Source organism: Cebidichthys violaceus, unplaced genomic scaffold (genome assembly GCF_023349555.1).
Source record: "Cebidichthys violaceus isolate CVI_PGR_0920_01 unplaced genomic scaffold, fCebVio1.0.p SCAF_14, whole genome shotgun sequence".
In the NCBI taxonomy this organism is placed as follows: Eukaryota; Metazoa; Chordata; class Actinopteri; order Perciformes; family Stichaeidae; genus Cebidichthys; species Cebidichthys violaceus.
In genome coordinates, this window is record NW_027176307.1 from 2,730,109 (window position 1) to 2,802,197 (window position 72,089).

Genomic DNA, 72,089 nt, shown 5'->3' on the forward strand with positions numbered 1-72,089 from the left:
CCTGTGTTTAACTGTGCTGCCATCTCCACCAGGGCCAAGAAGAAGGTGTCTTCTAGTTCTGGTTCTGGCTCGGCCCCCGCAGGTCAGGTGGGTCGCTTCAAGAACGGCATGCTGATCCTCAGCTCCAAGGAGATCCAGAAAATCAAAGGCAACAAGAGACGCAAATAGGTGTGTGTTTTTGTACTTCTAGCTAATAAGCTAAAAGGAATTAGGAGATATAGTGCCCCAAACTTTGGACACCTACTGGCCTTCACTCGAGAGTTGAGGGTTAATGTTTCATGGTTGAAATATGCGTGTTTGTGTTTGTGTTTGCAGGTGAGCCTCCAGGATGGAAAAACATCAGCAGGCCAGAGAAAGAAGTGGCTTCCAGACACCGTCAGTGACTCATCTTACTGCAGGACTGTTTGCAGTGTTATGAGGAAGAGCCGAATACAACGTGAGCTGTGAGGCTGATTTCCAGAGGACTTGTCTGCAGTAAAATATAAGACGGTGTTACTGGAGACAGGCTGCAGAAACAGGAATCCAATTTACCGATCCTCAAAATGGACCCTGAATGGGCACGGTGGCGGGACGTAAATGCACGACACCGGAGACCTTCGTCAAATCATATTCCATCACAGTTAATTTATTTTCTTTTTATAAATGACCCAAAAAACAAAAGAAGACATTTGCGTTTCTTGTGTTTTACACGGTAAAGGTTTTTAAATAATGCAGTTACAATGCATTTCTCATATACAAACCATGTAGTTGTACAAAACATTTACATTGGCAGGAAGGGAGGGGATCATAACAGTACAGATGGGGGTAATTATTAAAAAAAAGCAATGTACACACAAGTCAAGTCCTGGCAGATGTTTTCATGTAGAAACATACATACAAACATGAGAGAGTAGTTTTTCTCCATTTATAAACCCTTCATGTATGTAAACGACTTCTTGACAGCCTCAAGAAGCTGCGTTCGAGGTGAAAATGTTCCAGATCTTTACAGATTTAATTCATTTAATTTTAATTTAATTTTGTTGAAGAGAAAACATTAAAAGCTGATGGATTTTGAGCGACAATGGCGAAACAAGAGGTGTAATCTGGCAGTGTGAGGCTGGGTGAGGTCACAAAATCTCACACCGTTTTTTTGAAGCAGCTTTAGTGTTATTTATACATTTTAAAGAAGAAGAAACAGCACAAAGAAATATGAAGCTTATCTGCAGCACATTGTTTCAAGCTGTAAGCAAAGCTGTATTATGTTGAGATTTTATTTCTTTTTCTTTTTTTAAACCTTCAACCCGTGGCAATAAACCATAGACAATATATATAATCAGGAGCCATTCAACCTTTATAGTGAACAAATTGAAGAGGGCAATATACAAAAGAAAATAAATATGCAATTAAATATATTTACACACTTTATAGAGTAAATAAATCTGCAATTCTTTAAGTTAAACAGCTTACAGCAGTGACATGCTCTTTTCCCCAGCACCATATCTTGAAGTTAAATTAAATCTCACATTCATGGGTGGGTAAGTGTTGGGGTAAAGGAACATGCCATACAAGCACTCTTACAATACCATATCTAGACTACAATGTGACTCTTAAAATATGTGAATTTTGCCACAAAAAGTATTGTTTTGATATGAATTTAAGAAATAACTGTATGCAGAAAAGAAAAGGCGTAACCTCATTTTACCTGAAACACTGTCGGACTCCTTGAACCTCCACCTAACACCTTTTAGCTTCTATTCCCTCCAGTCATGATTTCCTCTGCACCATTTTGACATCCACACAGCCCGCAGACATGTAACCCCAAATCATCCAGACTCAGCTGAAGGAAAAGCATCCCCTCTGGTTGTGTGATAGATGTCTCACTTTGCCTGTGGGCCTATAATCTATTCCTGGTTACGGCAAAGTCAATCTCGGGGGCAGGTTGCTCGTCTGGTGTGGAAGGTGGGAGGGCGGTCGGAGCTGAGCAACCTCACGTGATGCAAATATAGACCTTAGGTGAAAAGCTGGCAGTCTGGGGCACGTCAGGATAAACTCTCCTTTGGGTGGTGTTTGCTTTCTGGGTCGGGAAAAACTGGTTCAAGTCCTGACTTTGACACTGATGGTGCATTCATGTCATGTGGGAAAGATGGTAAACGTAGGCCTGGTTTCAGCTGGTAGACAGTATACACAATGGCAATTAACATTTGAATAAAACTACTTTCATATGGCTTTTATTGTCTGGATTGATTGTTAGATAATGAAATGCTTCATTAAAACTGCAATAACTGCTTTTTTTGACCACTTGGGGGCATCAGAAACAAAGATGTGATAACACTAACATCCCCTTTTCAGTCGATGGTACACTTAGCAAACAGTTGTTTATTTACACACCCAGCAGACATTTAGCAACATTATCATTCATTTGGAGCTGTGTTTTTGGCCAAGAGACAAATGTAGTAAAAATATCTCTCTTTTAGCTCTAATTTTGGTCTCTACCAACTCCTTAGGGAAATATCTGACTCTTTAGCTGCTAAATGCTTCACCATGTTCACCAGCTAGTTGCTGACTGAGCCCATCTGTCTGTGTCCGTCTGGCCTGCTGCAGATGAAAATAATGCTATGAGTAGTTAAGTGTTAATCAAAACGGTAAAGCTAAAGAAAACTAAGAGGCTAAAACGCTCCCTAACGACGAGAACTGCAGAGTCGGGGAATAATTATCTGGGTCCATCACTACGAGTGATTCACATTACACATTTGATCAACTGTTATAAAAAATATAGATGTAAAAAAATCTTTCCCACATCATTTGAATGCCGCATCAGATGCAAACAGCTTTGATTCATATATAAATACATAATCCCATCCCCATCTCCCAAAAAGGCTCAATCATTATTCTTCAGTAGTATTTCTTACATATTCATAAACATAAAATGAACCAAAATTCAAATATATTACCTTATAATACTACTCTAATGCTCTATAGTTAAATACATTCTCCAAAAAAAAAAATACAGGCCAACAAATGTTGTCATGTTTCTGTTGTATTGAAAATAGACCTAATTAATTCCAGTAAGAAAGGCCTTCTTTAATTTATAGTATATATAGTGTTCAGTCACCTGGCATCTTTAAAGTTTGTGTTGAACTGAGAATTTAAAATAAATTGGCTGTGTTAAGCAACATGTAATTGCTGCCTGCAATCATAATAATTTGTTACATTACAAAAGTGAAAATATAAATGACTGCTGTCCCTGATTAGATGTATGAGATAGTTGGCGATACAAGTAAGATAGTAAGAGATGTAAATCTGACACCTCGTCAGACAAAATGATTGCTGACATTGTTTAAAAAGTCAGCAATTAAAGGTATGAAATCACAGTCGGGTATTATGAAACAATGAATTAATCCTGTTGTTGCCACCATCCACCAGCAGAGGGCAACCTGTCGTAGCAGTTGGCTTTAACATCACTCATTGCAAAGACACAGCACACTATTTACAATACAGCTTCAGATATTTTGTAAACTTGTTTGACGCTTAATCCATGCTTAATATCTCACATTATAGTCATAACTCACATATTTACATTTGTTTGTTGTTTTCCATTCACACATAAGCCCAATCTTTGTATGGCAGGTGTGTCACTTCTCTCTCACACATCATTATAGGGAGTAGAAATATTAAAGATTAAATAAATTAGCAAACTTTTCCATCCTCTTCTGCATTAGTCGTGAAATATACATGGGTACTGTATGTTAAAACAACATCTTATATCCGGAGTCACAGTGGTTTGGTTGGATTTTAAAGCCGCTGCCGAATCCAATCCCTGATGAGAAATGCAGCAGCAAGCGTAGCTTCACCTGATGTGACTTTTCAAGATCTTCAGCGTGACATATTAAAGGGGCCTGACAGAGATTCTACAGAGAGACTGGGAGATGAGCACAGAATCAAAATTACCATGCGACAATCACACTTTTCTCCTCTAATTTTGATATATTATAGTAGCTGTTGGTCTTGTGAAGAAAAAAAAGTGAAGTTTGGCTCAGTTCCATTTAATGTCAGCGTTTTCGGACATTTATCCCTCAAGGTGAAATCATGTCCTCATGAGTCAGAGTGAATGCAGAGCCTGGGAGAGGCTGCAGGGAAAACATCAAGGCAGGAAATGCTCCTGTCGGCAATTTATCAACCTCGTTCCCACTCTTTGATTCATTTAACAGACAAGTTGGTACAACATTTTGTAGTTAACCAAATTAACACAATCACCAAAATTGTATTAAATGCTGCAGGCATATTTTAACCTCTAACCTCACTGACATGCTCATGGTTTCGTACTTACAAGCTTATGCTGCTCAGTCAAATTTCCTTCACAGAACGTAATCTTAAATTCCAGTGGAGACCCCAAAGTTTAAAACAGAATGCCAAATATGTCAGTATCAGTGTCTGTGTCAATAGTTCAATATTTTGTTAAACACCCATTAGATGAGAAGAACGATACCACCCCCATGTCTCTAGCATACATATGAAACTACATCCAGTAGCCACTTAGCTTAACTTAGCATAAAGAGTGGAGCGCTCTGACTGAAGGAAACTAAATCTGCCAGCCAGCACCTCTAAATATAACTGTATAATATGTTCTATCTCATTTGTTTAACCCTTTTACATAATATCATGAAACAAGTGTACTTCCAAAAATAAAGAAACTATTCCTTTAATCTCTTTAGGTGGCAAAATGGTGCATGAGAGTTTGCTGCTCTCCTTGTCTGGTCTCTGGTGAGTCTCTCTGGTGAGTCTCTCTCTTTTATTCTACCACTTGAGGCAGATAGACACTGTGAGTGGTCAATAACACTCTACCAGAAACTAAAATAAATGACAAGACACTTCAAAATTACACAACCAATCCCGCATGGAGACAACACTGAAATGCAGCAAAATTAATTGACCACTTTCAGGTTGCAAAATAAAACATTTCCCCTGCAGACTGGCCACTCCCATGCTTTGCAGATCTGTCACATGACTGAAAAATGAAATGGAACCGAGTCCAATCCTTCCCAGCTTTTGATCTCAGCGCGTAAACCTCTTTGAAAACAGCACCAAACAATCTTTATGCCTTTTTGTATGCGAAAGACAAGAAGGGAAAAACAGAAAAGGCAATGCTGTTGGAGCCACAACTGAGAGAAAAAAGTGTGCAGTGAACGTGAAGCTTTTAAATATTCCATGAGGGAAACATCCCGCAGTGCCACTACAACTCCTATAAAAGACTCTCTTCATCTAGTTTTACCTCGTGAGCCGTAAAGACACCTGAGAGAGAAGCAGAGCAACAATAAGCGCTGCTGAATCGTTTCTCCCTTGCTTACTGGAAGCACCTTGTTGTCCTGGACTTTTTTTAAACTGATTGTGATGCTATTTTCTGATGGAACATCTTACATTTAATCATAAAGCTTAGAAATTCTCAAATAGAAAAATTAAATGTACAATATTGTTTCACTGGACAGTGTGGGAATCTTCACTATTGATTCTGTCAAAGTGAGAGAGTCGATTAGTTTAGTCTCAGGACTTGAGGAGAAATTTCAGGCTGTATTTTCCTTCTTGTTAACATGTTTTGCAAGGTACAATAACATAAATGAAGTAAATTATTGGGGAAAAAACTGGAATATAAAAAAAGTATGGCAATCCAGTCATCTCTGTTGGGATGTCCACAAGCGTCAATCATTGTATTAAGAGACAATAATAACCCAGATTTTATTCTTTCGTCCCAAATTATGGAGCGGGGTCTCACATTGAAGTGTATCCAAGACAAAGGGCACCTTGAGAAGAATGGGAGACGGGTAAATCCCATCTGACGTGACTGGAAAAGGTCCACATGGGAGCGAACTGCATATGACATCGTTGGTTTGTATCCAGGGCACGCTCGGAGGGAAGACCTCCTACTGTTTGGTATTCTTTGGCAACTCCAGGCCCGTCAGTAAGGTCGCCTGAAAGGAGCAACAGAGCAGATCATCTGTGATCGAGACTGTGAGGAGATCAGTCAATGAATGCTTGAATTTGAGGAACATATCTGACGACTGCTTGGAAGAATAGTAATGGGATGGATTTAGAAAATACAGTCTTGTTAACGTCTTCCATCTACGGATTCCTTCCTCCATACACTTTGACTCTGCTTGCAAAAATGATGCACAGACTGTATACTTCTTGCATTCTGTAAGTGTGTGTCTAAAACTGCTACGTCTGACTGCTTTCTACATGCAACTATTTCATGTCTGTACTGGAAGAGGGATCTGATTGTTATTCCTCTTGATTTTCTGTCTTTGCTTGTTACTTCAAACATGTAAATTTAGCAAATATAAGGATGAAGATAATTTAAGCTGCAGCTATAACAATGCTTATGTATTAATGCTGAGGTCTACCAAATATTTACTGTTGTTTTGGTAGAAATCAGCTGACAGCTGACATTTCTCGGCTCGTTAATATTTAAAGGAGCTTCAAACTTATGTAACATGAGTTTGAGAAAGATAAATAAGTGATTTGTTGACTTCAAGTGGTCCTCCTAAACTCCCACTTGTCAGAAATACAACCTGATGCTATAGTCAAGTGCTTCAGGTTCTTGATAGCAGGATAACAGACTGTAACAAGGATCACTTCTTTAGTATTTTGGAAATCAGGGGACATTGAATGCTGCAACAGCAGAACATATACCAGTCTGATGTTTGGTTATTTTTATTAGCAATTAAAATTAACTCTTAAAATCTTTAACTTCTTAAATCTATAAAAGAGCAGAGTGATGTTCTCAAATTGCTTGTTTATTCAGGGTATTCAGTTTACAATTATATAAAACAGAGAAAAAGCAGTGTTGCAAATCCAAGAGCGTGACACCAAAGTGCACGACTAAAAGTTACAAAATGTACAAGAGAAAACAACACTTGCTTCAGTGCACTTTGACGCTACTATGACCAGTTTTGGCAGCTCTGGTATCAACAAAAAGTGCTTTCCCAGTTGAATATATCCCTCATTTTGCTCATTCATGCAATCACTGTCTAAAGACGTACACACGCTGTACATATACTCAAAAGAACACATCATAACTACCATTTACGACACACACACACACACACACACACACACACACTGTGCTGTTTTCATGACTTTTGGAGATATGACATTGACCTACATTAATTTCCTGGAGACTTAATGATTTACGCTATGGGGACGTGCAATTGTCCCTATTTTGTCCTCCCAAAAAAGGAGACTGTAACTTTGTTCCCCACAAGACAGGTAAAACACACCTACACACACACACACACACACACACACACACACACTGACCTGCACGTTTCGGTTGAGGCTGACAGCTGGTACAAAGACCCCGTCCAGGTTCTCGAATGAGGTCGGTCCATGCTGCTCCTTGTTGATGTAAAAAGTCAGTGTGCGATTGGTCAAATCCAGCAGGACGCCAACAGTCGAGCCTTTGGCGATTCCTCCCTCCGCCCTACACACACACACACACACACACACACACACACACACACACAAAACATCAAATAGATAAAACAACTTAATTTGTGTGTGATAGGATGTGATAAGAACGTGTCTGGAAAACATTGAAACAGGGAGACTGACATCTGACTGTCTTTATGAACATTTTCAAGAAAACCCTCTCCCTTCTCATCTGTCTTTTTGCCATTCTTCCCCTACAGCTTGTTAAAGAGAAGACCAAACTCCACTCTATATCATAATAATATTCCAGTTCTATTCTAAATATGCCAATAAAGTGTGATGTGCTTGAAAGAAAAAGTAAAGCACTAAAAATGTAAACCTCATATTCAGCGATTTATAATTTTCATCTTTTGTGTCCACAAGGTCTTGAGCTCCATTTGTTTTAACAAGCTCATCAAAGCTCGGGAATTCAGACTACCTACTGTGATTCAACTCTAATCTGTGTGGTAAGGTGACAAAAAATGGACACTTAAAGAAAACTACAAATGTTTGTCTTTTTTCCTGAAAATGAGATAAGAGTGTGATTGAAATTGTGTTTTTGCAAAGAAGCTATAAGGTGTGAAACCACCTCTGTACATGTAAGGTAGCCATGTTTCAAACTGGGCTGAGAGAGAGCCAGCGCTCTGAGAGACACGAAGGAATCAATATGTGGTTAAGAACATGAGACACAAACATGAGATGATGAATGACATGAAAGCAGATGGCACAGTGAATAAATCCATCGCCTGGATGGACCGAGATAGAGAGAGACGAATAAAGTCAGAGGTTTCGCATTGTTGGATGCTGTGGAGAGTCAACTTATTTCTTGTGAAGAATAGACGTCTTTTGTTGTAAATAAATGTTTAATGAGGGTTTGATAGCTACATTGTGACACTGAGAGAGATGGTTCAGAGAGATGTTTTGATATCTCCTGCAGGCTGCGTTCTTCTTCTACTGCTCTCTGGTCTGTTTAGGCAGTAGTGTATGAGCCCCGGGGGTCCCTCTGTTATCCTGGGTATGTATCATTATTCTGTGTGTGTGTGTGTGTGTGTGTGTGTGTGTGTGTGTGTGTGTGTGTGTGTGTGTGTGTGTGTTTAGTGTTTTGTTGTGTGAGCTTTAATGCAGAACTCACAATGATGAATAGAAGAAGAGAGTACAAAGTTTCTGCCTCCTGCTGTTCTCATTGACATACAAGTGTTGTTTATAAATAAAGATGAATACATTTTCTAATAAGGCATACAAGTTTAAAGCTGTAACTAACTGACTAATTGGTTATTAATAATAATAATTCATAATCATATTAATTAATTAATAATAATTATAATAATAATGAATGATTTTTTAACGTCATTTAATACAACTTTTAAGTTGTCAAGTCATGGAAAAAAACCTCAGCTAGTGTTCACACTTATACTCTATATTTAAAATTTGAAGAAAAGTTACAAAAATGTTTGATTCTTTTGCATCTCGATCAATCAATGTCTTATTTATTAATGACCACACGACTGAGGTCATATTTGGTTATGGTACCGCATGATGGGTAAACTCATTACAGCAGTGTCAGAACATCAAAACAACATTTATTGACAATGCGCTGCAGTACCAAAGTGTTACGGATGAGGTGAGTTTGCTCTCAGTGATGGCCGTGAGGTGGCTTTGTTTTACTTTGAATTTGTTGAACTGTCTTTGCTGGGCTTTGCATCTGTATTGATGATCTACCATTGACATACGATATCAGCTATTGGTGGCTCCCATCGAAATAATACCAACGGCGTTAAAAACACATACTGTATAGTAGACCAATATAGCGTACACCTACCTGTTGGTGTGGGAGTTGTTGTGCATGAACCAGGAGCGGTTGTTGTCCACATACATGGCCCACGCCTTGTCATCTTTGCCCAGCATCATGTCTTTCATGGTGTTGATCCTCGCCACGCCAAACGCAGGGTCAGGGTGGTTGTCATAGCGGTCGATGCGGACCTCCCAGTAGTGGATGCCCTGAGATTCACGTGGAAGTAGAATAGATTTTATTAAATGGGATGTGAAAACAGATTTTGGTCACTCATATGAGAAAGAAATCTAATCTATGTATAAAAATCCATAAAACAGATAACACGTGTGAGTTTACTTTGGAGAAAGCAGCGGTTCCCAGCACCACGCGGTCGTCGTAGCTGCTGCAGGTGACTGTCTGGTTTTCATTGGTCAGAACTATGTCCCGATGAGCTGTGGAGGGGTCAAAGGAGAACCAGGCCACTGTAGGAGGGAAACATCAGTTGGTCATGATGAGTCAACATTTTTTTTTTAACAGAGAGGTATTAAGTTATAAGGAATTAGAAGTTTTGAAAGTCTGTGCCACCATTCAGACCCATGATGTAGTCAGTCACAAAGCCACAGTTGTACCCAGACCCTTAATGACTTCATCTTCACAAACTGGTGTCACACTTTTGTTTGCCAAAGCATACAGTAATATCCTATTAGTAGCTTTGCATGATGTTGATGGTGCTCATTAATTGTTTTCATCCTCATCAATATGGACACACTCTGCTGCCACAGTGAGAAACTAAAATCTGCTATTTTTATAACAAGAATAACTCCGTCATATTTACATTTTTTCAAATAATCACGTCAGGATAACAGATAATGTTGTATTGATAATAAAATATAATAATATGAACAACTAATTTAGCTGTATTAAAGCAATGTATGTGTATATACCAAGATACAATCATACATTAAAATAATTGAAATGATGACTTAAAAACAAATCAGTCAAAGCCTCAAGAAACAGAGATGATTTTTTGTTGCAGAAGCAGCAATCGATACACTAATATACACAATATAACTAAAGAAATTGAAAGGGAATGGCATATGCACACTTTGTCTACCAACACCTTATGTGATTCATTTTGATAAACAAGAAATAGCTCGGACTCATGAAGTTGAAAAGTGGCTTCAGACATTATGAAATGTCTGTTATTAATCAGCCCACCAGGACATTTTCAACACGTCTCTAAGCCTTCACTGTGATTAGATGACCATCAGCTGCTATATCAGGAGAGTTGTCTGTTGCCACATTAACACACGTATTATCAGTGGGTTCCATCTGGACAGAGTTACGTATGGAAATCCATGTCTGGCATTACATACATGGCATATATAACGTTCTGTCTGGCGGGGCATAAGTGCGTGGGTGAGTTTATAGCTGCAGGATAAAAGCATGCGCGCGCACACACACACACACACACACACACACACACATACACACTAAAGGCATAAAAAATCAGAACAGAAACATCAGGGATGCATTTACTATCTCTGCCTGAAATGCTTCATCAGCTGGCTACAACCTTATGCTGCGTCATTGATTTGGAAGTGGTGACACATCAAATACACACACACACACACACACACACACACACACACACATACAGAAAGAGATTTATACCACGTTACAAAAATTGTACATAAAAATCTGCAGTCTCTGTTGCCTGCTTATTTACTTGTCATGCCTCTTTTCTCTGTGTATTTGGAGGAAGCTACAGTCCTCGAGGGTAGAGAAGGAGGAGGCGATGAGGAGCAAGAGGAAGAAAAAGAGGGTGAGTTAACAAAGAAAAAAAATGCCAAAGAAAAGGAAAAAAAGAGGGCGGGAGGGATGAACGGTTATCAGTCACAAAACAGACTAATGCCCATTGTTGGTGAAATTGGCAAAGTGAGATAGAGTGTCTCAGTGTGACTCTCACCTTCATCCCACTGTGGTTGTGGAAAATGTTGTCATTGTCCCCTTTTTTCCTCCTCCTTCTTTCTCTAACTCCTTTCTTTTCTTTCCCTTCCTTTGCCCTCTTCAGCTTTGTTTTCCTTCATTTTCTTTCTTCACTCTTCATTCCTTTATTTACCATTATTTCCTACACTTATTTGTATCCTTTCCTCCCTTCCTTGTCCACTCCCTTCCTTTTCTTGCCGATATCCTATTTCTTCCTCTCTTTTTTCACTCTTCATTCCTTCTTCCCTAACATTTCCTTTTCTATTAATTTCTTATTTGTCCACTCCCCTCTTTCCTTTCCTTTTCTTACCGGTTCTCTCATTTCTTTTCCTCTTCTTTCCTCTCCTTTCTGTCTTTTACTCCTCCCCTTTCTTTCCCTATCCTCTTTTTCTCCTTATTTTTAACATTACTCCCCTCTCCTTCCCCTTTTTCTTCATTTCATTCTTTCCTTGTCCACTCCCTTCTTTCCTTTCATTTTCTTAGCTATCCCCCCCTCTTTTCCTTTCCTTGTACTATCCTTTCTTTTGCCCTCCTTCCCTTTCTATAGCTTTTCTGTTTCCTTCCAATTGCCTTCTCTCCTCTTCTTTCATTTAGACTCCCTTCCTTTCCTTGTCTAATCAATTTTACATGCTACAATTAATTTGTGTCTTCAAATCTTTTACGAAGATCATCACAAATACTATTCTGCGGGAAACAATAAAATCAAAGGAGGATTATTCCAAAGGATACAGACATTATCCTTTAGCCCACACTTAGTGTCAATTTGACAAAACTGTAGAACACCCCCACCCCCCCCCCACACACACACACACACACACACACACACACATACTGCCTACCATCAGAGGTCTTGAGCACCACAGTCTTGCTGTACGGCCCCACACCGATAGCATTGTAGGCTTTCACCCTGGCATTGTAGGAGCTGTTAAAATGAAGGCCGTCCACAGTACACACTGTCTCCTTCCCCACATACACCTCCTGAGGGCACACACACATTTTAGTAGCATCATTACAAATGCAGATTAAGCGCATGCACATTTGTTCACTGCTTAAACACACAAGATGGACTCAAGTATAGGTAAAGAGTCACACAATTAAAATACATGTTTACTGATGTCACAAATATCACACACACACACACACAAACTACACACACTCAACTAGTTGAGCAGCATATGGATAATTAATAATACAATCAAAAGGAAGACTAGCCACAGAAGAGACATAATTTACTGCATGGTGTCATATTAGTGACAACATGACATGCACATTACGAATTATAACTCAGTGTGTGTGTTTTTACGAGGCACAGACCCTGTACTGTCCTCCATTGCCGTCGTCCAGCTCCAGGATGTAGCCCTCAATGAGGCTGACAGGGGGTGCAGTTACCCTCCAGGCCAGGGTGGCGCTGTTGTTCCTGGTGCAGCACTTCTCCAGCTGCAAGAGAGGAGCCACCGGTACCGAGGGTCCAGACTCCACTGTGGGGAGAAAAAGATGGATGAGACATAAAGATTGTAATTGGGGGGGTGAAAGGGTGGGTGGATGCACAAAGAGAAAAAGAAGACATGACATGTCGTCAGCTGGCTGGTTGACTTTAAACAAACTGATGGTCAAGAAAGAGGGGCTTTACTGTAGATCTAGTGGGGGATAAAAACATTTCCAGGTTTATACACAGGGAAACCGCTGGGAATTGGTGGAGGCTTGAAGTAGGTCATGTGAAGACATATATACATTATAGAGGTAGCAGTAGTGGGGCATAGGATAAGACCAATATAAGCTTCAAAGACTAGTAGCTATTCTGTTAAAAAAAACCTCCAGCAGCAATTATTTGAACGCTATTTTGCTTATTTCTTAAGAAAAAGTCTCCCCAAATTACAAGTAGGTGTTCTTGTCAAGGTGGGACAACCTCTCAAATGATAAGTAGACTGTCTTGAGATACGAATTAGTACAAACTACAACTATACTACCTATTGAAAAGACAGACTAACACATTTAGCTAATTGCTAGATTCAGGGCAGGAATCTTGGCTTGTTAAAGAAGTCAAAAAATGAATATCCTATCAAAGGATTTTCTAATAAACAATCATATCTGTCTAACCCTTGGTAAAATTGGTGCTAACAAACAGAACATGACCGCATTCCAAAAGGAGCTGAAACAAACACACAAACAACAACATCAGGGTAAAAATAACCACTGAACACACAAGTGGAGATATCAGGGTGATGAATTCTGCTTCATTCATCATTTCTTCATTTGTTAACTGACCTTTCAAGACCAAAATAAGTAGTAGTGAAGACACAGAGGAAAGGCAGCAGTCATGACAGAGGGAACAACATAGCAGGGTTGATCTGATATACACTGTACTTATCAATTCAGTTTATCAATGTCACAGTAATCACAATATTTGTAGCCAAAGTAGTTCTTTGAATCATGCACAACCAGAAGATGACGAGTATTTGTTGTTAAATGAATGCAATTTTATCATTTGTATTCATATTTGCAACAATATATTCTCCATTTATTATTTTTAGTATTCTATACCTTAAATCCATATTTTACAATTTCATTTTAAGATTTTCTTAATTGAAAAAGATTATCTTTATTTTAATTCAATAATTGTGATTCTGACATTTGGGGATCATGTTTAATACACATTTCCTCTTATTATATTTAAAGATGGTACAAATGATTATTTCCACACAAAAAAAATCAAAGGATTGGTAACCAAAGACTAGCATGGAACACAGAGAAGTACTTCAGGCAACAAATTTCTGTGACTTATATGGAAACTTTGTGCTTCAGTGAAGGCAGCACTATTCTGCAGAGGTGCCATTCATTGGAGAGGAGCTGGAAAACAATAACCATGCAGAGACCAGATAGACGCTGTGGGACAAAAGGACCAGTGATCTTCCAACCATAAGCAGTGCTGAGGGATGAGGAAGGAGTGACGAAAAAAACTCAAGGAAGGAAAACAGAGGTTCACTGTGAAAAGTAGTCTCTGAAATACCTCCTGGGCTCTCTGTCTCCAGCTCAGCCTCACCACTGTCTGCTGCCTGCATTTGTTTCAAAAACGGATTCTCCTGCACATCTGTAAATATGACGTTGGTTTGGATGTTTTAATGCAAGAGCACATGGACAAAAGATGGCACATATAGCAGCTGGAACTGACAGTGAGACCAGTGCAGAGATTTAGATTGAATGCATTAGAAACATAACAAAAAGTAAATATTCACTGACGCAATGAAGAGCGTGTGCTGTGTCACCAAAATGACCATCAGCGGCAACACAAAAGCCTTATGGTCATTAATTTGCAAATGATATGTAAATTTCATGATGTTCACCATATAACATTGACTTGTGGGTCAGACTATTATAATTCAAAAATACTTCTTATTTCAGAAAATATCTTGCATTTAAGTTATTTTGAAAGATGTAAATATTGTAAATTTCATCAATGTAAAATGTTGTATCATCTGCATATTATGACACAATAGGAGTTTTTTTCCCCAAATATCTGATATTAGATCAGAAAACGCTGCAACAACGACGAAAGACTACAACCATGAAGGTTTGGTCACGAATAAGACAATGTGCGTGCTTAGTGCTCTTTTCAAGTAACTGGATTTCAGTAGCAGTAAAATAAGAAGTAGTAAAGAACAAGAATTAAAACAGGGATTTAGCTACAATTTAGGTCTGTAGATATTCTAGAAATTTGGGGGTTTTGGCATTCTGAAGAGGATCCTACAATAAAACCAAGGACATGGTAGACATTGTTTTGACTGCTTCCAGTATTTTGAATCACTTTAATGTTGTTAGAGGCTAACTAAATAAATAACTGCCTGGCTACAGCAATTAGACCTCTATGTTGGTAAAATAAGAGGCTGCTGCTTTATTTTATAGGTCAATAATTGTCTAATAACTTCTTTGGAAATTTCCTGACAAGAACTACGTATGTAATCTGATAATAATTAAATGGGAAAGACAAACGTCTGAAGTGTTTGCACCAGAGTTTAGTTGGTTGAGATTATAAGCAGTTGTTGATTTACAGAGGACATCAAGACTGAAAAACATGTGATCCAGAGCAACTCATTCAGTTCAGATTGTCAATTACAACTTAAAATGAAGGAGAATAATTCAGGCTACTTATGAACCAGAAACACCTCCTGCACTGCATTGTTGCTCAGGATGTCAAAGACTAAAATTCAAAGACATGAAATCAAATGCTCTATGTTTAAACTCAATCGCTTTGTTCCTGATGATCAATGGGATGTGACGGTGGGGAAACGTACAGATGGGTTTCATGTTGTCGGACTTAAAGAACAAAGGGAAGGACGACCAAATCCTCTCAACTACTTACAAGCCTACTCATCCTACTCAAATTAGAGAAAGTCTCCTTCAAGTGTAACTCAATCAGGGTCATGACTCTGTAATATTTGTAATAGATCACAATGCATTTTGAATAAATGCAAAAAAAATATTGTATATAATGTAATAATGAGCATTATTCAGTATAATAGCGATGTTGAATCAACATCTACAAAGGAAAACACCTGATCTTTACTGCCCCAGGGGATCCGTATCATAATAAAATATGCAGAGTGCTGATTACATATTTAATGTACATTAACAATACATCTGGGTAATCTCTAAAACTGCCGCTGAATTAATGTAAAGGACGTTGTGTTTACTCATGCACACCAACTGGTTGCTGGGTAGCAACAACCAATGAATAGCTAATCAGCTATGTACATTGTTGTACAGCTGGAAGAAACCTCCAAAGGGAAGAGTGACAAAAACTACATGTTGTGTAGTCTGTTTAAAGGGGCACTCCACCATACTGTAATTTTATTACAGCAGTATGGGAACAACAGGAAATCCTCTCGTTATTCTGACTTGGGAGCATTCAAGCGTCATTCCAAGATGTTTACCTCCTCTGCCAGCCTTGTAATAATATAATTTAGTTAGTTAGTTACTAGTCAAAAAACATATATAAACTGTATTTACTGCCTTTAAAATTAACTGAATTGATTGCATTGGTGTTAATTTTATTTAAATGCAACTGCCAATGATGGCATTTTGCAAACCTTGTTTTGTTGACACTTAAATCGATGTGGTTCTAATCAAGTGGAAGATTAAATAAGACGTGTCATTATGTTAAACCGGCAAAATGACAATCAGTTGCATTATGGGAAATGTAGGATCAAGTGGAGTGGAGCTTGACCCATACTATGGAATATAGGTCAAAATATCTCTGCCTCAGCTACATTGAAAGTGATGATACACTTTCAATCAGTTCTTTGTTAGACCCCCCATCTTTATGAGCTCACTACTAAATTGATGGAATACTCCATTAAATACAAGTGTTAATACAGAGAAGTTAAGAATACAATTAGTTTTAGTTGATTACAAAAATGAATAGAAATTAGGATAATGGTACAATACAGTTTAACAAAGGTATAATACAAATTGCCAATTGAATAGGTAGTGTGTGCTTTTGTGTCTTCACCTTTGCCCTGGCAGAAGTCCAGCTGAAGGATAGTTTGGAGCAGTGAGTCGGTGTTGAGGGTGAGGTCAAAGTCAGGGACTACTTTTGGCTCCAGGGCTCCTTTCACCCACTGGTCCTGTGATGATACTACCCTCTTGATCAGAGCATCTGAGATCTACACACACACACACACACACACACACACACACACACACACACACACATGTAGACAAGGTTGAAGCACTCATGTACACAGTGATGGAAGATAAGCACGTGAAAAGACATGTAAAATCAACCAAACACAAGAAATGAGAGCATCTGTATTCAATATCTAGATGCTTGCAGGGCTGTGATACTCTCCCGGCAGAACAGCTTCTCTGCTCTGGGTACAGTTCCATTAGCCTGGCTTTATTACACTGTGTCTGACAAGTGAAATGAGGCGGGCATTAGTGCAGTTCAAATATTTAAGGCTAAGAATTAGACCCTTCATCTGCTGGTAAGAGCTTTATTGCCTCAGGGGGGAAAAAGTGAATACATTATATTAAACTACTCTCAACTGCAAAGAATTTGATGGGATCTTCTTAAAAACATGAGCCTAGTATTTTGAAATTCATCCTCGAGCATTACAACGCAAATTGCTTCATTTAGCTTAATTTTCCCCACTTCAGATCACTTCAAAATGTATTATATTTACAAATGTTCCTGAACTGATATCCTCCCTTGATTTTTTTAAGAGACTCTAGTTAGGATTTAGGTTTTGGCAACCATAAAGGCCCACATAATCAATACATTATAAAATATTCAGATCAAATGGAAGCAAGGGGATGTGTGTGTGTGTGTGTGTGTGTGTGTGTGTGTGTGTGTGTGTGTGTGTGTGTGTGTGTGTGTGTGTGTGTGTGTGTGTGTGTGTGTGTGTGTGTGTTTCCTCAGGAGTTTCTTTGATCTTTATTTCATCTCTCCCTTTCACGTTACTCTATTTCTCTCTTGCCTTCTTTCCAGGAAGAGAAATAATCATAACTAGAAGCAGAGACACTAGAATTCCATTTAATACCATTCAATAGAAAGTGAAACAGCCATAAATGGAGCTAAACGGTTGGAGAAGGTTAAAAGACCACGTGTTGTTTTATTCTTTACTTTTTGGGGAAGTATTTCTTCTTCTTTATCATTTAACCCTTGTGTTTATTTGATATTGGCTGTTAGGGTGTCTCACACCCACCACAGCTGTACTGTATGTGTAAAAATTTAAATAATTGCAAAATCAGCTTTTTTCTAACCTTTCCTTCTAACCTTATCAAAAAGAATATTAGAAAACTATTGAGGTTCCAGATGCCACAAACTTGCCTTGCACATTTGATGAAGGTGACAAAATATGGAAATTACCATTTCTTATAAGCATGCAAGATATAAAAGAAAAACAAAGACGTGTGTTTGTACAGACTCACGTTACTTGTGTCTGGGTTAATTAGACCCAAGATTGGTATAAAACTCAAATAAGAGAATTCCAGATAGAGCTATCTCAGGATTTGGAGGGGGGAGCGAGTGTGTTCCTGACCCCAAACAGAACATTAAACCTAAACTCTCACATCTTTCATTTAAGCAGGTGCACATGTCACATTTGACCTTTCTCAGTTTGACCTAACAATATACGGATCAACTATTGATCGGCCACTAAGCATCTTAGCCTCCTGATGACTAAACATGTCAGGTCAATTAAAAATAGATCAGCTGCAGTATTAAGCAAATCAGATGCTCCCATGCTGGTGTGTGTGTGTGTGTGTGTGTGTGTGTGTGTGTGTGTGTGTGTGTGTGTGTGTGTGTGTGTGTGTGTGTGTGTGTGTGTGTGTGTGTTTGTGTATGGATGCAGGCAGGCGTGTGTGTTGTTATTCTCAATCTTCCTCCTCAGATTGTGCAGTGTTTTTAGATGTGCTTACTTCACAAACATCAGAGGCTCCCTACACTGCTGATTTCTCCTCTTAGGCTCAAAGGAACTAAGTTCCTTGCTTCCTTCTTCCTTTTAACTTTTATATTTATAATTTTGGTTGTAAATACTTCATTTTTTTTTCAATATAGTAAGACCTCATACTGTGTATGCCATGTGTGTGATCTCCGAAAGTTAAGTCTTAACTTGAGTAGTTTTAAAAGAGAAGGGTGCCGTTTGTTTATTTATTTATTTTTTATCAGCAATTCTCCTGAAGAATGAATCCCTTTTGTCACAGCTAAGATATTGCTATAAAGTTGTTCCTTTATTCTGTTGCTTTGAGAGACATGCAGATGCCATGATCTTACACTTGTGCAATCACAATCACACACACCCACACACACACACACACACACACACACACACAGTGGATCAGATACCTGGAGGAATCCACTGGGATCGTTCTCTTTGAGGACTTCCAGGCAGAACTCCATCATGCCAGTTGTCTGACGTAGCTTCATGGTGCAGTGGGTGATCTGGTCACGCACCACCTGAGACAAAGACACAGATCAGTGACAGTAGATGTTAATAAAAGTTATGTTACAGAGCTTCTGTAATGTTGTCAATGATTTTAAACCTTGAATAGACCGTGAACCCCTAATGTGACAATTTGTTTTATGTTGTTTAAAGTGCAGAGAGAACATTTGGTTTTACTTTGTGTTAGCTGTAAAATTCCCTGACATCAGAGAATTATGAATGTCCCGTACGTAACGGCTCAGTAACCATTAAGTCTGTACCCAAATTCCCATGTTTGATGAGGGAGGCAGTTTCCAACAGGGGATAAATAGGTGCACTAAAAAACTTGACAGTGCCAGTTTGTTTGGGTCAGCTCTACTATCTCATCACAAATAGGCTAATGAAAATATTTTTCACCCAGCTCGTCATGACTGAATCCAAGTAGAAAATATTCTCTGGTGTCTTTGCCAACGCTTAAGATATTAAATTAAAGTTTGTCACAGTATCTCTGCCACCAGCTGCTGTTTGATTATCAGCCGATAGGAGATTCAACATCACACCGACTGCCTCTTTTGTTTCTCCAATTAACCAGGATTTCTCGCCCTCGCCAAAAAGCGGCATGCCAGCATGACCAAACGGAGGAGAGCCAACACAAATAAGTAGCCTGACCAAGCCGAGGGGGCATAAGATAAAGTGCTTACTCTCCAAAGGGCAGGTAAAGGTCAAGAAACTAAAAACTAAACCCAGGCTAAAGACTTAAATGCTATGGCTTGGATTGACATTGCATACAGTATGTGGTAAAGGGCTGGCACATATACTATATACACACACACAAAAGCCTTCCCATGCCGTTCAGCAATGCCACAAAGAAAACAGGAGAATGTATAAAAGTGAGAAAATGCAATGTGTTAATGTGTGACAAATACAGGAATTTTACCAACACAAGAAAAAGGCCCGGATTGGCAGCAAGATGCTATATGTACTCCGAGCGTAATTAGGGAATGTGGAGCAGGTGTGCGGGTCGGTGTGGATCAGGTGATTGGCACTGGCTGGAAGGCTGAGTCAGTGGCTGGCAGACAAACCAGACAGCAGGACAGTATAATTCAATATTTGGAAGACATCTTGAGAAAATCCCATAGTATTCCTGGTACACTGTCCCATTATCAGCCATCTTTGAATGTGTCTCACACACACACATACACACACACACACACACACACACACACACACACGCAGACATCACATGCTATCTGCTGGCTGAAATCTGCAGGGAAATGAGATTTGGACGGGTGTCACAACCAGTCATTCGAGGCTAATTGAAACGCAGTGAACTGTCACCGCCTTATTAGCCTTTTGTTTACATTTAATATTACCTGCACCACATTTCAACTGATCAGTGATATTTAATTATCTTATCAGATATATGTATTTAATATGAACTGAGCCTGAACTTAAATATGTATGCGACAAATTCAGCAACTTTTAAAAGGTTAAGCAAGGGGAAATTAGACGGAAAACATCTTGTGATGCCTTGTGAATCCACGATAATTAATTACACCGTGAACCAATGGCCGCCTAAATGAATCAGAGAGTTAATTAGACAGAGCTTTGGAAATTAGGCCCCTCGTCTATTTGATGGTTAATGAGATCACAGTTAATTATTCAACTGTCAACTGCTGTATAAACTGAAATATGAAGAGCATGAACTGAGAGTAAACTGAAAGAGGATCAAAGCAATCTAAAATTTGAAGTTACAGAAACGGAGGGTGTGATGAAGCAAACAGCAGAAATATCAGATGGAAACTGGTCGAATACATTTTACAATAAACCCTAAATGTATTCTTGTGCCTGACTTTTTTTTTTTTGGTAATGTTCAACCTCTTATATCACTGTGTGAACAATTGCTTAAAACCCACCTGTTCGCACTTGCGTTTGCCAAGTTTGATTTATTTTTGTCTTTTTCTTATCTCCCATTTTTCTACTTATTATTCTTTCTATGTCTTGCTTTTCTCTTTTATCATGAAGCACTTTTTGATGTCTGACCTAGAAAGGTGCTATGTACAGTAAATACACTTTGCCCACTCATTATATCTTCATATCTTGTGTTTCTCTTTTATTCATCTTTTGGTTTTTAATAGCTTACAATTCCAACAAAAATTTACAAGTTTCAAATAATATTCATATCTTGTGTATTAGTGATTTTTTGGTTGTGATGTGTGAAAAGATTTGATTTAGAGCTATGTCTTGGGCTATGTTTAAGAATTTAAGATTAGGGAGGTTAAAGAATGAATCATTGTGTGATTTTGCATCATTTTTGTGGCTATATAATCACCTTAACACTTTCATTCCACACACACACACACACACACACACACACACCCTTAAATCATTTACCAGGAGAAAAACAAATTGATATTCAGGTTGGGTAAAACCCCGCACTTATCTCCTGTGTAAACAACATGAAGTGTGAAGCGTGAAGCCAGAGTAAATCTCAGATTTATTTCAATTTCCTTGTGTCCCGCTGAGATGTGCCGCCAGCTCCCTCCCACGTGCTCCTGACGGCTCTATCAATATGTTCCACATGCATCTGAAATGATTTTGAGGGTGTGAATACTAAAACATGTAAATGCAAACTCCGATTTGGGATACCAGACACACTGCTAACATGACTCATGGTCTCTTCATCACACTCTGAACCACGTTTCAGTTCAGGTTAGGGCAATATTTTGGGTCGTTATTTTCCATAGTGTAAGTGCACAGTCTTTACAATGGCATGGCGTAATAGAGAAAACCATGATGGAGCGTTGTATATACATAAAGTGATAAACAAAACCTCTCGTTTTGCATTTTCTAAAACAATTTTCAAATTTAAAGACAGTAATAAACAGCATAAAACTGTCAGGTGTGATCTTAAAAAAATGACAGAATTGGCTTCTGATTTCAATAACTGAGATTGGATGAAACCTAATCTCATTCATAGTAGAACTCAGACACACACTCATCTGTATGCGTTAGAGAGTGAATATTAATCCACCAGCCGCTGGATTATGGCTAAGACTACAGTGTGTGGGTGTGTGGGTGCGTGCGTGCGTGCGTATGTGTGTGTGTACTCTTGAACATGCATCTTTGTGAGGACAAAGTTATATACCTTTAGAGTGAGGACATTTTGGAATGTGGGTATGTTTTTGAAAAGTGAGGAATTTAGGGGGAATTAGAACATTTTACCTGGTCTGTTTGAGGGTTAAGGTATAAATTAGATTTAGGTCGGATTGGTTCCCTATTGGCTAGGCAGTTAAAAGACCTCCACTGACTTAGCATTGCACTCCCATAACATTGTCAGATTCACAATGGACAAAATATATTGAGCAGCAGGAACCAGAGATATCATTGTTTTTATCCCATTTATTCTTCCTCCTTGTCAAAACTTAGTGCCTCCATTACCCACAATGCAACTCAACCACAGACAGTTGATTTATGAGTGTTATGCTAATAGAAGCTAGCCTCTGGTCTCTGATGATGATGATTCTAGCTCCACACCCTTAGATGTTTTTCATTTTTCAAACTTTTAGTCTTCAGACCCAACCAACGCTGACTCAGGTGACATCACTTCAGGCAATTTATAAGACTTTTTGCAGCTCCAGCAAGAGCCACAAAAGGCTTTATACAACTTGTTTCCACATACGCAGTAGTACTTTCCAACAACTGTACCTAAGACCCTGATGTAAAAAGTGGGTGGAGTTCCCCTTTAAGGAATAGGAATCTGAGGGCAGCCCTGCCTAACATCCTCCTACAAACAACAGTCAAGCATCCACAGTGATGGTTGAGGCCAAACTATTATTGAAGGGGATACATTATTTCAATGAGGTTCTCACAGGTTTAGAAGTACAAATATGTGCATCTAGTACAGGTTAGTAACACTGACACACACGTTCCATGTTACATGACTGTTTGTATAAATAAACAAACAAACAAAAAAAAAACACTGCAACACTGAAACAGTGATTCTTGTAAAAATGTAAAATCAGTTGAAATATTTCATTTTTTAGATTTTAGAATTTGTTACAAACAACATATACACTCCCAACACTCAGTCTGTCTGTTCTTTGAATGAGGAAACCAAAATATTTTGCTTTTAAGGGATTAAGCCTCTGGCTATGGTGATTTTTAGAAACATCTGCCTTTCTTGGTGTGGACACAGTCTTAAGATTTTTTTTCATTTTTTATGATTTGTTGTTTTGTGTCTGGCAAAAGCTGTACTGTTTCTACAAATACAGATTAAAAGGCTTGTAAAGTGCTTTTGAAAAATAGGAGGTCAGAGTGAGTTCACAGTCTGAAAATATGAAGATCTACTGAAATAGATCATCTTTTCAAAGCCTGCTCCGTCCACCGGCACTATTAAGTGAAAAACAGTTGTGCTTTCTTGAAACTGTTACATAACTCACATTTAGTTTGAAGTCGTCCAAAAACAAACACAAGCTGCGTTCAATCTCTTAATAATGTATGGAAAAGTTGTATCGTGGCTTTCTGAGTTGTGGGTTTAGTGTGACTAACTGATGAACCAAGAACTCGAGGAATTATTCCTGGTTAATTATTTTTGCACAATATGACCATAAAAAACAGTTAAATATAATTAAATATTATTTTGAATTAAATTGTGATTAGTGTTTTTTAAACTAAAGGCTCTGGAGCTCCCTACCCGAAGATCTGAGGTTTGCAGAATTAGTGACATATTTTGTTTTTAAAGTTACTGTACTAATGACAGCCCAATATCATTTAGTATTACTTTCTTTTTTTCTTTTTTTTTTAGTTCCACCATTTTTTATGTTTTGTTATTTTTTGCAGGTATTTTTAGTACTTTCATCAGACTAATTTCATTTTATAGTGGTTGTGATATGTTTTAATTTAGTTTTTCCTTGTGAAGTACTTTGAAGCATTGTTTTAAAAGGTTCTATACAAATAAAGCTTATTTTATTATTTTATTAAATCTTGAATTTCTTGCAAATGCAAATCAATTATGGATGCCTGATAAAAATAGCTTTTATACTGTTACTTGTCTAATTTCTTACATGAATAGCAGCCTGTGATGTTATCAGTTAGAGAGAAACAATGTCCTAAATATTTATTTATGTAAAAGTATCTATCAGCCATCTACAAGCAGCTATTGTTCTCTTGTTCCAGCTTCGATGCAGCCTCCAGCTCTTTGCCCTCTGACTAAATCTCAATCCCCAGCCTGCAGATAATGACAACAGCTGTCCTTGGGGCCTCCGTCCAAACACCCCCCTTCCTCCCCCTCCACCCGCCAGACGGTCAGTCGGTCGGCGTGCACGTTGAGGCTGGGCAGGCGTCCATGTGATGCACTACGACTTGGGAAAACCCCAGCGGTGGATTAACAGAGGAAAGTAAAAAAACTACCCTTCTGATTGAAAATTTTTAGGTGATAGTGAAATCATATTTTTCAGCTTCTTACTTTACTCGATGAACTCGTTATCTTTAAATTAGAGCTGGTTATTTCACAAGAGATTTTTGGATTAGTGTTATGTCTGTCCTCTTCTTACTATTTTGACAGGCTGTTCTCAGACACTGTTCATAGCCTTACCTACAAAAAGTAATGTAAAGTAATTCCTATATATCCCACAAAAGCTATATTTCAATACTATAAAGTCAAGTAACCCCAAATATGCTGCTCGCTTTAGGCAGGAAAAGAAGGACGGAAGGTAAGTGTATTTCTTACTTGCCAGTGAAGAAATGAACTGATGAAGATGAGTGAGTGTTTGCAGCATTGAACCTTTCAGCATGTCTTTGTACATGCTGAAAGGTTCCCTGAAAGGTTGGGTGGATCTGCTGCTACACACTGACAAAAGGATCAATCAGCCCCACCTTTAGCTTGTACTCCTTCTCCTTGGCGACTTTGGTGAGCAGCTTGGCTTTCTGTCTGGTGAGCGCCTCGATCAGAGAGTCACACTGAGCCACGAGGCAGGCTTCGAACTCCACGCCGTTCTCCTAAAGCAACACACAAACACACAATCAGATGAGGCAAAAAATCACAAAGACATCTGGGCAGTTTTGTCAAAATGCAGATAGTTTAATGCGTCTCAAAGTCACCCTTCTTATGGGCTCTCAGATAGAAATAATCAAATCAACACTGTGACCAAAATAAATGTGTTGTTGGTGTACTTTTCATCATTTAGCAGCACAGAGCTGCTTTGTGTTCGTTACTGATCTGTTAATTTACCAAAGAACAACTTGTTCCAGTTTTGTTTTCATGACACAAACATTATTAATTAACACAATACAGTGTTAATTATTTCAATAGACAAAAATTACATCCTGCATCATATTTACCATCTGCCACTACATTCCCCGAAGACACACATTGATATCATACAGCATAAAAATACAACATACTTCCTGTCCTGTGTGTGTACGCACACCTGCAGGAAATGTTCTATTTATGAAGCACAGTCCACCTGGAAAAGTGTGCATGTGGATCAGCCTCATATTCCGTCTTGTGCATTAGTAGCATGTCTATGAGTTGTTAGCAGCGCCGCAAAAGAGAGATTTCCCCTCTAAACTGCTCAGATATTTGATTAATTGTTCGGGCTAAAAAAAATGATAAAAATATGTAGTTTTATGCACTCTTCCTTAAATAAGAAATTGATAGAAATACTTTTACTTGTAATGGGGTATTTTCACACTACTGTCTTGATACTTTTACGTCAGTAAAGGATCTGAAATACTTCTTCCATCACTGAGGAAACCCTGATGTTTTATCTGAAGACGATCGACAGCATCAGTCATTTTAACCCAAACCATAATGTTTCCCTAAACCTAACCAAGTCATTTTTTTTTTTTTTGCCAGAAGCTGACCAAACCTTCATCATAGAAGTGTCAGATCAGAAAACGTACTGTATGTCTCTGCGCGCAGTCCCATGCAAGAGCTGGCAGTTAATACAAGAAAGATCCACGGGGGCATTTCCATCTCTGAGCCCACATGATGAGCAGATAAGGTCGTGGATGGTAGTGATTCCCAATCACGCTTCCTCCACTTTGGGACACAGTTCAGATCTATAAGAGGATGAGTGCTGGAGATATTTATTCCTCACGTCACTCCCACATTTTTCCTCCTCTTTATCCATCCATCTCTCTCCCTCATCTCAGACAGAGCAAAGTAGTGCAAAGAGTTAGATTTTTTATATATTTAATGCAATCCTCTTCATTTTGCAACATGACTCTTAACGCCTCTAATGCATCCAACAAACGTTTGTAGAACAACAATCTCCGTCAAAACATGTCATCCAAAGTCTACTGCGTGAGTGTTTTGGGGGTTTTAAACTGTATAATGTCAAAATATTTGACTCCTGTCTGTGTATGTGTGTGTGTGTGTGTGTGTGTGTGTGTGTGTGTGTGTGTGTAAAATGTGTGCATGACTGGCAGATGCAGCTGCACAGCAATGCTGTCTACAGGGAAAACTCACATATGTATATATCCAAACACACATACACACACATAACATAACACACACACACACACTCCACACGTTTGGCTGATATTGTTTGTTTTAGTTCAGTGAGTCAGTGGATTTGCCTCCATGCTTCGGTGTGAGGAGTCCAAATGTGTCTCTGTGACTGATTTATTTGGAGCTTATTACCCATTACCAGCAACCCCAAAGCAAAATGTATTTAGTCTAGAAAAAACACCAAAGCTGATGTAAATTATGCAAAGACCTCTACATGTGGAGTATAACTGATCAGGCATGGATACTGGTACCTACAATCTTGCACAGCCAGACCTTCATGGGGATCCTGAGACCGTAGAAATCCTGAGGCTTTGAAACAACCATTTGCAGAAATAAACAACAAGTGTGTCCCAGTTCCACCTGCTGAACATCAGCATACTATCTGTATGCAGGCTGATGTTAGATGGGACATTTGCATCTGCCTGCCTCTTCTATTACAAAGTCCTAGAGCCTAGTACACCAATGATTTGTTAGTGCTGAGAAAAACATTTACATTTCTCAAAAATAAAGCTATCTTGACATGACATGGCATCTTCTAATCTACACTTGTACATATGGGATTGAGAGATGTATAAAGTGCACAGGTGTTATACGGTGGTGTTACCTGTATCTGCTGCAGCATGTTCTTGAGTTGAACCAGAAACTCCTTGGCATCTTTAGCTTTGTCAGAGATCCCGTTCAGGGCCTGGGAGATCTGGCACTGCAGAGACACACAGAGAGAAATACACATAACGATTAAATTACATTTTTAAAAAGTGGGATTTTTTTAGGCAGCTTCAATCATCTTAAATAGTTTGGGAAGTACTATATTTAGTTTTATATTTTAGTAAAACGTATTCTTTAAATCTTTGCCCTTGACATGGCACTACTACCGACATTTCTCTTGATAAGAGGAAGATAGAAGATTACATAATATATACACATGACCTCTAAACAATAGAATTGATCTGTCAGATATTACTGTAAGACTGTGTGGATAAGGCTGAAACAAGGCTCTTCCCTACTGTGTAACCAGTAAAACCAGTTACCACTGAAGCTTTGAGGCTTATTCTAAGTCTTTGGTTATGTAATCATTTAACCCCCCTGGATGCTCAGATTACGTCTGATCCTAGCCTAGAGCAAAATCCTTGGGACCCTTCTCACAGGCCGAGACTCTGCATTGTTTTAATAACACTGTATGCGCTTTATAATATAGATAGGATTCTAGTTTTTATCTAAACTAGAATCGAAAAACACGTCACTTGCTGTTACTTTCTTTATAGCAACAGCAACACTTCAACACAAAGCAATATTAAACAAACTAGGGAGAATTAATATAAAACAAATTCTAGACATTTGGTTCTCTGATGCTAGTTGACACACAGCAAAGTCATCACAGTAAAGACCTCAAAATCCATAATAACATTTATAGCAAAACAGGATTTATAAAAAGAAAAATACTGTAGAATCATTTTACATTTACACAAAAATAAAAGCATTATTTGCACACAAAAAAAGCATGTCACCTCAATAAACATATATATATATATATATATATATATATATATATATATACATTTCATCTTCAATGTAAGCCAAACATTTTGTCAGCCAGAGCTTTAATTGGAGTACTGAGGCGAATGCGTTTGACACTCTTTGATCGTCACTAAATTGTCACTATTTGTTTTCTCCTAAATGGAGCACTTACCCATAATTGTCTGCCTAATTTCCATTGAGTAGCCATAGGGGACGTACATTTACTATGTTAAATATTTTCTGTATCACTATCAACAGCTGTTTATGTTAAGATTATTTGCATATTAAAAGATGAAGAAAACGTCAGCGAACAGCCAACTAATGTACAATACATCTTGGTCCTGCAGCTACAAGCAAAGATGAAATACTAGTGGTGCCGATCTCACTGTGGCTGTGCAAACTATAAACACAAGTTAATTAATATGTTTGACCTCCGGGATACTTCTCTGCACATTGTAATTCTCTCTTTAAAGTCCAATAAAAATAGTAAAATAGATAATGCAACTGTGCTCTGACTACACTCTCATGTTTAGTCACTGTGTGTGTGCATCAGTCACTGGTAAATAAGAAAGACAGGACAAAGGAAACACACACACTCTTACACACATGCCAAGCTGTGATGAATCGGCTCCACTGTCGCCACACCCACATTTCCCACCTGCTCCTCTTTATCTGAATACACACACAGAGCCAGAAGGCGATATGAAGTGGGCAGACCTCCTTTTTTGTTTCTAAAAATCATAAATCAACAGTTGTATTTGCTACATGGAGCAAAGTGTGATCATTATATTCTTAAAAAATACCAATTCTTGTTCTACGTTTGAAACTCATGTGTGTGGGTTTTTTTACCGTAAAAAAGTGCTGAAAAAGATAATTAAGGATACAACATATTCTGACATCGCATAGATTTGACGAAGGTTACTTCCTTAAAAATGATTCGGCAGTCATTATATGTTAGGCACTTATTTGATTGTTTACTAGGTTACTACTTGATATAATGTAACCAACCAATCTATTTGATGTGCTTTGTATACACCTCTGGAAGGAAGGATCCTTTCCTGCACACATCAATTGAGCTCTATTATTGTATGTTTTTCACCCAAGACCAAATGACTAAATAAAACTAATAATTTAATATAAATCATTAAATATCATAAGCAGCTGCTACCCTTATTGATACATGTGCTTCAATTACCACCAAATCCCTGAAGATGCTAATAATTCCACTGTAACACTATAGAAAATGTTCAAAAGAAATCTGATGTAAATTACTGTGCCATTATATAATTCTTTATAAACCTTGTAATCATCTATTCCCCCTATATTAGTGTAGATCATTATACTTTCACCATTCCCTTGGTTATGTTTGAAAGCAAATCTCCCAACACACACATACATGCACTGTATGCATAATCCCCTCTCCACATCGCCACAAAAACCACTCCACCCCCACACACCACACACACACACACACACACACACACACACGCACAACATACTCACACACACACTGATCTTATCTCTGTCCGTCACTCTTCTATGCACGTGCTCTCCAGAGTCAGGAGGAGGGACATGTGGAGGTCATGGTTCATGAATCAACCCAAACCTTCTGTGCAGCTCCTTACTGCTCCTCACCAAGAGGCCATCTGGCCCAGCAAGCTGTCTGGCCTGTGTTTGTGTGTGTGTGTGTGTGTGTGTGTGTGTGTGTGTGTGTGTGTGTGTGTGTGTGTGTGTGTGTGTGTGTGTGTGTGTGTTTGCATGCCAAGATGCTAACAAGGGGATGACGGATGTGCCATACGACGACTGTCCTGGCACATCCCCTCCTCTCTTGTTTGTCTGGTTCTACATTCATTTAACTCCACTGCTGCTCATCAGGTCAAAGTTCTGAGCTGCATCCACCCACCTGCCTGTCTGCTCCTTCATTTACTATGGTGACCTTCTTTTATTCATTCATTGATTTTCTTAACCAGCTACTTCTTTTTCAGACTGGTGGGGAGCTGGAGCAATCCCAGCATGCATTGTGTGGAAAGCGGGCTGTGAGGGGATTTTGTCAGAGCGGCCACAGTTTTCTTTTGTCGTTACTTAACCAGGTAAAGTCTCATTTCTAAGAGAGAAGTCCATTAAAGATTGTTACAACAACAAATACTATACAAACAGAAGCAAAATAAGGTAGCTGTCGCACACCACAAAAGATTATAAATAATATCCAGTTAAGCTGCATGTACAGGTACAAGCCTGTCTCCTAGAATTTACTTGTAGGTATTAATAATTTGCACATCATGAAATATAAAAAAAGGAAATACAACAACATCCGAAATGCAGTTTTAGGACAAGCTGCAAAAATGTTGATACTGAACATATCAGTAAAATATTATCTGACAACATATTTCATGTGTTTTCTGCCACAACATCTGCTCTTTGCAACTAAAGCATAAGCTATTTATAGCACAAGCTACAAACAAACTACACCACGGTCACATGACTTCAGGTCACTAAACTAAAGGCGGATAAGTATTCAGGGTGAAGACGTTTAGTAGTCTCATCAAGCCACTTGTTAGCGAGCGCCTTTTTTAAGGCACGACAAAACTTCACAATTCACAAGAGGGGTATTTACTGACGTATTTTATATCATAGAACATAATGTTAAAATGCCTTAAACTTGTGTTAACCACAGGCATCTAACCAATAACTAATTTCTTGATTTTAGGACTCATTCCTGCAGCACTCTATATATTATACTACACTATACTATCACCATGTACTGCTGCAGATTTATTTATTTTTTTATACATTTTTTATTAGATACTTTACAGTTAGCTGAATATAAACGCTGAATGTTAATTTGCAGATATTCCGACTGTCCTGATGAGTCTTCACCAAGCCAACAAACTGCTCATGTGCTCTAATTAATTAGAGCAGCTGTTTAAATATTACAGAACTGACCATGATGCTGTAAGACATCAATGGATTTAAGCTGTTTATTTGTTAACTCTGAAGAGGCCCCGTCTCCATCATCACAGTTATACAATTATATTTGCTTTCAATTCATCTCTCAATAGGTTTTCCTTATCCCACAAACCAATGCTTTGAAGTTGCTCCTTACAACTACAACTAATGGCTAGTCTTTCTTTTGCTAATGTAGATTAAGGGATCATGTAGAAATGTTCAACATAACTTGTTTTGAATTGAATGCTATTTACTTTTATTGAAAAAAAATAACATTCTAATCTAATTTAAAAAAAAATAAAATGCTTTCAAAACAAGAAAATAATGCAAAAAAACATTGTAAAAATCTATTTTTAGAGGTTTTACAATAACACCACTTCATAAGACACCTCTTCGTCAAAGCCTGAATACTCCGTCTTCACAATGTCCAGGTCTAACTTTGGTTACACGATGCGTTGACCTACAGTAGAGCCCAGTAAAACTGTGTATAACACTGTAGAAATGTGACAAGTCTGCCCTGCAGGGAGAGGATGAGCCACTGAAGAGATTTGGAACAAAAGGGAAACACAGAAACACGAGAAAATCATCCAGATGAAAAGGAAATTGAAAGTGCACAACAACAGGAGATGATAAGAAATGGAATTCATCTCAGCGAGGATCGTCGCACCTGCAGAACAGAACTGTACATTTGGAAATCCAATTTCTATCCTCCTTTGTTTCTTTTGTTCCTCTCCCCTTGACCTTTTTCATCTTTCGCTACTCCTCTGAACAGGAGTGTCATTTTTCTTTTTCCTGCTGTCAGCACCCTTCAGCATTCCTCTCAGAGACAAGTGTTATTATCTCATTATCTTATTATTGGAGCGATGGAGGACCATTTATTCAGTCTGTGACATTCAGAGAGACCAGTGACATTCGTGGAGGCACAGCTGTATTGGTTCACTGATAAATTCAGCTCAACAAATAGCAGGATGCAGAGGAGGACGCAGCCAAACGGATTCAGGAGATCACAATGAAATGGCGGCCAACTGGAGAGCGGGAAGAGGGTTTAGAACTTCTGGACCTGTCAGTGCAGACATTAGCCTCGTAAACAGACTCAGTGTAAAAATATGGAACTATGGTTGTAATTATTATTGTTAAATGGCCACTGGCAACAACTGACTACAGCACACCACTAATATAACAACCCTGTCTCTCATTAATTACCTTTAAATACTATTAAATGCCAAATACTTTATGGATGAAATGTAATTTCTGTCTGATTTCGGATTTTGTTTAGTGGCAAAGTTTTCTCCAGTCTATGAAGTGTCACATGCTTCTACCTCACACAATTGGCTGCTTGAGGTTGTGATGACTAAACGGCATATGCTGGAGACCGGTGTTCACTTCCTGTGTATTTTGTCAACGGACGTGTCGTTTTCTCTCAGTCATCCTTCCGGTGCCTACCTGTGTGATCCCAGCAGCATCACATTGCTGTTGCTAAATAGTAATATGTAATCAACATTTTTAAGTGACAAACTTAAAGATAGTGACTTTTCCTTCACACATTACATTACTGCTAGGATAAACCTCTGGAGGTAAGGGGCTATATTTCTGGGGATCCGTTGTAGCCGGCAGATATCCGAGCCAAGACGTCCTTTTTCCGTCTGATCAAACGTAGTTATTCACTACTACTCGGACTACAGCCGGAAACCAGAACACTTCCGATGCCTACAAACTCTACATGTTAATGCAGATTCTGTTATAGAGGTTAAAAACAGGAAATACATCCAATTGAAATTAATGAGATAAAGCACAAGCTTTTGCCATGTCTGGTGCTACTGTGACCACACTTTAAGAAGCAGTTCTCTGTGTAATAAATCACACAGTAAAAGGTAATAAAAAGTAAGCCAATACAGTTGTAATGAAAGGATTTCCTCATTGTTTTCATGAGCCTGACGAGGCCTGTGGCAAAATGTATTGTTCGCAGTTGAGTCCATGCTGTTGTCAGCACCTGAAAAGGCGCATGTCAGTTTTAAAATAAGCTTTATTTAAATATCATGTGAATATCTGAAAAAAGACGGCATATACTTTTTTTTTAAAAAAAAGTAAACTTTTTAGTTTCCAGTTAATGTTCAGTCACCTTTGGAAACTCTGTTGATGTTGTGGAGAAACAGTTGTGGCGAGTAATCTCAGAGAGAAGATGGGGGGGTCACTGTGACCCACAGGAGAACAATAGGCAGCTCGTATGTGTTTGGCTGTCAGCCAAACACATACGAGCACCATCCACCATCCACACATGGGAATGGTGGATGGTGGTGTTGACCTTGTCAGAATGATACCCAGGGGACATGGAGAGGACCAGGCGGAGGAGGGGCTGAACCCCTCATTTACCTTTACTTACCCTTTTATTTCTTCTCATTTGCATTCACAAGCCTTCGCGTCCTCCTCTGTTTACGTTTACCCTCCCTCGCTCTTTCTCAGTAGAACTTGGTTCTGATATATTTTTTTTTACATTTTTAAACCCAACCATTTACCAAAGACGTACTTAATAAATAAGGTTCTACTTTTGTGAATCAGTAGAGCACAAATCACCTCTTCTCCTTCCCTTATAAAGCGCTGCACCGTGATCACTAATTTGTGATAAAGAAAGCAGCCTAAAATGAATCCACTTCTCCCAAAAGAAAACTGACTTTCTTGAGCAGAAACATAAAACGTAGTAAATTAACAAGCAGATTTGGTTAAAATGCTGCTGGGGTCCTTAAAGACCCATTGCAACACAAAAAATATTCATACCACATGAAGATCCAAAGAGAATAAGTGGCAGATTGCAGAGTGAATTTGGTTTCAACCGAGAGCCGGTTTCTGATACATCACAGGAGATGCAGCTGCCTTCACAATCTCCACTCTGTGCGTCATGGTGCACACTCAGAGTTCACAGTCAATCATTTAACACTATATCTACTTCCAAAAATATTGTTTTCCTTTCATGTTTATAAGTTATTTTTTAAACATAAATTATATGATCATCTGTAAAAAAAAACATTGATATGCTTTAGAAAAAGGGTCCACTCATGTCTGTATGTGCTGGTAAAAACAAACACACAGAACACAGGCACTGTTTGCACCATCATGGGAATGTACATCTCACCATGTTCATAAATTGTTGTCATAGAATCACCTCTAATTTAAGAAAAAATCTATGTCGTAATGATCAAATTTACAATAGATACTGTATGTAATCAATCAACTGTATCTTCTTCATCACATCACAGGTACTCTCCAATGACTAATTATCTAATCTAATCCAAATTCACCCAACCACCACATGAATTGCTAGAGCCATATATATACAGTATATTCAAACCAGAACAACCAGTATGTCCCTCTCTCAGTCTAGCCAGCCAGATGTGTTACAGTATTAGTGTTTCACATCTGGTGGAGGTCAAAACCAATCTCCTTTCCCCTTCCTCCTCTTCATCCTCTCATCCACCATCATCCAGCCTCCCAATCCTCCGCTGCTCTGCTACACAGCCATTTTAAGGCTGATACAAAATCCTTCAGCCCAACCAAAACAAGAATCAGCCGAGGCAAAGCAAAAAAAAATGATTCCCAAATATCAGGAAAGACAAATCCACAATGAACAAGTAAATATTTCAGGATTGCTCGGTTTTGGTCTTGTGCAGTCAACTAGTCATAATGGCCATATTTACTATATTTAGGCAGCGAAGCGTGCTTTCAATTTAATATGATGCTCAAAGGGTCATATGACTGGGACGGGCTAAAATGTGGGAGTAACAGCGGATATGTATATTTCTATGTGGCTTTAAAAACAAGATCATAGTGTCATTCCACCTGACTTAATACATAATAATTCACAGGAGAACGCAAACTAATAATTCTAAAAATGACTACAGCCATGCTAGCAGATCTGTTAGACTGTAGCGGTTTGAGCTAAATGCTAACGTCAGCATGCTAACATGCTGGCAATAACAAAGTTGAAACGCTGATGTTTGGCAGATATAATGTTCACCATGTTCACAATCTTATTTAGCATGTTAGCATGGCAACATTTGTTAATTTGCACAAAACACACAGTACAGCTGAGACTGATGGGAACTTCACTAGCTTGGCAGGTAATTTGGTCATAAGTCCTTATTGTCTGATTTTATGGTAATCCATCGAGTAGTTGTTGAGATATTTCAGTCTGGACCAAAGGGGTGGATGATGGACCAACATGGTCCTACCTAGAGCTGCACCACTAGCGTGACTAACAAACCAACTTGACTTGAAGTGTTTCACAAATGTTGCAAACCGTAACCCAGAAAACCAATATATGGAGCAGAAGTTATTCTCCATACAGAGCTGAAAGCCTTGATTGCCTATTTAAACTGCTATGTGACGCATTTTAACCATCTATATGTAAACCATCAATATTTATAGGATCTGGTTCAGTGCTCTAACATGTCCGGTGCAGCGGTGCAAAAGCCTGCTTCACCTCTGCAAGTCAGCATCTTTTACATACCCATAAACTTTTGAACTGAGTGTTGCCTGAATGTCGTGAACTAAAAGATTACTAATACATCACTGTACAATGTGAAGCTCAAGTTCAACTTTATGTTCCTTTATTTATCAATTTATCAAAAGCAAGTCCCTGCAGAGAGAGAAAAAGCAACATCAAATGCTTCCACTTCTTCTTCCTTCTCACTATGATGAGATCTTTCACAGTTTGCCACCCAACCAGAACACAACACTGTCACATCCTTTGCAGAGGAATAGATTCCTCCCGAGTCGTCTTAGAAAAACCGTGGCTACAGCCAGAGCTGTCTGAATGAGCTCCAGGAGGAAGCATCGTTTTATCACCCTGACTTTTCCTCGTGGGTGTTAGCTTCTGAGGAGAGAGCGGCGAGGCAACAAAAGGGCTGCAGAGCAAAGAAGAACAGCCCCTCTAATCAATAATTGATCAGGGCATCTTCCATATTAATAAATAAAGAGGGTAGGTAGATCGCCATGGGCGTAATTGTCATAAAACAAGTGCAAATTAGGTTTGTTGAAGATGATGAATGTATTACGGACTATCATGGGAGACAGTAGATTCATCTGTTAGGATTTCATAATGCTTCTCTTCATTGTTACACTACAGCAAATGTTACAGAAGCTGGCACACACACATAATACTCATCTATAAGCATGTAATCTGACGTTTAATCTATTGGGCTTCCTAATGAATTAGCAGCTGCTTGTAACCATGGTAGCGAAGCTCATTGTTCCATTATAGGATGTCCACAGAAACTCTTCTCAGAGGTCTGGCATCAGCACTCATTTTGCTACCAGAAATAGATCACAAATACTCTCTCTCTCTCTCTCTCTCTCTCTCTCTCTCTCTCTCTGACACACACACACACACACACACACACACACACACACACACACACACACACACACCATACTGCGTTAACAACAGCAACACACACATTCTTTCTGCAGAGTCTGTCTGCTGTGTTACAGCCAGAAGAGAGGAAGTGTAAAGTGTGCATTAACCTACATTCAATGAACAAGTCCAGCAGCACAGCCTTGAGTTACTCTGTGTGTGTGTGTGTGTGTGTGTGTGTGTGTGTGTGTGTGTGTGTGTGTGTGTGTGTGTGTGTGTGTGTGTGTGTGTGTGTGTGTGTGTGTAGCCCACTCATGACATTGTGAGGAACACATTAAAGGCACATGAGCTGCCATGTGAGGACATAAATCCGGTCACAACAAGGTTAACCATTTATTTTCGGGTTAAGACTTGGTTTTAGGGTTGAAGTTACAATTTAAATTAGGTTTCAGATCCTACAACCTCTTAAAAGAGTACTCCATATATTTAGAATTGCACTTCTATAAAACTGTCGGACTTGCAATGGACAGTTTTTCTTTTTCAATATTGAAAAAGAAAAACTGTCCAGAATTATTGTGATTTTTATTCCATGCATTCCTCTTCCACATCAAAACATGGCACGTATAGTCACAATGCAATGTTGATGGCACGGTTGGAGGTTTGGGTGTTTTATGGCAGTAGCAGCTAATGTAGCCTCAAGCCGAGATGACGAGCGGTCTGCAGAGGTCGGGTAAGCTCACTTATCAAATAAACCATCAGGTTCAAAAAAAAAAATGTGCAACACATGCATATGAGGGAATAATAAGAGACTTTGAGAGGCTTTTAAAAGGAAGTAGTACAAAACGCAGTACTGTGCTACATTTTGTTTTTTTGTTTCTGTGTGTGTTGCTGGGCCTGAGGTAACAAGCGAGTAAGGCTGACCTGTCATGGTCGGCGTGCTGCCATCTGGAATGAGGTTAGTCAGGCACAGTCAGTCGGCACAGTTCAGCACTCGCTATTAATTGCCTTAGTAACAGCGTCTCTGGGAGATGAAAGCACCTATTTTTGCTGATAAAATTGTAGTAAATTCTTGTAATGCAGCCCGAGGCGCTGAATTCAATTTCAAAGGACATATTAGATATTACATAAACCTGGTTACACTGACAAATCAGAACAGTGTCTTCATCTTGTGCTCTTATCAAGACATGATATGAGGTGACCAGTTATTTTTCTAATATCATTAAAATGAAACATGTTCAGACTGTCTCATAAAATGACCATAATATACTGTATCTGTAGGAAATAGGAGCTGATGGAGATGGTTATTACAGTAGCATGAGTCACTTTCCAAACCTGTAGTCTGAGTGAGATCAGAAGCTGCTTCTCTGCTTTTAAATCACAACCCTCCTCCTACTGAGTCTGGCTTTAAAGGAGATGAAAGCACGAGTAGATTTACAAATCACAGGCAACGCTAAAGTACTACTCTTCTCTCGGGATGGGAATTGATAACATGTTTGATGCCAATGCCATTATCGATTCTGCTTATTGGTCAGATTCTTTATCGATTGATCAGTTTTCTGATGTGTAGAAAAAAAGTAGGCCTACACAAGTTCAGCTGTTTTATTATATCTGAGGCTGAACACAGTGTAGAACGTCTGCCTGATAACATTTGAATATGTTGAAATGTCATATTCATGGTCTACTTTATCGCACTTTATACAATCCCTCTAAAGAAAGGAGTCAAGTATTAAATGTACTATAACGAAACAAAGGTTGAAAGGCTGAATATCCTGCAATCAATTTGATTTGGCTTGCAAGATATTTTAATTAAATGTAGATCTTTAAGACCTTCTGTTTTTTAAGCATTTAAAAACCAATTGGCGGCCTTTGCAAAATCCTCAGACGTGTTAATAGTGCTTTTATCAGTGAACTATTTCTGACAGTCATGTCTGAGAAGCCCCAGAGGCGACACGGTGTCACTCTCTCTGTCATCATTACGGTTGTTGTTGATTTATTCATCGTTCAGCTTGACCTAAGGTTACATTTCATTTTCAGCCAGTGAAAGTGTGACTACCGCCATACGGTACATTCAGCACACGTGAGGCAGACAGCTACAGTAGTGCTGCTTTTTTATGAGAGAATATTAATTTTATTACTATTCAAATATATATTCAAATTTAGAATATGCTTCGACAGCCCTGGCCTGCCAGCGTGATTCTGTGATGTTATACGTAAATGCATAGATGTATTATAGAAATATTCAATACTTCATAGCAGTAGCCACATAAAAGCTTCATGAACAGAAATAAACCACATCACAGAAAACAGGCCGCAGGCAGCTCAGACAATAACATGCTTGTCAAAATGTTTTGTCAAAGTCCCTGCGGACGAGAAAACAAGCGAGAGACAATGTTTACTGTTAATATTGAATGATTTAACATGAGAGGAAGTGACGAATCTGTTGAGGGAGATGCATTTTAGGGACGCCAGTGAACGTAAACGATTCATATCTAAAACATGACACATTTAAGTGCCACTGTGGAAACGGGACAGATTATACAATATTATCTCTGTCTTGATAATTCACCTTCTTTCCTCATGATTGAGGGCAGAACTGTGTCACAAATGTCAAGTCGGTGAACCTGGAGCGTGTTCCCCAGGATAAACAATAGTTGGTACTAACCAGCCTTCCTTCCACACCAACTGTGTTGATAGTGACTCATGTTACTATACCAGAACAAATCCAAATCATCTGCCCACTGACCATCTGGGTTCCTCTCTTTCTCTCTACTTCAACACTTGGTGGATGGCCCATTTTTTAAAAATCAGTTAAGTTCTTCAGGACCTTTCGTGCTAATTTTCCACTTGCATGTTTGTTTGTTTTTTATTCCTCCTTAACATTGTAAGTAAATTATATTCTTGGACAGTGTAATAGTAGCCGGACAAAAAATTGCGGTTGTGAGCTCAACTTCCACTGTGAGATTTAAGAACGGAAAACATTCTGAGAATCAATTGAGACCAGCAGCTGACCAACCAGAAGTCTATTATAATAATAACTTTATTTATAGAGCACCTTTTAAAAACAGAGTTCACAAAATGCTTTGACAGTCATGGGCAATTGTTAATATAATATATGTAAAAAAAAAAGTATACATGCTTCACCAACTTCGTGGCCTATTCGTCACCTGAAATATATTAATGAGTTATAGTTATGAAAACAGATTTTGGTGATAGGAAGCTGTTTCCAAAGCAGCCTCAGAAAAACCCTCAGAAAAATAATGGTAAGGTGTAAGCCAAAGACAGCATTTGTCCATCAGGTTTGGTTAAAGACTGATCTGAAAATTGACTCAAATTGTGAACTAAAATAAACCAGAAAAAAACCGTGCTACCTTCTTTTGCAAATCACAATTTGAGCTGAATGATCCCAAATGTGAAGGATGAATTATCCCTCCCCAAAAAACAGACCTAAAGCATGTGTGTGGGGGGGGGGGGGGGGGGGCGCCAAACAAAATCCAAATGTGAGAACCGACTACAGCAGCTTTGTTTCACCGTCTCAAGCAGAAGACAACAACAGTTTAGGTTCAGAGAAGTACAAATCCCAGAAGAACAACATGAAAATAAATCAGCTGGGAAGTGTGAGGATTGACGTGACTCTAAATGGCCTCCTGTCGGAGCAGCTCAAAATACCGAGGGAGCAATTAAACTTGGGTGCTGTATACAGATCCCACATCATTCCTCGTTCAGTAGTAATGGTCCAATCTTTGAGGCACCGCACAGTCATTCTAAAACGCCATCAGGCCAAAGGAGAAGACAGACTAACATCAAAGGAAAGAGGGTCTATTTTGGGAAAGGCAGATGTGTTGAATGTTATATTGTTTAACCAGCCAAGTTAAAGGTGTTTGGAAGCAACAGAGCGCATGGGTTTGTAAAATTCAGGAGGATGTGAAAGGTTTTTATGAGAAAGTGAGATTTACACGTATCCAACAGTTGAACATACTGGAGCAACCCTATCTCTTAGGAATTATGGAAACATAATTTCTGTTTTATTTATGTTCAGAGACAACATTGTTGTTTTTTTCAATGCAAATTGAGCTACATTTTTCATCCACACACAATTCAGGATAGTGTTCAGGGTGGAAGGTGGACCACTTTGATATGATAGTCCACATCCTATGGTGGTTAGGGTTATCACGAGGGTTGATCCTGGTTCATTCAAATGTTGATAAAGGAAACTAAGACCACAATCTTTCCCTAATCTTAATAGAGTTTTTTGATTGGCTAAACATACCATTTAACAAAAACTCTACCAATAGAGAGTGCTGTTTCGGGGGCTGTTCTGACTCAACAAGAATTAAGATTGCAGGAAACGCTAATTGCTGTTTTAAGTTAATTTCTTTGTCATGATAATGGCACAAAACATTCATTATCAGCCTCAGTTCACAAATGACATTCCTGTTGTCCACCATGAATGTTTAGTCATAGATTTCAATATGTTAAACGTCCCATTTCAAATCTGGAATGATCTGAAGATGACGGTGCAAACACTGAAACACACGCAGCAGTAGAACCAGCAACTCTGCATTTGTGGTTTTTAATATTTAACTCGGAGCAGTGCCAGAGCCAGCTGCTCTTTACTGGACTGAGCTGGCTCACACATATACACACATGCTAAAATACACGTGCAAACACACATGTGTGTGTGTATGTGTGTGTGCTTTAAATAGACAGTGTGTTTTCTGCTTGACTGATCAGAGGAAACTGGATCAGTGCTTCTTCCTCTGCATTCCCTCAGTGAAAGTTCATCCGCATACTTATGCCTCGCGAATGAGTGCATGCGCTAATGAATGTGTGTGTGTGTGTGTGTGTAGGCTTATTTGAGTCCCTCTGAGTGTGTAGTAGTGGGATAGTCACCCCAGGGCTGCTCCATGATGTAGTGTTTGATTTGCAACAAATACAATGATGATCCAACTGTCTTTCCTTGATATGTCTCTGTACATTAGTGGATTCCCAAAAAGGATTTGTAAAGCATAAAACACACAGACTCAGAAATGCTGCAAAACATTGCCTAAATGCCTTATCATTAGGGATGCAACAATTTGCTCAAAGAATACACGGTATGTTGGTTGATGCACAATAAGTGGAACCGAAGTTCACAACGCACGCTCCGCCCGGACACATTTAGCCGTACGCTGTTTGCAACATATGCAGAGGTTAGCACAACACTCCTCCTAATACACAAAGTTAGATTTTTTATTTTCAATTTCATAGCATAAGAAAAAAAAAAGTTTAGAAGCCTATTGTAGCCTTTTGGGAAAGTGTTTGTTACGTTTTCGTACAGCGTAATACAAAAGTGTTTGAAATGTCCCTTATTTTCATAATGACAACAGTTGACCTAAGTTGCCAGTGGGCAAAATGCTAGCTCAGTCCCCAGCAAGAGGATTTTTGAAGAAGAAGATGCATTTTGATTTCTAACAATAGAAGGAGGAGGTAACGAAGGAAAAGGATGCTAACAAGATGCAGCAATACCCCACTTCAACAGAATGATCAAAAAAAAGGAAGAGCGTTCTGCCCACCAAAGTAAAAAAAAAAACAGCTCTGAGTGACACTTCAAAAAATCAACAGCCATTTCAGCTCATGCTGCTCAGAGCCGGTCCAAGTGCAGAAGGAGAGGTACGATAACAGCCAGCCATCGATCTCCATCCACACGAAGGACACCATATTAACTAAGTGGCGGCCATCTCTTATTCATACGCTGCTCATTACTTAGCGACGCCCTCTTACTCCTGTACTCTGATGGGATTTTCACGGTCCATTTATGGGACAGGGTGAAAGAGGTAAAGATGGAGGATGGGCGGGGGGGTAAATAAGAAACAGGGATGAGGAGGTAAAGGGAGGCAGACATATAGAAGGTGAATGAGTGAAAGCCAGAGGAGAAGGCGAAAGAGGCTGAAACGTGTGACGGATAAATGACTGGAGGCTTCCAATCACACAGACAGAGAGATTAGTCCCGATGACCCACTTAGCAGGAGACAGACAAAAATGTCTTTTAATTTACACTTATGAAGTCTGGGTGTGATGATGTTGATGGCCTGATAAAATGCTGTATTAAACACAGGAAGTAGTCTGGGCCTGTACAGAGCTTGTTAAATGCTGGTAATAGTAGTATTGATTTTCCTTTAAGCCCTTTTTGAAAACCTGCCCATGGGGCCTTTTTTTGCCAATATAATTATTAGTATAATTATTCATAAGGAATATGGAAATGTTACACATACCTCCCCTTATGCAATCAACTCTGGGTTTTGAATTTTTCAAGTTTAAAATTTCAACAGCAAAGATCCCACTGTAACCTGAGAGGAGTGACCTGAGTTGACCCCATCCACGCAGCACACTTTTAAATTAATGAAAGATTCATTGAAAAATAAATTGAATCATCAATCACTTTAATCATCCTTTAATGACACAGGCGGGTGATTTTTGGCAGACAGAGGGGGGAAGTGGAGAAAGGGTGAGATTGGATGGTAAAACACAGGGTTTTCCTCTAATTTTGTTCCAGTAGAATGTAGTGTATGAACAATGTTTATTCAAATGAATACAAGCCAGATCCAGGGGGTTGCATTTTAAACAACACTAATTCAACTCAAATTTGAATACTGTTCACCATCACATTTCCATAAACCTTTAACAAAACATATGTAATGTATAACGTTGGAGAACTCAGACTTTTGAGGCAGAGTAAGCAGACTTTAAGACACTGGAGTTAAACAACCAGCCCAATTTTTTATCATCTGTACAGCGTGATATTTCAGGGTTTTGTCGAGCCATTTCATGGAAAATTGACTCTTTCAAATCATCATAGTATGCGCAATATAAAAGAAAATGGGGCGCACACAAAGCTCAATCGGTTTACCCCCTGAATATGTTTTAATCTGCCCACATCAACAGCTTGAGGGAGAATACCAGTCTCAACTGTGCTGCTAACACTTTTTGGCTTCTATAAAAGCTAAATATAGAATATATGATTCAGGGCCACACTTTTGTTAAATAGGCAGTGGGTGAAGAAGCACTATGATCTTTTATGGTAAGTAAAAGTACAAGTACCACAATGATAAAATACTCCATTACAAGTTTCAAATCCTTCATTCTACTTGAGTAAAAGAACAGAAGTATTAGCAGCAAATCAATTTAAAGCATCAAAAGTAAAAGGACTCACTATGAAAAATGGCGTGTTAATAAAGTGTTATTTATCGGATTTGTATAGTATATATTTTTGGAATATTATATCACATCAATGAGAGCAATGTAAAACGTTATATACTATTGGCATATTAAACTGATCATATCAAGTGACCATAGTGTTTAAATAAATGCGGTGGAGTGAAAACATATGTCATTGAAACAAAGTATTTTAAAACCATATTTGTTCAAACTTGAATAAAAAACATAGTTTTTCTTTTCTTTTTTTATCCCTGTCTTGATCTTGCCTGAGGAAATACATCAAACTCTGCTTCCCACACTACAGTCACTACTGACATTTCACACACACACACACACACACACACACACACACACACACACACACACACCCACACACATGCAGTACATGTGAGCCAGTAGTGCATGAAATAGCAACACATCGCTGACATAATCAAGGAATGACTCATATTGCACACACACAAGGGTTTTTTACGCCTCCAGTAATTATTTCCCTGAATCAGTCAGGGCTCTCTGATTTACAATTTGCTCCATATACAGTAAACTCAACACAGCACTGCAATGGGTTTTTTCTGGGACTAACATGTCCACCTCATAGCATCCTCTCACTCCCTTTGATTTGTCATTTTTCAAGAGAATTTACTGTAGTTTCACAATTTTAAATAACCAACACATATATGAACGCGTATAAGATGAGGATGCAATTGGTTTGAAGGCATGTATGTCTGTAGCTATAATAACTAACAAATTCCTAACTATAACAACATATAACATAGCAACAGTTAAAAATTAAGACTTATGATTGACACAAGCTGTTCAACACCAGTGAGGCACATCAGGCAATAAACAGTGTGCTGGTGTGTGTGGGTGTGTTTCTGCATGCAAATGTTCCTGACAGTGTGTGCGTGTAGCCCAAGTGTGTGTGCATGCGAGAGAGAAAGAGAGAGAGAGAGAGAGAGAGAGAGAGAGAGAGAGAGAGAGAGAGAGCGAGAGAGAGAGAGAGAGAGAGAGAGAGAGAGAGAGAGAGAGACTGTGTGCAATAGTGTGTGTAAGCCATACAGCTTTGGGATTGGGCTTCAGCCAATTGACAATTGTGGCTTTAAAAGCCATTTAGGCCTGTTGGCTTATAATGTTTATGAGACAGAGAGAGGGCAAGAGAGAGAGTGCATGTGCGTGTGCGTGTGCGTGTGTGTGTGTGTGTGTGTGTGTGTGTGTGTGTGTGTGTGTGTGTGTGTGTGTGCGCGTGTGTGTGCGTGTGTGTGTGTGTGTGTGTGTGTGTGTGTGTGTGTGTGTGTGTGTGTGTGTGTGTGTGTGTGTATGTTTTCGCTCACCTTGTGTTGTTTCCACATCATGGGCAGCGTTTTGACGTCGTGTTTGGCGTGTTTCCCCTCCTCCAAACACTTCATACACACCGGAATCTTGCAGCTGTAGCAGTACATGCTGAAGTTTTCCGCTTCGTGGTCCACGCAGGTCGCCGGTTTCCGCGCGGTAGCGGGCGGCAGCGGACCGCCGCTGCCTCCTCCGCTTGCCGCACCTCCTCCCGCCGCTCGGTTCGGCGGCGGCACCAGGCGGTGCTTGGCGAGCGGACCGCGGGACGGGTGGCATCGCTGCTGGCAGGCGTGACAGTAGTAGACGTCGCACTGCTCGCACATAACCGTCGCGTCCACCGGGTTGCGGTCGCACAGCTGGCACTTCACCGCTGTAGAAGACGAAGAAGAAGAAGAAGAAGAAGAGGAGGAAGAGGAGGCGGAGGAGCGGCGGTTCTGCTGGTACCTCGTCACGATGGCCTCGAGCAGCCGGTTCCGAGGGAAACCCCGGAGCCCCCGTTCATCCAGGGAGACGCTCCGGTGGCACAGCGGGCAGGTGAGGGAGCAGTGTCGGTGGTGGTTGGCCGGTGGAAACACCCGCACCCCGTTTGGAGACTTGAGCTGGCACGGCGTGTAGGAGCCGTATCCGCTGTCCGTCTCGCTGTACAGACTCATCTTGTCCATGTCCAGGTAGTCGTAGTCAGAGCTGCCCGAGGCTCGGCTCTGCACCGGGGTCTCCCCCTCCGGGGTCTGGACGGTGATGTTCCGAGCACAGGCCAGGCAGACATTGTGGGAGCACGGCAGGAGGATGGGGTCCTTGAAGAGGGAACCGCAAACGGGGCATTTTAACTCTTCCTCCATCTCTCCCGTCTGTTTCGGTGGACCGGGGAGGGAGAAGCAGCTTCAATGAAAACACTCCAGCACCGACTGACACGGACAGCTCCCTAAGCGGCTCTGCGCAGGCGCAAAGGGGGCGGGGATAGTGGTTTGAGTTGATTGATCGAGTTAATTTAAAGGCTCTGAATCACCACTGATCTCTTAAGTATTTTGTCTTTTATTGTAATCATCATTATTGTATATTATAGTATATTATTTTTGTACGATTGTAATTGTCTGAATTTATTTATCTCAATGCAGTCCCTGATTTCTTTAAATCCTGGTTCAACCATGTAAACCACTTTGTGCTGTGTCAATAAAGGTTATTATGGTGATTTAAATAAAATCTAAGAAAGATGAACAGTGAACATCCTCATTTATCTTGTGTACTTTGTGATTTAGTGTTTATGTGCATCATTTTGCACACATTCATTATTTCTTAAAAAATACAGGATTTGAAGTACAATAACATTGGTAATTCTTGTAATTCATAAAAACAAATACTCCTTGACTTAAGTACTAATACCACGGTGTAAAAATACAAAAACATGGATGGTTTAATCTGGAACAATGCATCACACTTAATAAACTGAACATATGTTTTGAATTTAGAAATAAAATGTGCAAAGTAACTATTCCCTATATAATCACTTCTATGAAGTAAAGTTTACCACTATGAAATATTATAAGATTCAAATTAGGTAACTTATGTGTAGTACATGACAAAATGTACTTCTTCACTACTGTTATTTTGTGTACAACTCTTAACCATTAAGCAAAATTAAGATTTAGATTTAAGCCTTTCTACGGGGAATACAAAGGCCATGATTGTCAATCATTATGTCAACCTATAATAATGTTGATAATGTATTGTGTGTAGTGACAAAACTACCACATACCAACTAAAGATGAAACAAACAAACACAAAACTGTGAATATTAATTAATGAATGTTGAGATCCTGGATTCTACCAGAGAAAACAGATGTTCAGACTGGATGGGGATTTTAGGTCCGTTCGATCCTGTAACCTTCTGTGTTGTGTGACATTAGCTTTCTGTGTTGGCTAAATGTTTAATTGACCAGACAGCAGCGTGACTGAAGTCCCTCAGGGTGCTGCATTAATGCCACCCACTGGGACAGCTCTTGCATCCCTGTTAGCGTTCCATTACATGGGATTCAGAACTGTTCTGGGATGAAATGAACACCCACTTTTAAAAGGATATACAGTATATGTACGCACTCGTGCAATTACTTTCTTCACCTGATTTAACTTTTAACCACAATCTAAGACTCTTTTACAAGTTAGAACTGTGTTTCTTCTTGTTTCAGTCATTTTGAGGACATGTACTCATACAAATATTACAAGACAGGCTTCAAATCACAGGAGCGTGTGTGACAGCTGGAGAAGCTCAAGTTAAACTGTCACTTTGACAGTAATGCAGAAGTCATCGTAAGACAATCCTGAAAGAAATCCAAATGCCGAACAGCACTATCCCCTGAATATTACAATCAAGGAAGAGTTATTTGGGGTTATTTTAAGACTGCATTTTTAAAATATAAATTTATGCTACGTTTTCTGTACTTTTTCCCATTTCATGTCAAAAGTGCAGTTTGGGAATTTACCACCAGGGATAAATAAGTTCTTGTATAATACAGTAATAGCGTATAATAATACTTCATAACTTATTTGTTGATTATATTTTGTTATTGATCTAAATCTGCATTGTAAAGTTACAGTATTTTCCAATGAATGAATGAATGAATTAGAAGGAATAGAAGTAGATAATAGTAGTCGTAACTTACTTATTGTAAGTCGCTTTGGATACAAGCGTCTGCTAAATGACTGTAATGTAATGTAATGTAATGTTTAGTAATTCTCTCTGAAAGAGGCTTGAGATCCTGTTCATGACCAGGGGTCTGTTCCATAGAGCGAGTTTTCCAAAAAAGCAGGAAACTAACCTTACTTTTGACCCCTGGCTACAGCAGTTGATGAAAAATAAAATCCAACATGGATAACAAGGTAAGACATTCAAATTCCTATCAGTCAGTTGTTTATTAATGGCAACATTGTTCAACAGTTGTATTTGGGCCATAAACTGTGAAATGCACAGATTTATATATAGTCTGAATGCGTAAAGTTTGCAGATTGAAACATTTTTTATAGTCCCATGCCAATGAAACTTGGTTCTGGATGTTGTGGCACTTCAGGATTAAAGCAAAGCTATGGGCCACAATTTTGAGGAGAGTGCCAGCAACCCAAGTTATTCACTTACATCTTCTTCTCAAACATCATTGCTGTATGAGAACTCTCATTATGTAACCTTGAGAGTCAGCACAAAATACAGGTCTCAATAAATGTTTCCTCTTGATACCTTTTTTAATAGAGCAAGGTTGAGGGATTCAGCACAAAGGCTGCCAAAGGTTCTCTATCTGAGTGCCACATTTCAGACCACAACATGTTTGTGAGCTCAGTGTGTCCAGCCAGTACCAAAGATGAGTTCTCAGAGGGAGAGAAGACCACCCTCCTTGATAGGCTGCTGGACCACCTTGAGTCCCCTGATGAAGGATCCCTGGTCAGCGAGTTGTATCACGCATCCAGTCCAGATGAGGAGACAACCAAAGTCTCTCTATCAGAGGGCCAGATTTCAAAACATGTTATTTCTGTCTTCAGCCAGTACCAACGATGAGTTCTCACAGGGAGAGAAGCCCTTTCTCACTGTGTTCCTTGGAAAGCTGCTGGACCACATCTTTTACTCCACCAAGGCATCAGTGCTGGAGTTGGACTTCAATGTAATTTTGAAGAACTTGAAGACGACTTTGGGAGACACAAGTTTCACCCTCCCACAGACTGTTGGAAACCTCCAGCATGCCATCTTCAAGAAGCTTTGTCAGGAGTTTGGCTCATCATTATCGGCAAAGCAGCTGCAGGCTGCCATGGTGCCTGAAGGCATTGAGTTTGAGGAGGCAGTTGTCACGGAATTAAAAGGGTTCTGCAGAAGGCTACACAAAAACCTCTCAGCTTTGGAAAAAGGTGAGGGCGGTTTTCAGAAGAAGAAGCAACAAAGTAGCTCCAGCCTCTGAAGTCGACACATCAGCGGAGAATGGGTCGTCACCACTGCGCTAAAAGAAACAGCTTGCGTTTTATCTGTTGAAGAACAGAGCTATGTCCTAAAATTGCCACTTGGTTGATATGGTTAAACAAACACATCCATTTTAAGAGTAAGGGCACAACGGTGGCCTCACAGGAAGAAAGTCGAGGATTCGGTTTGAGGCCTCGGCCCTCTTGTGTGTGAACTTTACATGTCCTTTCCATGTTGACGTTGTGTTTACTCTGGGTGCTCCGGTTTCCTCCCACATTCCAAAGATATGCAGCTCAATTGGAAATTTGAAAATGCCCATAAACTGCATCTTGTCTGGACTTCAATAAATACTGATACAATGCTGATAAATCTAATCAATGGTTGTGACATCTCTTTTTGAGTGTATTAGTACTTAGTTACTTACAACAGCGTTTAAAAATCTAGAAAAGCAAGAGATAACTACACATGTTTTCCTATAAATGTTACTATATTGTAAGTAAAGCACTCTGGATAATTTGTAATTTAGCCAGTAGTCAGTGGTGAGTTTCACACTCATAAAAGCATTTATTGGAGCGCAAATGTGTCATTATCTTTTCCACAAACAATACATGTATCACTATTTGACTAGAACCCCGACAGCTTGAATCAAACATCTCCCAACTCTGGAAACAACCATTTAAACAATTAGACAGGTTTTTTTCCTGTTAAAAGAGGAACTGGATGAAGATTCCCTGTATATTCCTGTTGTGTGTTGACTGAATAAATTCCTCTCCAATAATCCCAACAGCCTGATGCTTCTTCTCTGAGGATAAGCTGATAACTTCACCCGACCTGAGGCTTTCCTCGAGCTCCCGATCACATCGGAGATTATAATGAGATGAGCTGTGAAGCAGAGAGAACAATCATGTGTTGAATCATGAACGGAGTCTAAAAATATCAGAGTCTGCCAGCGTGGCAGCCTGCCGCTCCTGGGAAATATTTTAAACAGAGAGAGCAGCAATTTTATTTTCATGTTGCAACTACACAAGCCAAATTGGTTTATCTGCAGGAACAACTGCAAGGCAGATATGTCCAATGATTAAATTTAGAATTTTCTAGAAAAACAGGACGTTGAATGCACAGATTTTTATTCACAGTTTACAACGGGGAAATAACCCAAAATATGGATTTTAGGATGTTTCCAAGGAAATAGTTTAACACTAGAACTATAAACAGTATTTATAAAACATAACCAACATTAGATTATTAGTTATTTTCAGTAAAAAAAAAAGATTATGAAAGATTTCCTGAACATCTGTATAGCTTAAATCAGTTTTCATATTTAAAATGACTTGATTGTGAGCTGCCACAAGGGGGCACCAATAAATAAGGTCCAAGAAATAAATTGTATTATTTCACTATCTTAACTTTAGTGCTTTTATTTTGTACAGTCACTGAAACATACAATGGGCTGAAATGTAACAGGTAAAGCATAAGCTTCAGTCTTTCTCTGTATGCATCAAAGATTTGATGATTTTAGTTTAAAGAAAAACTTCCTTGCTGGCCTCCATTATGGTTTTGGTGTATCTAGGCAAATTAACACACCTAGGATGATTGGTCTACCAAATATTGAGATGATTAGATCAATCAAATCCTTTGTAATCTTGATTTTTTTATTCATCAGTTCACAAATTTGGGATCGATAAATAAAAAAAGGAATTCTTTGGTGTGGATAGATTCGGATAGACTAACATGTAAAAGTGCCGAATCGACTTTTGTCATGGAAGAAAAGAAGAGGTGGGCATCTTTTTCAAGCAAGCGCATCAGACAAACTCACAGCTTGCTCTCCTGTTCACTGACAATGCAGCAGGAGAGCCTTGCTACTGTTTGGGAAAGGTTTAACTTGAGTTTTCACAGAAGCAACAGCACGACAGAAACGATGAGAGATGTGGGGGGAGAAACATGCAGTTCATGTATATGATATGTTAAAAAATTCTACTTGGCTCTTTATTACTACAGCTTTATGAATAAAAGAGGGCTGTGGCTTGACAGAAAAAGTTTGGGAGCTACAGATTTGGATTCATGTGAGTATTGGTCCTCTCTCTTTGTTGTGGTGCCATATTCCTTCCAATTTCTAGTCATGGATTTAATGGTCAGATCATGTGACACTTAGATTGCACACAGATTAAACTAATTATGTGACCTCTAGAGGAAATTGGTATTACCAGATCTTATTTATTTATTTATTTTTTTAAACTATTTTGACTGTTTTGTGTCAGCCCATTACATTAAATCCAAATAAAAACATATCTAAATTCCTGGGTGTAATACAACAAAATAGGAAAAACACCAAGGGATGGTGAATACTTTTGCAAGGCACTGTATACAGCAGGAACACCGACGTTGAGGCACAAAAATCTGGTTTGTTGTTCAGTGCAACGTATATCTTTCCGGAAATACACGAAAACATAGATTGTGCATGAAGATCTTTATTTAATTTCATGTGCTTTTCTTCAACACAAACTGTCAACATTTACCAGTGCATCTTCCTTTCAGTCATCCCTTTTGAATCAGTCCTATGCTAGAATACTATTTAATGTCTAATAACGGTCCAGTAGCATCAAAATTCATAGCTGAATGAGTTTGAATCAAACATCATTATATATTACTTATATATTACGTTCAAACAGCATTCTTGTAGATGGTGAGTACATATGCATTAGGATGATGTTTTTGTCAATAGACAGAACTGGGTATCACGTGCACAAATCTCAAACTGCAGAAAAATTAACATATTCATCAGCTGCTTGTCTGAAATGTGTCCTGATGAGCCATGTATTCATTGAACGATGATACAAATATGTGCACTTGGTTACCCGGCACACACACTGACATGAAAACACACTTCAATGTGCCAAATCTGTAGATGAGGGATTTTCCACTTACAAATGGAACATTTCAAATGGGTCATTTCTCAAAAATCTGATAATTTTTTCATCAACATTCGCCAAACATCAACAGGCATGTTTGTGAGTGTTGGTACAAATATCTTTTTACACAAACCTCTCTTGAGGTATCGTACTCTGCTGCTCTCCATAATGCATCCTGTCATTTCTTGTCCCGCGATCTCAAAACAACCAACATCTAGCATCTAGTCATTCCTAAAATAATTGCCACAACAGTCAGTAAAAAGAGCGTTTGAGTGTTTTTCGGCCACCGTCCTTTATTGCGATCTCACACCATAGATGTGGTGCTCTCTGGATTGATTCGAACGGGCCTGGTGCTCTTCCTCAGGTCCTGCAGCTGTTTGGCGGGCTTGCCCACGCCCTCCTCAAACCTCCGCTCCACCACCGGCAGCACGGTGTCGTGGAGGAAGCTGGCGTTCTGCATGATGAAGGCCTTCTTCTCCGGGTCCTGCTCACAGCGCAGGCTGTAGTCCACATGCTGCACGGCCACCAGGATGATCTCCCTCAGGCTCTCCAGCAGCACCATGTGCAGCTCTGGGAAGTAGAGCTTCAGGCCTTCCTCCAAGAAGCTCATCATCTGCTTAGTGAAGGCCACGATGGTGTAGCTCAGGTTCACCCAGCAGTCATCGCCGGTGTACTGCTCGAAGCTGCCAACGCCACAGCTGCGCATCTCGTCCTGCGGAGAAAAAGATTCATATTTTACGGTGATTTAACAAATACTTTAGTCATGGAAGTTTAAACATTAGTTGTCATTAACACCAAGCAAATTGTACCAACACAAAGATTATTTTTGGAACAGCGTTTAGTTCATAAAATGAACTAAAAAATTTCCCAAAGTCCAAAATTGCACCTTTAAATGTTGTGTTTTGTCCGACCGACAGTCAAAAACCCCAAAATATTTAGTTTACAGTCATATAAAATGTATTAAGGCAGCAAATCCTCACACTGGAGAAGCTGGAAATTCTCTGTCCATCAACAATCACTCGACTGTTTCGGCCGCGAACTTCATCATTCACCACTGACAACCAACAGACCAAACAGGGAGTGACATAAAATCCACCTTGAGTTTAGCCAGAGCCTCGGGGGTCATGAGATTCATCCTCCTCCACATCTCCTCAGAGTTCCGGTGCTTAGTGGCTTCGATGATGATGTCGTTGTAGCTCTGCAGGGCCGCCTTGATGTCTTTGACCAGCAGGGACTGCAGGGTGAAGGTCAGGTCAAGGCCGATGTCAGTCAGCTGCTGACAATGCTCCTTGGCCACTTTAACACACTCGGCCGCTGTCGACAGGCTCTCCTTACTGTCAAACACCTGATGAAGACAAAAATAAACCCCTTAATAAAAGGATATTTTTCTGCAATTTCACAAGAATAAATAGACTTTAGCAGACGTTCAAAAGACTTTACCTCTAGTGCTAGTGTTTGGCTTGCCAACAATTAACTTAGTCAAAGCACAATAGTTCCCTCTGTTTTTAGACTTAGTTTTCAATATTTTAACACAGTATCCACAGAGTCTTGGCTTAAATTCTACTTCGGACTTGCAGATCAGTTGTGTTTTTATACGATAGCAATACTTTCATCATGATATTTTGTAGATTTTACTTTTTCTATCACATTTATCGGTACCAAAGCATCTTTCCTGACCTTTAAAGTCCCATATTTACCAGGATGTAACTTGCTCGTCTTCTCCTCTACCTACCTGCTTGCTGAAGGCGTCCACAAACATCCTCATGGCTGATTTGGACCAGACCACGAAGGCAGAGTAGCAGCCCGTGTTCCCCGCAAAGTCCATCTCAAACTCCTTGGCCGTCTCCAGCAAGCTGGTGAAGAAGATGTTGCAGAGTTTGTGGATGTAGAGCAGCGTGGCTCCTTCTATGCGGAGCTGCCGTATGGCCGTCTGGACCGCGGCAGCGCGGTTCTTCAGGAACAACTCGCAGGCCTTGGTGGACTGGCCTGCAACACAGTCGTAAACAATTCAGATTGACAGCAGATGCTCTGTTCACTGTTACAATCACATGGAGTTTACGGCTGATTTTTTTTTTTGTAGGAAAAAAAGGGTATTTAGCGTTCTCCAATGCAATAAATGGAATAACTAGCAGTGTGGAGAAGGCTGACAACATTAAGAACATATCTTGGGGAAATACATTTCTTAGAAAATACATCTGAAAAGTTAAACAAATAAATATGTGAAATTTTGTGATTTCTTTTAAATATTTAGAAAATGGTTCAGGGTTTTGCTGGGACAATTTGAACTAACTAGCTGAGTATTTATACACTCCTGCCCCTGTCTGATTAATTGTATTTTTTTAAATGCTTTACTAGTATGTTTTGAGTTTGATAAACCTTGTTCAAATAATCTAATATATCTTCTACACTTTCTGCACAGGGATCATAAAAAATGTCTCTCCTCTACGCTGTACTGGGAATGTTGTCTGCACCAAAGCATGATATAAAATATCAAGAATCATCAGAAGTGATGATTGGTTTGAAGATAGAAAAACAGTTTTTTGACTTATGCGATAGTAAACTACATATATTGTGAATGATGTGCAAGTTGCCAATTGATGAAGTCAAAAAACAGAGTTGGACCTAGTCGGATCAGCTGGGACACGGCCCGCCTTGTGGCTTTGGGTCCACCACGAAGTGACCGATCCGGAGACAACTCGAACACCAGAACCTCGGTCAGCTGCCGCACACGCTCGTCCACCTTCAGCCTCAGCTCTTTGACCCTCTGGGTGACCGGCTGGTCTTTGAGGTACTCGTTGAGCTTGTCCAGCAGGTCCACGGCACCCTCAAAGTCTCTCTGGGCGATGCACACGTCCAGATCTTCCGGCAGCTCCTGGATCCACTCGAGGCTGAGGTCCACACTTTCCCCGGGGCCTGCTGGCTCGTCGTCCTCCTGATCGAAGGGATTGGTGGACACCTCGGCCCTTACGGGAGACGTAGGGGCCTCCTCCTCCGTCTTGTGTCGGTCCTTGGTGACTTTGTTCTTCTTGGTTTCGTCCAGGATCTCCAGCCACTCCTTCTTGATTTTGCTGTTCTCCGCCTGGAAGATGCGGCTGTCTGGGAACATGAGGATCTTGAACATGTCCTTCATGGGAGGGTTGTCCTTCACGTTGACCACGGCGAAGCTCTCCAGGTCGTACAGGGCGTTGTACTTGTACTTCACAGTCCCTCTGCGGTTCGGCAGCCAAGTGGCGATCAACAGGCAGTCGTTCATGAGGAAAGCGTGCACCTTCTGGATGGGGGACATGTTGTCGACATCAAACTCCACAAGGTCCCCGTTGTAGACCAGGTGCCTCCCTGGGGTGTCCATGATGTTTTTGCCCCCCTCCACTTTCTCCAGCAGTGAGGTCAGCGTCCTCTGCTTCAGCTCCTCCGTCTCTTTGGGGAAAGCAGCCTGCATCTCTTTGGAGGTCTCATCCTTGTCTGCGGACAACAAGGCCTGCGTGATGCTCTCCATGATGCTCTTCTGCTCCGTCAGGATGTGACTCAGCTGGTACATCTCGCTCTCCAGGTAGGAGATCTCTTTGGCCGTCTCGATGAACTGTCTGTAGTTCTTGTAGACATTTTTCTTCAGGTTTTGAGCCGTTTCGTCGGCCAAGTTTTGGATTTTCTGACGATGCTCCTGCAGATCTCTGTCGCCATCGGACTGCTGTGACAGCTGCTTGACGTAATTCTGCGGGTCGAAATTAGGCGATTCGAGCAGCTTCCGAAGTCGGTTCCCCGTTTCCGACATCTTCTATCGCGTGTGTTTACTTATTTAGACAAAACGTTGACAAACTAGTAATACAAGTAGCCAGGGGAAGCGTTCATCCTCCACATCCGCTTTCAACCCAAACAGGAAGTTGTAACCGGTTACCTCCCTGTAACGTCACGGGATTCAGAAAATTAAATGGCCAACAAATCGCACCAAAACAAACATTTTAAATTAAATGTCGGTCGTTCATAGAAGTCAACATCGCTACAGAATTGCAGCACTTTAAACATAAACTAAATATAAGACTTGACATTTTGCTAATTTCCCCTGATTTAACCACCAAAGTGCAACAGAAAAGCTAGAGTGCATTTTATATTGGCCAACCACTTGAAATAAAGAAGATACAATTCCCACAATCCATTGCTAGGATTTGAAACAAGCGAATGTTTCATCAAGTTTGCGAGAGTCACTCAAATCTAGAGCTGAAAATAAGTTTCATAACAAGAGCAAATATTACATCTATTTAGATTTAAAAACATTCGTGTATTCTACAGAGTAACTAAAGTTAAAATATTTTTGTATTATTAGATATAAACATTTTAAAAACGCAAAACATCTGTATCAACAATACACTTCTCCTCTGAAAATAGATGTCATCAGTTATTTATTTCAGAAGTTTTATTTTGAAAATCTTAACGGATGTTCTTTGGTTGCATTGTGATAGACTTGACACAACTGTTGGCGCTATCTGTGGACTGTCAGTCAGCAGTAACAACACCTTCGTCCAACATGAAGATATGCGTGTTTTTAATGGAATCATGACACAAATTTTAGTATTTGTACATTTGGTATATTTCTCAGACGGGCTCCGGTGCTTCCGTCACTTGTTTGTGAGAGCCCTGTACAAGCTACGTTAGCTAGTTAGCTTTAGCAAGCTAACGCAAACGTTAACCGAAGCTACGTGGCTAGCTACCTCAGCTCACGTCACCTTTTTAGTGCTTCTGTTGTGATGGATGAGGATTTTCTGCTCGCCATTCGGCTTCAGGAGCAGTTTGACAATGAATACGAGACATCATCGCATTCATCAAACAGCTTTGAGGAGAATGGCTTCGGACACAGCAGTAAGAAACGGAGAGTGGAGGTAGCTGGAGGTGGCAGCGATGTTGTTCCCTACTGGAAGCCGACTGCCCAGCCTGAGAGGCCGCTGTCCATCGTGGACGCGTCCTGGGAGACGCTGGACCCCAGTCCTGATGTTAGAGCCATGTTTCTGGAATTCAATAACACATTCTTCTGGGGGAAACTCTGCGGTGTCGAGGTTAAGTGGAGCCCAAGAATGACACTGTAAGACACCTATTGTGTTATGATTTGTTGTTGTGTTGTTGTTGTCAAAGACCTAAACCACTCTGACTTGTAGGTGCAGTATTGCCCTCACTAAAAATACAATGGGTAGATTTTTGTATTGGGAGAAAGGGTTGTGTCACGGTTTATGTAAACCAGTGCTGCTGAATGCAAATGATCTGTCTTGTGGGGTTTATAAAAGCGCTGTTGGTCTCTAATGTCTCGTTTTTTTTTGTAGGTGTGCTGGTGTGTGCTCCTATGAGGGCCGAGGTGGTCTGTGTTCAATCCGACTCAGTGAGCCCCTGCTGAAGCTTAGACCAAGAAAAGACCTGGTGCAGGTGAGGTGGATTGTTACACCAATCTGGCTTTTTTTCCAGAAGCGATTTAAGTATCTTATAAAATTCCTCTATTTCAAATCTTCAATTTGCAGAAAAGAGAATAATTTGCACCAAAATAGCCATCTTATTCTGTTCAAGAAATTAAGATCAGATTAACACTAAAGATATACCACACAGTTTATCACTTACACTGGAAATTGCTTTTAATAAGGCTTGAAAGTTTACCGATAAAGTTTTAACAAACAAAACATTCAGAATGCCTAAACAGGCTATGAGGCAGGGTTGGTAATCTTGAGAAACTAGCAAGAATACGCTAGATTTAACAAATAAATTATCCAACCAAAAAAGCCAGCCCAGTGATACCAACTCTTTTCTGATGAAAGTAGCTAGCAGCACGAGCTCCAAAAGAATAGAAAGTTGGCAACACTGACACCCTCCCTTCAGGCCTCCCTCCAAAACCACTCCCTCACAATTATCATAATTAAACCTACAGTTGTGGTCAAAAGTTTACATACACTTGTAAAGAACATAATGTCATGGCTCTCTTGAGTTTCCAGTTATTTCTACAACTCTGATTTTTCTCTGATAGAGTGATTGGAACGGATACTTCTTTGTCACAAAAAACATTCATGAAGTTTGGTTCTTTCATGACTTTATTATGGGTTAACAGAAAAAGTGACAAAATCTGCTGGGTCAAAAATATACATACAGCAACATGAAATAGCAATTTTGGTGACTTAGAAAGTTGTGTCAATGAAATGAGCTTCATAGCATGGCCTCTTAACTTCTTGTGAGTGATTATGAGTGACTATAGCTGGTGACTTCTCTGAGGCCATTTAAATAGGGCTCATTGGATACAAACGCCCACAAACGCTACAATGGGAAAGTCAAAGGAGCTCAGCATGGATCTGAAAAAGCGAATCATTGACTTGAACAAGTCAGGAAAGTCACTTGGAGCCATTTCAAAGCAGCTGCAGGTCCCAAGAGCAACAGTGCAAACAATTGTTTGTAAGTATAAAGTGCATGGCACTGTTTTGTCACTGCCACGATCAGGAAGAAAACGCAAGCTATCACCTGCTGCTGAGAGAAAATTGGTCAGGAGGGTGAAGAGTCAACCGAGAACCACCAAAAAGCAGATCTGCCAAGAATTAGAAGCTGCTGGAACACAGGTGTCAGTGTCCACAGTCAAGCGTGTTTTGCATCTCCATGGACTGAGAGGCTGCCGTGCAAGAAGGAAGCCCTTGCTCCAAAAGCGGCACCTTAAGGCTCGACTGAAGTTTGCTGCTGATCACATGGACAAAGATAAGACCTTCTGGAGGAAAGTTCTGTGGTCAGACGAAACAAAAATCGAGCTGTTTGGCCACAATGCCCAGCAATATGTTTGGAGGAGAAAAGGTGAGGCCTTTAACCCCAAGAACACCATGCCTACCGTCAAGCACGGTGGTGGTAGTATTATGCTGTGGGGCTGTTTTGCTGCCAATGGAACTGGTGCTTTACAGAGAGTAAATGGGATAATGAAGAAGGAGGATTACCTTCAAATTCTTCAAGATAACCTAAAATCATCAGCCCGAAGGTTGGGTCTTGGGCGCAGTTGGGTGTTTCAACAGGACAATGACCCCAAACACACATCAAAAGTGGTAATGGAATGGCTAAATCAGGCTAGAATTAGGGTTTTAGAATGGCCTTCCCAAAGTCCTGACTTAAAATCCCATTGAGAACATGTGGACAATGCTGAAGAAACAAGTCCATGTCAGAAAGCCATCAAATTGAACTGAACTGCACCAATTCTGTCAAGAGGAGTGGTCAAAGATTCAACGAGAAGCTTGCCAGAAGCTTGTGGATGGCTACCAAAAGCGCCTATTTGAAGTGAAAATGGCCAAGGGACATGTAACCAAATATTAGCACTGCTGTATGTATATTTTTGACCCAGCAGATTTGATCACTTTTTCTGTTAACCCATAATAAAGTCATGAAAGAACCAAACTTCATGAATGTTTTTTGTGACAAAGAAGTATCTGTTCCAATCACTCTATCAGAGAAAAATCAGAGTTGTAGAAATAACTGGAAACTCAAGAGAGCCATGACATTATGTTCTTTACAAGTGTATGTAAACTTTTGACCACAACTGTATATAAACAATGAGCATTGCTATTGTTAGCACTCACAGCTGTATGCTGCCAAATATATCATTTATTTTTATTTTTTAATCAGAGCATTAGCTTCATTGATTGCTGTCGGCATATAATGACAATTTCAACAAAAATATCAAAAATGGGGGGGCGGGGGGGCGGACGGGACAGGACACATTTTAGTGGGTTAATAAATATTCATCATTTTATTTTTATTTCCACAGACCCTCCTTCATGAAATGATTCACGCGCTGCTGTTTGTGACCCAGAACAACAGAGACCGAGACGGTCATGGCCCTGAGTTCTGCAAACACATGAACCGGATCAACGATGCTTGTGGGACAAAGATTTCTGTGGGTCTATCTTCTGGTACACATCTCACAGCTGATGTTGTCTTCTCCTGTCACAGCCTTTTTACAGAGAGTGCAATAATAAAATAACCATCTGAAACATCTCTTGTCAGGTCTACCACAGCTTCCACGATGAGGTCGATGTGTACCGGCAACACTGGTGGAAATGCGACGGGCCCTGTCAAAACCGCAAGCCCTATTTTGGGTTTGTGAAGAGGGCCATGAACCGGGCTCCGTCGGCTCAGGATCCGTGGTGGGAGGACCACAGGAGGACGTGCGGAGGGACCTACGCCAAGATCAAGGAGCCTGAAGGATACGGCAAGAAAGGCAAGAAGGATGGTAAAAAGGAGGGGAAGACCTCAGAGAAGAAGGCCTCGGGAAAAGAGAAGCCTTCAAGTACAACCACAGGTGATGAGCTCGTGCCTCTGGTGTATGTTCTGCTGTAATAGGTATAAATCCTTTCAGGCGGATAACAATATGTTTTCATTTAGGCTTTTAGTTTGAGTAGTAGCTCTTTAGGTCGAGTAAATTTCACTACATGTTTTAGAGAATCTGTTGCCGGACTCACATGTCTACCTTTCTCCCTCTCAGGCTCTGGATCACAGGACATAAGGAACATGATCCCATTTAGTGGCAAAGGTTTCCTTCTCGGAGGAAGCTCACAGTCGTCCACGTCTTCCTCCCCGTCTCACACGGCGGTAGTACCTTCTTCTCCGAAGAAACTCTTCACCCCTCTGTCTCCGGCTAAAAGTCTCCAGTCTCCTGATGACAAAGGAATCTCTAGTGCCTTTCCCTCCATCAGACCAGCTGCCTCCAACAGGCAGAAGCCACCTATAAAGAGGTCTGTCGGTAACACAAGAGCTTTTATCAACATCAACGGCTCGCCAGTGAAAATCCCCAAACCCCACAGCAGCAGCCGGAGCCAAGAGGGAGATCAAATCAAACAGAAGTCCATTGAGGAGCTCTTCAACAGCAAAAGCATCAGGAGGTCAGCGAGTCAATCCTCCACCTCAATCACAGAAACTAAAAGAGATTCTTTGTCATCACCGAACACTACAATGAGTGAGTCTGCACCTTCCATCTTCCCTAAATGGCAAAATAGCCATTCAGCTTCCTCTCCCACAACATCTGAGCCTAGCGAGGGTAAACCCAGCCATTCTGTAGTTTCAACAAAAACCAAAGGCAGCCCTGCTAAACCAACACAGTCCAAATATTTTAGTCATTCTGATAGCGACAGCACATCAGGAGCTTCTGCTGCAGGTCAGGCATCGAGGAAGAGGCCGTGGGACGACCACAGGAGCTCATCCAGCATCATTGACTTCTTCCAGAAGACAGGAGGCAGCGATTCAGCAGCATCGAGGGAGTCGATGAAGACCAAATCGCCCGCAATGCAACAAAGAACTGCCACAGCCTCATCTTCCTCCTCCCTCCATTCCTCTGCAGGGCTGCCTAGTTTCCCCCCCTCCTCTTCCTCGTCTTCCTCCTCTGCACTGACGGTCAGCTGTCCTGTGTGCCAAGCAAAGGTGCCGGAGTCGAAAATCAACGAGCATCTTGATTCCTGCCTCTCCTGAGTGAGGAGGAGCCAATCAGGACGGTGAGAGAGCTGCTGCAATAAAACCAACTTTAGAAATGTCCAGAGAACTTTCAGGGAGTTTTAGTGATTTTTATCTGATGTTGAACTAATCTCCTTTTGAGTTTTCTCATTTTAACTTTGAGGTTTTAGATATTTTACTGAAATGGTTTCACTTTTGTTTGAGAAGTGTGGTTGGACACAGTTTTCACTACCAGACTGAATTGTTTTCTTTGCTGTTCTTCTCTCACGAGTGCCTCTCTCACAGTTTGTGTTCCAAAAGGGCTGTGTGTTTTTTTTAGCAGATAATGTAAGCGAAAGAGATTTTAGCTGAATTAATGACGTCTTTTTCATCAGGCAAAACAAAGCAAACAACATTCCAGTGAATTCTGTCTGGTGGCGAGTACAAGTTTGTGTCCCAGAATCTGCTTGTTTTAACAATGTTGAATATTTAATGGATCACATTCTCATATTGGTCTTCTCTACATAAAACGTATTGAAAGATATAAAGGCAGTATTGCAGTGAAACAACTGATGAGGGGTAATTTGATCGACATAATGTGAAAACAGCCAGAAGCTGTGTATGTGTGTAGAAATCTTAGCCTCCTGTGGGGGGGGGGGGGGGGTGGCGGATGGCGGATGTGTTGGCTGGTTCCTGTAGTCTGATGTGTCAAATCTAAATGTGCTGCCCTTCAGACAGCAGGAGACACTCACTGACCTCCGCTGATCGTTAGGAATCAGATTTCCAGCTTGTCAGCTATTTGTTTCTGCACTACATCACATTTACACTGCAGGGTCAGGCAGTACACTGGTGTCTGATTGTGCTAAGTCATTCAGTAATACTGATGGATGGTTGCATGCTTTGTTTGACTTTTTTCTATTTTAAGGGAAAGGAATAAAGTACAAAATTCGAATTTTACAGCTACAGCATTTTAGAATTATATCTGTATGTTCCACTTTTACAATTGTTAAATATGTTTAAATTTTGTTGCCAAATAAAATATTTATACTGTTCTGAGTATTTTGTATGGAGCGTAATTCATTCCAGTATCTAACAAACATCTCATGATAAAAGCTCAAACTATTCAAATGATGAATGATTACAACTCTGTGCTTCGTCAGCTTTAAATAAGATGTCAGTGTTGTCTCAAGCAGCCTCATCATGTAGCGTCTCGGAGAGTGAATCAAAAACCAACGACACCGCGGTGATCGCCCTGAACTGTTCAGAGCGGAAGGAGTTGTACTGGGGGGGGGGAGGCAGACAGAAAGTGGGTGTAATAGAACTGGTGGGGGAGGAGGGGGAGGGCAGAGGTCAGACAGCTGGAGGCCAGCTGCTGATCAGGACCACACCCTCCTGTCCGTGCAGGACAGACCAGAGCGAGGCCAGCGCGCACACCCATCCCATTTCAATTACCACAGTTGGCTGCTGCACAGATTTCTGATTACCATCTGGCTGCACATGCATCACACTTTGAGGCGGAGAATAGATCCGGGAATGAAGGCATGTATTTTCTCTGGCGTTTGAGGTGACAAAATGCGATGCTTAAAGAAAAAAATGTCTTGTTTTGTTATTTCCAACCTCAGGTGCTTGAATGAATAAGCCGTATTTACGACTTCTGCACTTGGAACTCAACGGCTTACAAGTAGCAACTGAAAGCAACAACAAGTCATATTGAAGTTAATGTTCACTTGATGAAGGCTGACGGACCAAAGGGTTGTTAACAAAGTGAGCACAAGTGACCCAACGGCGCACATGATTTTCTGCTTCTCACAGTCAAGAGTTTTTGATCCCACACAGCTGCTAAAATGACTTGATGACCTGGAAGAAGTATCGGCAGCAAAATGCATTTAAAGTACAGAAAGTAAAAGTACTTGTTCTGCAGAGAAGTGGCCCCTGTGACTGACAAAATGTTACATTACTGGATTGTTGAAACTGATGCACCAGATGTCAGCATTTTACTGTTGTAGCTAGTCAAGATGGAGATAGATTTAACTATATCTAGTTTGTATACTACATCTTGTAGTTTAGTTCAATGGTTTCCAAACCAGAGGTTAAGCCCCTCCAATGGCTAACAGGAGAAATGTGAGGGCATTACATTTTTCAACTATGGTAAAATTATCCAAAATTTCACAAAAAAGCAAAGATTTTGTATATTTCTGGTACATAAATGTTGGGAACCACTGGTTTAATATTAAACTGAAGAGTAACTAGAAGCAGTAGCTGTCAACTAAATGTAGTGGAGCAAGAAGTATGTATTCCCTCTGTGGAAATCAAAGTAAACAGTAGCATGGAAATATTCAAATGAATTACACTTACACTTTTACAGCACAGTGCAGTACTTGAGTAAATACTTTTCCACTGGCTTCTACACTCAAGTTGTATTGGACGATGTGGAGCACTTGAAGGAAGCGCACACATTCCCACAGTGGGAAATTACTCCCAGCTTTCTGTCTTCAACAGAAGGAAGACACTGTTTTACCCATCTAGCGCCTCCAGAGCAGCAGAATGTAAAGTACATATTGGTCACCGTTGGACCTGAACACACCATTGTGACGTTTTTGTTATATTCTTATTGTTGACATGGCTTCCACATAGGTTTAGTTTGTGATTGTATGCCATATAACATAGCAGTATACTCCCATTGTCACTATAATTACCTCATTCCGATCCTATTCCCTTCAGAGGCCCTTCAGCAGAGGAAAACTCATATCAGTGACAGCAGCTGTTCCTACCGGACACTCCTCTTCCCTGACCTGCTGTACGCTGACAAGCCATAGGAAGCTGACCTCCTCCTAACACACACATATACACACACACCCTCCCTCCTTCCCTCCAGAACTATTGTGTCACTCTGACAATGATGCACACCAGACTAGCTCCAAGTTCAATGCAATGTTGTTCTGTCGGCTAGATGGGACTGAGGCACACTTTGGGGGGATTAGTTACGGTAGAGGTGCCAGTTTTTTCTCTGCAAAGATAATTTATCAACAAATTATGGTGCTTATGTTTTGTTTTTTTTGAGGTAAAAAATTGTCTCTTGATGTGAAATTTTTGTTAGACCATTTATGCTCAGTATAAGATAAATCATTATACCACTTAATGATGGCATCGTCATACCTTGCCATGTTCAGTGGACGCCTGCGGTTTCATCCATGATTTAAAGTGTGGTGGAAAACCTCAAATAACTTATTTATTATGGAACATATTCTATGCATTGGAGAAGTCTGGTATCCTTTTGTGCCTATATGAGTAAGCTACTTACTGTATTTTTTTGGCCTTGAGCAAGATATCGCTTTCCAGCAGAGACATAAGCGGATATCTTTAGACCATTATTAGCCGGCCAACGCTAAGTGATGCAAACCCGTGTGCTTTTCAGCAAGGCAGATTAACACGAGCCTGCTATGGTATACATGCATCCCCAGGGGGTACCCTCATATGCCTAATCCTTTGATCTCAGGAGGCAGTGATGATGATGGTGGTGGTGGTGGTGGTGATGGTGGTGATGGTTGTGATGATAAAAGCTTAAAGATGGGTCCGTCTGCTCATAAAACCCTCACATAAAACAGATTGCCCTTCATCAGTCTCTCTAAACTGTGCAGCTGTGGACTGTCAGCTGATGGCTAATTGTTTTGAGAGCAGGATTAGGCTGTACAGTGGGGATGCTTTCTAAAGGGCGAATACAACATAATATGATACTGTGTTGACGATAGCATGGTATTAACCGTTAAAAAGTCACATTGTAAGTTGTTTATCCATCTCATAAAACAACTATTTAGCCGTATATGGAATAATATTTTATATTTAACACTGAGCATTGCATTTATTTAAGGTGGTTTTAAATACACATTTGAACGATAACTATTGAGCCTCAAAATTGACAAAATTGAGTAAATATGTAGAGGTGTAACTAAAAGTGTGTTTAACCTCAGTGGAGCAAACAAGCTAAGTAACCAGCTAACTAGCTAACAGAAAATACTAATAAAAGCAGATAGCCACCTAGCTTACTGTACTGCCATGTTAATCATTCATATACATATATACATTGCATCATACTGCAGCATCATGGTATTAAGTCTTGTAGGTCTAACAGCAAGCTAACGCTAACAAAGTTAGCTAGCTACGGCTAACTAGAAATTAGATAGACACTATGCCTCTATCTTCATATTATTCACTTCACCAAGGACTGCAATGGAAACTAATGTTGGACTTTATGTGCTTTCCTTGACATTTTGTGTTTTTTTTCTCCACCTAATGTCAAAGAAATTACTCCAAGGAGTTGGGTAGCTAACTTTGTTAGTATTCGCTTATAATTAGCATTAGCTGGCTACTTTTTGTTTATCTACAAACTGATTGGAGTTTTAAGGAAAGATAGAGATAAAGCTTTATATTTAATTTTCAATAATTAACTGTTAATATTATTAAATTAAGTTATATTTCTAGCTTGTCTCATGAGGTTTTTTTTACATTTTGTCAGTTTGAGGCCTTCATAACAGCTTCACATCTGCAAACCACTGTTTATTGCTACAGATGAATATCTTCTCATCGTACTCCTAAGAAAGTAAGTGAATATACGATACATAAAATGTTGAACTATTCCTTTAATTAATTAAATGACAGCTTTAAAATCATCTTTTTTTACTGATACTTTGATCAATGAAAGCTGTTGGCCCGGGTGCTACAAGAAGCACACTATGTGTGTTTATGTCTTAACTGTCTGTAGGAAATGAGTCAGGTTTAATTCATTTCAGTAGAGTGATTAGAAATACCAGAATTCAGGCGCCATCCATCTGCTCTGTGTGTGTGTGTGTGTGTGTGTGTGTGTGTGTGGTACAGCTCACACTCCTCTTGCAGAGGAGCGTGTGTGATGCTTTTGTGTGTTGATTTCAAGGTTATTGTTGTGTTATTGTTGTGACGGAGCTGCAAGCTGGGGGGGAAGTGAAGCCCACCATCTGTCCTTTATACTCAAAACTATTGTCCTGTGCACACACTCCCATCATGACCTCAAACACTCGGTCTCTCTGCTGGGGAACAAACCTATCAATGAGTTTTATTATAGGGACTCAAATATACACAATGTTCTATTAAACTGATAGGCAGACATTTAGCTTATTGCAAACAAATCAGAACTATCATAAATTCCCTGGCTTATTCAATGAACTTGAATAAATTATGAATAAACAGCATCTATTGATGATATTGTACATTTTGTGTTTATCTGTGTTTATCTTTATCCCTAGTTTTTAATTCGCACAAATGTGTGAGTTTCTTCAATTAATTATTAATTTATCTAAAGAGAAAGTGTGTATTAATGTATCAGTATTTTAAAAGTGATAGCCAAAAGTCTTTTATTAACAAAAAAACTCATCAAAAGTCTCATCTCTTGTCTAGATGGATTAAGATCATTGAAAAGACAGTTTTCCTGCCTGTAAGTGTTGCCATCGGCAGGGAGACGCCCAGCAGTCGCGATGATAAAAGGGCAGGAAGCGGATTTTACTACTCATCCACACAATCCAGCAAGTTAACAATAATAAATCATATCCACCGGAAATACAATTCTAAATAAAAGCTATCAAGTAAACAACAGAATATGAATGCAGTCTATAGTAAGTAATTAACAAGTTATATTCAGTACAATACAATACAATTATATTCAGTAACGTCCAATTTCATAAATTATATGAAACCAATACAATTATATCATGAGTGGAAAAGGTACATTAGTAAGATGGTCAAACGGTACACTAGCTTACCAGTATGTCTATCCAACCTAACTCTGAAAAAAATGAAGGTTTACATTGTGAAATGGGGGGGGAAATGCTTTCAGAACCCACAGACTCTATTTTTCTATTTAAAAAAGTAACGTTCATCTGTGATGCTTTTATTTTGAACAGCATACCGGAAATCCAACTACCAACATCCGGGTAACTTGATGTGGCGTCGCTGGCCGCCCTGGGCAGATAAAACCACGACTGTTGCTCTGCTTGTTTGGTGCGGCAGACGGCTGTTTATTCTCCGTGTTTACAGTATACCAGGACTCAACAGTCAACTTCAGAGTACATACTAACATCTTTTCGCAAAGTAACTCGCAGGACGATGAATGGTAAGTCAACGAACGGTTCGGTGGGGGGAATGGCCTGTATCGAGGGTCTGCCCCCGCTGCCGAAGAGCCTGAGCGGCTTGCTGAACTCGAGCGGCGGCTCCTGGAGAGAAATGGAGAGGATGTACGTGAAGAAAACCATGATCCAGGACGACCTGAGCCGAGGGAGGAACAACACCGACAACCTGCTAACCCACAAGCCGGCCAACCTCGACGCTGCTCTGGCTCTCCTGCGGAAAGAGATGGTAACATTTCAGGGAGTGTTCACAGATCATTTTTGTTGGACGAAATGAGAGTGCCCCGTATTTCACCCCTGTTTAATCTCTATGTGCTGCGCATTCGTATGTGGCCAAATCCCCCATAGACACACTGATAGTTTGATGTTGCCTGGCCTTTGGGCAAACTTACACACTGCTTTCTACATAACTTAACGCTTTTTCCCAACTACTAGTGTTTCTTAATTAATTCGGCTTTCATACATTTACCGTACATCGCAATACGTGAATAAAATATCAACTTTCAGGTGTGGATCTGGCTTCTTTGCAACGACAGCCCAAAATGACTATCATTTTAGAGAATTGTATGTTTGCTGAGGTTATGAAAAGAACTTATTTATTCATAAAAAGTATATTTTGTTTTTGCAAAGTCGTTTGTTTCGGTCAGCATAGAGATACAACGTGATTTTTATTTTATTTTAAATGGCATTAAATAACAACTACAAGAGGAACCATGATCAGAAACAGCTTTTTAATGGATTAGACAAAAATAGGCTTGTGCTGATTTTTAGTCAAAGCTCAATTTAATTAAGCTTCAGTGTAAAAAGTTTGATTACATTCTTGCAGTGAACATGTTGCTACATGGGTGTAAACGGAATTTAAACACTTACTACACACTCTCTTACACTCCTGCCAGCAGCAGGGTTTTCATTCCAGAACCAAACCCGATTACAGCATCCATGTAGACGCCTCCATGGCTTGTTGGTCGATGCATAACAAAAGTCTGTTTCCTCACAGCCAGCTATCCAGATAAAAGAGGTCAAACTGTTGCTGAAACTCTATCCCTTTGCCATTTGGAGTTTTGCTTTGCAGGCTTTACTAAATCCTATTTCTGCCTCCATGCTTTACTGCAGCACATTCCCTACTCAGGCTCACTGCTTTGTTGCTGTAAATGTATTACTCTGAGTTTGTAATTCACATCGTCTAATAAGTTGTCAATGGCCTACATGTGGTAAGCTCCCCAGTTTATGGAGCACGGTACTCTGTTTCAGCTGTTTCAGCTGACTGACTTGCATGTCTGCCCACTGTAGTTTGTGTGGAAGACAATGCAGTGACCCTCAGTTCATCCTGCTTTGTCAGCTGAGTGGTATGCAGTAGAAGTGCCCTTTTCAACCCTGCCTGTACAGTTGTTGTTGGTTGTTTTTTTTCCTTGAATTATTAATGTCGAAATGTCTGGTAGTGTTACAGATAAGGATTAATTTACAAATGTATTCTTTCGATAGTATTTATAGAGTAATTCATCATTTGTTAATAATGACCATCAGGCCTCTGGCAAATGGTCCAAAAACCTAAAGATATTCAAATTACAAATGCATATAAAATGCAGCAAACTCTCACATTTAAGAGAGGCTGGAACCGGTCAATGTTTGTAATTTTTGCTTTTTAAAATCAAAATATAGTCGATTTATTGCTTCTTTTTTTTTTGATTGACAGGAAACTCACCGGTAATCCTTTTGATGATTGATTAACTGTTAAGAGGCATGGACATTTTTTGGCATCTTAAGTGAGGATTTGCTGCATTTTTTTGCTGCATTTTCTCTTTTGGTTTTGGACTGGTTGTTGGATAAAATAATGACAAAAGTCGTTCTCTAGTAATCTCGAGCTGTTTATAGACTCTAGTACCAATCACAGATTATCTCAAGAAAGCACTTCTAGCTTTGACTTTTAAAGCATTGTGGAAGAGCATAGTTTATGTTTGGCTCAGGTATTTTTGGGACTTTGTGGTCATGCGTGTACATACAGCAGATTGCATACAGCAGATTTCTGCAGTTTGTCTCAGACCTGCACTGGACAAGTTTGGATTTGTCTTTGTGAACCTAAAAGTATCTGAAGTTTAGAACCAGCAAACACTGTATTGTAAAAGAAGAAAAAGGCCTTTACAATAGTAGTAAGTAACGGCTCATTAGAAATGTATCGCGTACTAATCCGGCTCTTAATCCAATTTTCTGTAGGTGGGTTTGCGTCAGCAGGACATGTCGCTGCTGTGCCAGCTGTGGTCGCTCCACGAGTCGATCCAGGACTACAAGGGCAGCTGCCAGGACCTGAGCGCCGCCTCCGGCCTCGGCATGATGGAGAACGGCTACTTCGACGAGGACGATGAGTATTACGCGGAGCCTGGCGCCACCCCCACCGGGGAACAGCCGGATGGAGAGGTTGGAGACGGGACGGCAACAATGGGAGCGTCCAAGAATGGCGGCAGCGGCAAAGACGACAGCTGGGACTCCTTTCACGTCACCATCTGAGGCCTCGTTTTCAGCGTTTTTTCTGCAGATGGATACATGTTTCAGGGGGGGGTGAAAGACTTGAGTTAAGCTGGAGAAGTGTCTCTGGAAACCTTTTGGTCTCCAATAAGGAACTAGTTGGTTAGAGGTAGCAGTTTATGGGATGCCGTTACCAGACTAGTCTCCAGCTTTCAGTTCAGCTCCTCCTCGGGTGAAACAGACCCCTGCTTGTGCTGCAGAAGTGTTTTTTTGTTGTTTTTGTTTCTTCGCAGCAGGACCAGGAGCTTCATCAGACTTTGGAGCTGGGTGTTTTGACAGGCCGCTTGTCGACACCCTCTCAAACTCAGGAGTTGAGATGGATCGTAATCCAGGACTCCATATACTAAACATTAGGCAATATATATTATTTCTTTTTATATAAAAAAAAAAAAAAAAAGCTCTGCTGCTGCTTCTATATCAAGTGGTTTTGCTAGCCAGTCACCCTTTTTGGCAGAACTTTTATACATATACAAAATATATGAACAAAGTTGTATTATTTATTATATAATATAAATGTCAAGATATTTGCTTTCCTGTTACTCTCAACGGAAGTTTTGTGCTGCAGCTCTACCCGGGTATATAAGGGTACGTCATTTAGTGGTGGGGAATCCCAAAAATTGGGACTTTAGGGGGAAAAAAACAAACATTCTGGACTCTGTAATCAGGTGTTGGTGCAAAGAGACGGTCGTTTGTGTTTTAAGACGGTCTGGACAGAAGAGGTGAAGTCGTCACACCTGCTCGCGGTGTAAAAATGCTCGGAAACGGGGTGAGGTTTGGTACCGGAGTCAGGGCGACACTTTTCACGCCTTTCTAGAGGCGGCAGATATTTGCTCTGAAAATGTGAACCGTTTAAAAATGCTGGAGACAGTTTTTAAACAAGTAACATGAGCAGCTACTGTAAGTCGCCATGTTCTCTTGTGCAATATCATCATAACCGACAAACAACCATGAGAATAATCAACAACGTAGCCAGGTATGAAGTGCTTACTAGCCAGCATCAATTGAAAATAATCATAAAGGAATAATTGGATAAAATGACTTACTCAGCCATTTTCCACATAACCAGCTTTGAGACTTTTCATCTTAATATTCTCTATTGAACACTTGTGGCCAAGAATTGAGAAACTGTTTGACTGGGATCAACTTGTGACAGTGATAGAGCGACGTGGCAGAGCATGGATCTAATCGGCTGGTGATGGCCAGCGAGTTTGAAAAGTTCAGCTTTTGTTTGAACACGTTTGGTTCCGCGCTCACTGTGGCCTTCAAATCCTGCTCGCAGTGTAAACACAAAGCTGTAGGTCAACAGTCAGTAGCAGCCATCGGCTGAATACAGGGTACTTTATTTAGAACGTGTTGGATCGCACTAAAACTGATCTCACCCTGACGACTCCTGCTCTGCAGCTCCTAGCATGGACTTATGCTTAACAGGATCAATACCAGGCTGTCATGGACATGTCAGAGAGAGATGTAATGGGTATTATTAGTGTGTCGACATGCCTGCAAACCTTTTACAGGCCGTTTAACTGTCCTAAAACTGAAGTAAATGTGGAGTTTACTAGACGATACTGGTCACTAACAAGATTGTAACAGCAAGTGGTTCTAATTCAAGAGGTCTTGATGGATCTTTGCTGGCCACTTGAGGTGTTTTTGATTGAAACCCTCCACAAAGGCAGCCTTATATCAGACTTCAGTTGGTTTTTTTTGTTTCCCTGCATCATCCACTCTGTGACGGAATGTTCAAATATTTCTGCTCCACGTACGAATGGTCTTCCTTAATCTCTTAAAACGCCACAGCAAAGAGTTTAGCTGAACCTGTAGCATGCAACGCCACCGCTCAACACACATCTGTTCTATCAGTTACAAAATGACTGTCAACACCCACCTGCACTGTGACAAGGTGGGTGAAGTGTTGACATTGTGTCCGCACAGATCATGTGACGCCACCTGTTTTGTAGGCTGGTCCGCTATTTGTGTGCTAGTGGAACACAAACCAAAGAAAAGTACAGCACTCCAGATGAAATGTATTTGGGTTTAGGAGTTGAATAAGGACAGTTTCCCCAATAATGACCTGCTCTTGAATGGTTACGTTTGACTTCAAATGTACATAATGACACATGATGTCTTGAAGAATGTCTCTACAGTTATCATAAACATGACGTCTCTGTCCTATAGTGGTTCATCTTTTCATTGT

The 72,089-nt window shown here is 40.0% G+C and overlaps 5 protein-coding genes across 6 annotated transcripts in view; 3 read left to right on the forward strand and 2 right to left on the reverse strand.

The window, feature by feature from the left end:
* Nucleotides 1–836, forward strand: part of cunh1orf131 (chromosome unknown C1orf131 homolog) — a 4,069-nt gene extending 3,233 nt beyond the window's left edge. The window contains exons 8-9 of the mRNA XM_068708488.1: nt 33–168; nt 316–836. Of these exons, the coding sequence (XP_068564589.1) occupies nt 33–168 (136 nt within the window). The 3' untranslated portion in view covers nt 316–836. The remainder of the gene's footprint in view (nt 1–32; nt 169–315) is intronic.
* A 1,450-nt stretch (nt 837–2,286) lies between these two features.
* LOC137870966 (E3 ubiquitin-protein ligase TRIM9) lies at nt 2,287–45,865 on the reverse strand. 2 transcript variants are annotated; one of them, XM_068708486.1, is made up of 12 exons: nt 44,966–45,865; nt 27,240–27,335; nt 24,997–25,119; nt 19,044–19,154; nt 16,707–16,860; nt 14,208–14,288; nt 12,515–12,678; nt 12,040–12,178; nt 9,569–9,693; nt 9,260–9,438; nt 7,291–7,453; nt 2,287–5,942 (listed from the first exon to the last, which is right to left on the reverse strand). In XM_068708486.1, the coding sequence occupies exons 1-12, from the start codon at nt 45,800–45,802 to the stop codon at nt 5,895–5,897; spliced, it is 2,220 nt and encodes a 739-aa protein (XP_068564587.1). In that variant the 5' UTR covers nt 45,803–45,865; the 3' UTR covers nt 2,287–5,894. The 2 variants fall into 2 exon arrangements, with proteins under 2 accessions (XP_068564587.1, XP_068564586.1); XM_068708485.1 differs by lacking the exon at nt 14,208–14,288.
* Nucleotides 45,866–51,349: 5,484 nt separating this feature from the next.
* On the reverse strand, nt 51,350–55,669 carry exoc8 (exocyst complex component 8). The gene is made up of 4 exons (XM_068708489.1): nt 54,429–55,669; nt 53,539–53,792; nt 52,903–53,151; nt 51,350–52,518 (listed from the first exon to the last, which is right to left on the reverse strand). The coding sequence occupies exons 1-4, from the start codon at nt 55,576–55,578 to the stop codon at nt 52,111–52,113; spliced, it is 2,061 nt and encodes a 686-aa protein (XP_068564590.1). The 5' UTR covers nt 55,579–55,669; the 3' UTR covers nt 51,350–52,110.
* Nucleotides 55,670–56,278: 609 nt separating this feature from the next.
* On the forward strand, nt 56,279–62,285 carry sprtn (SprT-like N-terminal domain). The gene is made up of 5 exons (XM_068708490.1): nt 56,279–56,880; nt 57,116–57,215; nt 59,569–59,697; nt 59,808–60,102; nt 60,286–62,285. The coding sequence occupies exons 1-5, from the start codon at nt 56,549–56,551 to the stop codon at nt 61,263–61,265; spliced, it is 1,836 nt and encodes a 611-aa protein (XP_068564591.1). The 5' UTR covers nt 56,279–56,548; the 3' UTR covers nt 61,266–62,285.
* A 4,926-nt stretch (nt 62,286–67,211) lies between these two features.
* The window catches only part of fam89a (family with sequence similarity 89 member A), a 7,771-nt gene continuing 2,893 nt past the window's right edge, over nt 67,212–72,089 (forward strand). Inside the window, exons 1-2 of the mRNA XM_068708491.1 lie at nt 67,212–67,607; nt 69,590–72,089. The exon at nt 69,590–72,089 is cut by the window's right edge and continues 2,893 nt beyond it. Of these exons, the coding sequence (XP_068564592.1) occupies nt 67,359–67,607; nt 69,590–69,880 (540 nt within the window). The 5' untranslated portion in view covers nt 67,212–67,358 and the 3' untranslated portion in view covers nt 69,881–72,089. The remainder of the gene's footprint in view (nt 67,608–69,589) is intronic.

Excerpts from the sequence above, each read along its gene's own strand:
- LOC137870966 (XM_068708486.1), bottom strand. The coding sequence starts at position 45,802 with ATGGAGGAAGAGTTAAAATGCCCCGTTTGCGGTTCCCTCTTCAAGGAC. Across the intron at positions 25,120-27,239 it reads ACATGCTGCAGCAGATACAG|GAGAACGGCGTGGAGTTCGA; the intron begins GTAACACCACCG and ends GTGTTGCTTTAG. Across the intron at positions 5,943-7,290 it reads GCCTCAACCGAAACGTGCAG|GCGACCTTACTGACGGGCCT; the intron begins GTCAGTGTGTGT and ends TGCTCCTTTCAG.
- exoc8 (XM_068708489.1), bottom strand. The coding sequence starts at position 55,578 with ATGTCGGAAACGGGGAACCGACTTCGGAAGCTGCTCGAATCGCCTAAT. Across the intron at positions 53,793-54,428 it reads GTCCCAGCTGATCCGACTAG|GCCAGTCCACCAAGGCCTGC; the intron begins GTCCAACTCTGT and ends ACTGTGTTGCAG. Across the intron at positions 53,152-53,538 it reads TGGACGCCTTCAGCAAGCAG|GTGTTTGACAGTAAGGAGAG; the intron begins GTAGGTAGAGGA and ends TGTCTTCATCAG.
- sprtn (XM_068708490.1), top strand. The coding sequence starts at position 56,549 with ATGGATGAGGATTTTCTGCTCGCCATTCGGCTTCAGGAGCAGTTTGAC. Across the intron at positions 56,881-57,115 it reads TGGAGCCCAAGAATGACACT|GTGTGCTGGTGTGTGCTCCT; the intron begins GTAAGACACCTA and ends TTTTTTTTGTAG. Across the intron at positions 60,103-60,285 it reads GCCTTCAAGTACAACCACAG|GCTCTGGATCACAGGACATA; the intron begins GTGATGAGCTCG and ends TCTCCCTCTCAG.